General features: G+C 39.4%; 4 protein-coding genes across 4 annotated transcripts; 3 read left to right on the top strand and 1 right to left on the bottom strand.

Annotated features, from left to right (window-relative positions):
* Positions 1 to 15,787: 15,787 nt before the first annotated feature.
* LOC124282147 lies at positions 15,788 to 17,357 on the top strand. Its single transcript, XM_046718116.1, has 3 exons — positions 15,788 to 15,943; positions 16,293 to 16,366; positions 16,784 to 17,357. Exons 1-3 carry the CDS (start codon positions 15,910 to 15,912, stop codon positions 17,135 to 17,137), a joined length of 462 nt encoding a protein of 153 aa, XP_046574072.1. The 5' UTR covers positions 15,788 to 15,909; the 3' UTR covers positions 17,138 to 17,357.
* A 4,286-nt stretch (positions 17,358 to 21,643) lies between these two features.
* On the top strand, positions 21,644 to 25,757 carry LOC124282118 (L-threonine ammonia-lyase-like). The gene is made up of 4 exons (XM_046718085.1): positions 21,644 to 21,782; positions 23,404 to 23,564; positions 24,324 to 24,672; positions 24,934 to 25,757. Exons 2-4 carry the CDS (start codon positions 23,445 to 23,447, stop codon positions 25,428 to 25,430), a joined length of 966 nt encoding a protein of 321 aa, XP_046574041.1. The 5' UTR covers positions 21,644 to 21,782; positions 23,404 to 23,444; the 3' UTR covers positions 25,431 to 25,757.
* Positions 25,758 to 32,503: 6,746 nt separating this feature from the next.
* On the bottom strand, positions 32,504 to 38,912 carry LOC124282146. Its single transcript, XM_046718115.1, has 7 exons — positions 38,866 to 38,912; positions 36,761 to 37,433; positions 36,159 to 36,351; positions 35,352 to 35,378; positions 34,902 to 34,993; positions 33,799 to 33,869; positions 32,504 to 32,927 (listed from the first exon to the last, which is right to left on the bottom strand). The coding sequence occupies exons 1-7, from the start codon at positions 38,909 to 38,911 to the stop codon at positions 32,821 to 32,823; spliced, it is 1,209 nt and encodes a 402-aa protein (XP_046574071.1). The 5' UTR covers position 38,912; the 3' UTR covers positions 32,504 to 32,820.
* A 149-nt stretch (positions 38,913 to 39,061) lies between these two features.
* On the top strand, positions 39,062 to 62,208 carry LOC124282117 (nuclear protein localization protein 4 homolog). Its single transcript, XM_046718084.1, has 15 exons — positions 39,062 to 39,179; positions 40,685 to 40,768; positions 48,905 to 49,017; positions 49,619 to 49,792; positions 50,547 to 50,595; positions 51,507 to 51,601; positions 52,486 to 52,609; positions 52,837 to 53,016; positions 53,806 to 53,967; positions 54,576 to 54,702; positions 55,870 to 56,030; positions 56,395 to 56,568; positions 57,017 to 57,133; positions 58,848 to 58,959; positions 59,406 to 62,208. The coding sequence occupies exons 1-15, from the start codon at positions 39,165 to 39,167 to the stop codon at positions 59,564 to 59,566; spliced, it is 1,848 nt and encodes a 615-aa protein (XP_046574040.1). The 5' UTR covers positions 39,062 to 39,164; the 3' UTR covers positions 59,567 to 62,208.
* Positions 62,209 to 67,273: the final 5,065 nt, after the last annotated feature.

Raw genomic sequence — 67,273 nt, 5'->3', positions numbered from 1 at the left:
GTCGGCCATGTTTACTCGGGAGGTGGTGACAACGCTATGGACTTCTCTCTCTCTCTCTCAACACGACTATATAAAGGGGGTAAGAATGTACGAGTAGAGGAGTGAATACACTTATGCCGTATTTGTGTTGCGTGCGTGTATATGCGTTGAAAATGCCGAATACCCCCGAAGACGATTGTCTTTATTTTAAAATGGAAACCACGGCAAGAAAGGGAGAAAGAGACGTGTGTATCAAAGCATACAAGTTTGACAGTGCTCGGGCTATTGGTAACTATAGCGTGCTGCACGCTGACCGTCATAGCTTTACCACTCCTCTCATACGGAACACACCTCGGGCCATTTGTCATGGAAACAGGCGTGAAACGGAGTGTATGCGCAATCAGCTACGCCTTTCGACAACAAAACGTGTTTCCGTTTGTTTGAAAGAAAATTTACCCATTGTAGATATCAGGCAATTTATATCTTGCAAAGAGACAATTTTAGGTATATCTATCTCCACGGCGGAATGGTGTAAATTAAATAATCTTATCAAAGCGTTACCGTGAAACTGATGCAGCGTCTTTGTTAAAACACGTATTACTGTTTGTTTTCTAGTGTCCGTAGATTTTACTACTGAAAATGTTATAACCACACGTATTACTGTTCCAAAATTACGTTTGTCACAGTCGTCCCAATGTAATGTCGACTAACTGTTCCAAAACTGACAGACCCTCCCAAAACCATGTCATTAGTCGTGGACCCATTCCATAGATTTTACTACTAAAACACGTATAAAAGGTATGACACACTGTTCCAAAATTACGACACGCTATTCTAAAAGTATCAATCGTCGTTCCCAATGTACGACTAACTGATCTAAAAGTATGACGGGGTAGTTCTAAACCTGTGACAACCATGCCTCCTTTTCCAATCCAGACCTCGACATACCCTGCTGTGGTGCGAGAATAACGACAGAAATAGCAGAATATACATTTTCAACGGAACACACGATCCGTTCGTTTATTTTTAAAAAAAATATTATCGTTTTTATCATATCGACACACCGAGAGGGGTGTGCGCTTGTTCAGGCGCTAGTGTCGCAGCCTTCTGTATTGCCTATCAGCTCAGCAACGAGCTTCTGCAACTCAATGTCTAGCTCGGCGTTGGTTTCTCCTTCCCTCGGGTGTTGTTCGCCGTCGAAAGGCTCGTCCTCGGTGCCACGCATAGACGACCGTAATGCTGTAGGATTCTTCTTCTTCTTTTGTTTCTTCTTTTGTTTCTTCTTCGTCGTTACGTCGTCGTCGAGTTTTCTCTTGTGGCGTGCTGTTGACGTGGTCGGTTTCTTCGCCGCCTGTGTTTTTTCGTGGTCGGTGGTGAAGCTGCCGTTGTTGGTCGGTGGTGCGGCTGCTGTTGTTGGTCGGTGGTGCGGCTGCCGTTGTTGGTCGTGTTCGGTTGTCCCGGGTGGTCTGCGTCGTCGTCGGTGGTGGTGCGGTCTCTTTTGGTTCCCTTAAGTGACAGACTGGAGGATTGTATGCTGAGACGCAGAGCCACCATGACGTGTGACAGGGCATTCGTCAGAGCGTAGCTGATTTGAAACACGACGTCGTCCGGGTTCTTAGACATATGATAGTTCGACTGTTGAGACATGACTGTACTACGCCGTAACTGATGGTGAATGGAGAGAGGTGAGGAAAGGTTCTTATACAGCTGGGGGAGTCGCTCGTGGCTTTTAAAGTGGAGAGCGACTGTCTAGCGAACTATTACCGTTCGGACACGGCAAGACGGATCACGTGGTACTGGTTTTTGTAACCATAAGGTACGTTGTAGGTCAATCTAGAGGTTACGGGGTCGCGAATAATGCGACGTTGGTCGTGCTACCGCCACTGGAGAAAACAAGTTATATGCTATCGTTGTTTGCAATGTACAAAGCATTCTTTTGGGAGAGATGGGTGGTCCTGAAAAGGACCGTTGGGTGGTGTGAGGTGGACTCGCATGTGTAGTGTGCACTGACACTGGTGAATTGTCATCCTTCGCCTGATATGACACTTACTACCGTGCGTCAAACGTCGCATGTATGTGTCCTTCAGGATGGTACCACAATATACACACTGAAATGTACCATTATAATCTCTAGTCCCGTTTGCATACATGGGGAGACACCCCCGACATTGGTGACATTGCCATGCAGGACACGCTGATGATGCTTGAGATGGTGATGGTGGCGATGGTGCTGATGCTTCCACCGACATCAGCTCTAAATCCCAGTTCTCTTCCGCGTTGGCAGTAGTGACTCCACTCTTGCCCCCTTCTGATGATGATGCCATTGAGAATAATTCTGCCGCCCAGTCTTCCATCCTGTCAGTTGTAACACAGCCCCTGTCCCCTCCCCATCATATAGCAGGGCTCAGCCATTCAAAGGACATAATGTCATCACCTCGTGCGCGAGCATGACGTTGTTGAAGTATGACGAGAGTTAATACAAATTTACCAATGTGTCCTTATTAGTGACGTCATAAAGGGGAGAGAGGTCCTCTCGGAGGAGTCATGGCCGTCAAAGCGTTACCGTGAAACTGCTGCAGCGTCTTTGTTAAAACACTTATTACTGTTTTTGTTTTGTTTTCTAGTGTAAAAAGAATACGTTGTTAGTCACGTATGTATATACATCTACGTTCTCCAACCGATCTCTTACAAAATGTATAACAGACTCCCCCTTAAAACTATGACACGTCGTTCTACAACTGAGACACACTCTCACCAACAAGTATGACGGGCACATCCTAAAAACTATGGTGTGAGTCGTACGCATTTAACTACCAGAAAAAAATAAAACGTGTGGGGAGAGGTACGACCACGTCAAAAAGTATGACACATCTTTTTCCGAACGTATGGCCATCTGTTCTAAAAAAGACTGACAAGTCCCTCTCATAACTCGTCGTGCACATATGTATGACAAGAATAACGACAGAAATAGCGGAATACACATTTCAACGGAATATACGATCCGTTTCGACATGCCGAGAGGGCTTGTGCTTGTTCAGGCGCTAGTGTCGCATGCTGTTCCTATTAGCTCCGCCTCGATCTTCTACAAAGAGACGTCAAGCTCGACGTTGGTTTTTCTTCCGTCTCCCTCTGGTGTTGTTAGGCTCGTCCTCGGTGTCACGAGTAGACAGTAATGCGGTAGGGTTCTTCTTTTGTTTCTTCTTCTTCGTCGTGGTCATAACTGTCGTCGAGTTTTCTCTTGTGGCGAACTTATGACGTGGTCTGTTTCTTCGGTTCCGCGCGTTCGAGGCTGTCTGATCCGTCGTTGCCGCCGTCGTTTTCATGGTGGTTGGTGGTGGTGGTGGTGGTGATGGTGTCGCTGCTGCCGTTATTGGCCGTGCTCGGTTGTCCCGGGTCGTCTGCGTCATCGTTGTTGGTGGTTGTGGTGTGGTCTCTTTTGCTTCGCTGGAGTGACACTCGAGGATTGTATGCTGAGACGTAGAGCCACCATGACGTGTGACAGGGCATTAGTCAGAGCGTAGCTGATTTGGAACACGTCCGCGTTCTTCCACATGTGGTCGTTCGACTGTTGAGACATGACCGTATGCGTACTATGCTGTAAGTAATGGTGGATAGAGAGGGGGAAAGGTGCTTACAACTGGAGGCGAACGAGGAGTTGTTAGTGGCTTTTAAAATAGACTGTCTAGCGAACTATTACTGGTTGGACACGGCAAGATGGATCGACGAATCACGTGGTACTGGTTTCGTAACAGTAAGGTACGGTGTAGGTCAATCTAGAGGTTACAGGGTCGCGAATAATGTGATGTTTTGTGTAACAAAACCCATATTCTTTAGTTTGAACAACGGTGTGCACGTCCAGCCCACGCTTTAGCCCCGCCCTCTTGAGAAAATAAGGGTACGTGACGCTTACCTTCACCCGTTTTTTAGGCTTAAGTGCTGTCCTGACCATGGCCTTGAAATTCAAACTTCCTGTGGACCTTCACTCGGACGATGGTGTAGCCCGTAAGCGTAATTTTTCGGTCCGCAGGTGACAAATTCGTCGACCCAATTCAGCAATTACCATCTATTTCGTCAGTCCACTCACCCAAAGAATTGCCGAGCTTCAAACGGAGGCTCGTCATCTTTTTCCACGTGAATGACCGAATCCGTATCAAAATACAGCACGTTTTCGCCTAGGGCCTTATACATATACAGTTTCAGACGTGCTTGTGCCATTTCCCACGCGGCTATGACAGGATTGCTGGCAGTATTTGGTATGCTTCGGTTGGGGAGTAGGTGACTAGTAGAGTGTCGTGGGACTAATCAAAACGTCTTTCATTTCTATGGTCTTGTGAAAGAGGTTGTAGAAATCTCGCTCGTTTGTGATGTACTGGCACATCTGGTCTTGTCATTAGACTGACCAAATTTGCCCCAGTGACTGTTCATCATAAACTTAGCTATGGTGCGCATACCCTTGGTTTTGTTTAATATTGGGGGTCCAGACGAACACCTTCCTTTTGGAAATTCTCTCGACGAAACGAGCCTTACTATCCTCCGTCTTGCACTCCTCAGGACATCCGCTGGCTTCCTGTTTCAGTTTGTAGAAGTTGTTGACGTATTCGGTGAACAACCCCGCGGCGCCGACTGCTCTGTCCTATGCGGGACAACCTTCCATACACGCTCCCGAGCAGAGACCCGCTCACCTCAACAATTCTTCTGCAGCTATCGTTTGCGATCCTTCTTGGACACGTCCCGTGGTAGCGAAGTATACCTAGAAAGTAGAGGGCTACAGCAATAGCCCGACCTAGACATAAATTGTCGCTGTTCTCTATTTTAGTAATACAACCACCCCGATTGGTTTTACAGTTGGTAAAAGCCTCCAGCGTGATTAGCTCTTTCTTAGTCAAACGTCCATTACCTCTACCTACAGCGGCGGGATTCCTCACTACGTATCACCTTATGGTCATGGTACTTTCGAACGTAAAAGATGTGTTAGACTGGGCAACGTGTTCCATAGCCCGCAACATGTCACCCGTGAGCTCTTCAAACCGGACGAATGGTATGGCGTTGAGGGCGTTGTGATGAACATATAGGGTAACGATATCCTCAGGCCGTATATCTGCGAAAAACTATGACAGTAAGAATGCGCTTATGTTAAAGTTACTATACACACGAATATTAATTCTGTAGACATAGTTATTAGTTACTACACTGAAAATGTATAGAGCTTACGTTGTTTTACGCACTTACTTTTCGAGTTACCCAGATGAGCCACGAGGGTGTCGAACCTGCGCTGCCCTGTACTCTCTCCAGAAATTGTAAAACCTGAAGAGGTACACAATGTTCGACACCCACCCCTACATATCTCTGACTGTCCATCTGACGAAGTTCTCCGAGGAAAAACTTGTTGCGGCGAGTAGTCATACTGTCCATTTTCTTCCTCGATAACGTCCTCGTCGCCGTTGTTGCGGGGAAAATGACGCGGCGTCCCTTCCTCTACGACCTCAATGATGTGGTCGTCGTTATTGCGTCGTGGTGAAGGTTGCCCTGTCCCGGACTGACGGGATGTGTCGCTGATGAGACGGTGGTATTCCTCGTCATCAGACGAAAAATATATAAGTATATCATCCTTTCTTACTAACTCGTATACAGGGTCTTACTCGTCAACCGTGATGAGAATGTCGTTGTGCACTGGAAGACATCGACAGAGAACTGGTGTATAAGATAGATGTAATTTTCGCAACATTACGCGAGTTTATTGGGGAAAACTGGCGATACGACGGCGTCGACACACGGCTGTGTATTGAGGGACGATTAGAGCAATTAAACCATTTAACGATGTACATAGGGGTTATTTTCGAGACAATAGGCAAGTCTATGTAAAGGAAAAGGTGTAGAGACTATGCCACCCGTCCACATGGTTGGTTGTTCACCTTTCCACCTGCGTATAGCAGTAAAACCTTTCCTTGCTTATAGAAACCACCTGCGTATAGCAGTAAAACCTTTCCTTGCTTATAGCAACCACCTGCGTATAGCAGTAAAACCTTTCCTTGCTTATAGCAACCACCTGCGTATTGCAGTAAAACCTTTCCTTGCTTATAGAAACCACCTGCGTATAGCAGTAAAACCTTTCCTTGCTTATAGCAACCACCTGCGTATAGCAGTAAAACCTTTCCTTGCTTATAGAAACCACCTGCGTATTGCAGTAAAACCTTTAAAACCCTTGCTTATAGCAACCACCTGCGTATTGCGGTAAAACCTTTCCTTGCTTATAGAAACCACCTGCGTATAGCAGTAAAACCTTTCCTTGCTTATAGAAACCACCTGCGTAAAGCAGTAAAACCTTTCCTTGCTTATAGAAACCACCTGCGTATTGCAGTAAAACCTTTCCTTGCTTATAGCAACCACCTGCGTATTGCAGTAAAACCTTTCCTTGCTTATAGCAACCACCTTCTGCGTATTGCAGTAAAACCTTTCCTTGCTTATAGCAACCACCTTCTGCGTATAGCAGCAAAACCTTGCTTATAGCAACCACCTGCGTATTGCAGCAAAACCTTTCCTTGCTTATAGAAACCACCAGCGTATTGCAGCAAAACCTTTCCTTGCTTATAGAAACCACCTGCGTATTGCAGTAAAACCTTTCCTTGCTTATAGAAACCACCTGCGTAAAGCAGTAAAACCTTTCCTTGCTTATAGAAACCACCTTATGCGTATTGCAGTAAAACCTTTCCTTGCTTATAGCAACCACCTTTGCCTTGCTTATAGAAACCACCTGCGTATTGCAGCAAAACCTTTCCTTGCTTATAGAAACCACCTGCGTATAGCAGTAAAACCTTTCCTTGCTTATAGAAACCACCTGCGTAAAGCAGTAAAACCTTTCCTTGCTTATAGAAACCACCTGCGTATTGCAGTAAAACCTTTCCTTGCTTATAGAAACCACCTGCGTATAGCAGTAAAACCTTTCCTTGCTTATAGAAACCACCTGCGTATAGCAGTAAAACCTTTCCTTGCTTATAGAAACCACCTGCGTATAGCAGTAAAACCTTTCCTTGCTTATAGAAACCACCTGCGTATAGCAGTAAAACCTTTCCTTGCTTATAGAAACCACCTGCGTATTGCAGCAAAACCTTTCCTTGCTTATAGCAACCACCTGCGTGTAGCAGCCAAACCTTGCTTATACTTATAGCAACCACCTTCTGTGTAGACCGCCTCCGTGGTGTACTGGTTAGAGCGTCCGCCCGGAGAGCGGAAGGTCGCGGGTTCGATCCCCGACCGCGTCATACTGAAACAGTATTGTTTGTTTACCGTTTCTACCTAGAATTATTTCGGGGAATTAGCTCCGGGATCTCCACGCCTTCAAAAACAGAGGGATCTCTGGCAAAGCAGGAATCTTTATTCTTTAGGGAATCATGAATGAATGAATCCATCAATAAAAGAAGTGAATCATGATCAGTTACAGACATGTAACATTCAAGTAATGAATTAAAACAATTAATCATTCGACATGATAGTTGATGACTTACATCATATGTCTTATTAAGCAATATCTATAAGTGACATAATTCAGTGAACAAACATTGTGCATCCCACTTACGACTAGTAATTAACTTTCACCTTAACGATATAATACAAATACATAACATAACATTCTTAATTCACATTATTCATAAACATTCATAATAAAGGTAACTCGAATACTTTCTTGAATAATGAAAACTATTACATTGCTAACATTGTAGAATATTAGGGTAAAGGGAGATCAATGCCAAAACATGTAAACACTTCAACGTGATACTTTATTTGAAACATTCACATTCTTCAAAATTTGATTTTTAAATCAAAACAATAGCTTATGTACGTGGTAATAGCTGACAAGCGATCCAACGTAATTAGAGTTGCCATTGCGACGGTGAGGCTGAGCATCACAATGTACACATTGCCCCGGCGCTCGTGTGTGCGCTTAGTGATTATAAAGAGACATGACTGAGATGGCTTACTTTTAACCTTATCAACATTTAAATTCTCAATCTTTATAAACACAACTTATAATAAAATATATTGTCTTATAAAGAAAGTTGATACTTTCTGATCATTTCAAAGTGAGACTAATATTAAAGAGAATGCCTGTTTATCTTTAACTATTCTACATTGCCTTGCGTAGTGCCCGGAGCCACCACACTTGAATCACATGGCTCCGGGATAGTTGGGGGGGCTAAAACGTCACGTGCACAATGTGAGACCCCTTATCACAGTAGTGACCCCCTTATCACAGTAGTGAACCCCTTATCAGTAGTGACCCCCTTATCACAGTAGTGACCCCCTTATCACAGTAGTGACCCCCTTATCACAGTAGTGACCCCCTTATCACAGTAGTGACCCCCTTATCACAGTAGTGACCAGTCAAATGCCAGCCTAATGCTCTTTTAATGTCTGAAGTCGGTGCTCCAGTTCCCGATAAACTTTCTTCTTTGGCCATGAAATGCCGCTGACACAGTTGAACAATTCGTATTTCAATCAGGGTCTGTTCCCTTTTGAGCAGTCAGAAGTCGATAAATATTTGGATGGGGGTGGCGAACAAGCTTCTTTAATTTACTATGCCACCCGTCCACATGGTTGGTTGTTCTGGGACCATCATTGTTGTACTGATTCCAGCAATGGCGTGGAAAACATTCCACCCACTGCCACATAATCCGCAGATCTGGCCTCAGCTTCAACATAGGTTGGTCCAGAGCCTAATGTCTCAAACCAGACGTCATCCACTGATTCAACTTGGACTAGTGGGAGCTAGGGCTGCTGCTCTTCTCCCAAGTCGATATACACCTGGGTCGGATTGGTATAGGTTTTGTAGGCCACTATAGACTGGACTTTCCGCCACAGACAATGAGTATAGTGAAAGTAACCGCCCCTTCCTACCGTTGTCGGAAAAAGTCTTGATGTAGGTGTTTAAGGTAGATGAGCCGACCATTTTCGCTCGATCATATGCAGATGACTTGGCTCTGTTAGATGCTCTTAATACATGGTGTCATTCAAATAATTAGAGATTAATAAAGAAAAATCTATGATTGTCCATTTCAGAAATCCGTTTGTTCAAACGAAGTATGTTTATAATGCTGGCAATATTGTTTTAGACAATAGTTATTACTAAGTCTACTGCTTACAGACCACTTAGATTTCCATGCACTGGCACATACGGCAGCAACATCTGTTAGCAGAGCCCTGGGACTGCATATTTCCAGATTTAAGGCTCTGGGCGGTACGCATTTCCAGACGTATTCCAAAGTCTGACAACATGGTGTAGTCAGTTTGTGACTACGGGGGTAGCTATGATGCATCAGCTGTTAATGCTGTGCATCATAGGGCCATTAGACTTTATTTAGGACTAATGTTGCAATCATTGGGGATATGGGTTGAATACCGCCTATTGTCAGACAATGGAAAAGTGTGTCAAGGCAATGATTAAAAATATTCCATGTCGTAAATAAGTATGCTTTTGATTGGGCTGAAAGGTTTGCTGTGAACTGATGTAAAAGTTGGAATGGAAGGATACGCAAGAAGTTTAATGATATTGGTTTAGGTTATTAGTTGAATGTTCCAAATAAACTTGTTTCATCTTTTGTGTGCAACTGTGTACAAAGTGTCCCAAAGTGTATGAATGACTTTATAAATTGGAATTTAAGGTAGAGGGTAAAGTAATCTGAACAAACTGAGTTTATATTTGCTTTAAACATTATCGAACAGAAAACCTTAAGGAACCTTCTGAGAGGTTACAGGTCGGCTCTTACCAAGTTTATGTGTGATGTGGCCCCATGCAATTGAATTTTAAAAAGTCGATATGAAGGCCTCCCAGTACAATAGAAATTTTCATTGTAAAGATTGTGTAGAAAATGAAGTTCATGTTTTGTTTCACTGCGTATTATGACTATCAGGTAACCTTATGAATGCATTGTTAAATCTAGATGTTTTAGCTAAATATGCCTGATATTGAGAAGTTTTGTTGATGCTAATGGCTGTTGCCAAAATCTGCTATCAAAATCTGCTATTTGATAATGAATCGTAGGAAGCATCTTCTATGTGGATAATATATGTATTTTTCTGTATTTTGTGACAACCTGTCTCTCATAATTCTTAAGACTGGTTCTGTACGAATATTGTATATATATATTTTTTAAACATATGCTGTTCCTTCCATGTCTGTACAGAAATGAAACAATAAACTATTGTCTGTCTGCCTTGTTAGCCGGTTCTGTATTGATACTCAATTATAGCGTTCGGGCCTCGTTTAGGCAAAGACCCCATAACGTAATTGTTTGCTTACGTTTGTATAAGGATTTCTGGTTAAAGGTCGAGCGAGTTTGGTTTTACGCCGGTTTTAGCAATATTCCAGCAATATCACGGCGGGGACACCAGAAATGGGCTTCACACAATGTACCCATGTGGGGAATCGAACTCTGGTCTTCGGCGTGACGAGCGAACGCTTTAACCACCAGGATACCAGTACCGGATTAAGTGCAGGGCGCCATTGTGCTGACCGCTCTCGCACCTACTTATATCTTTGAATTATCGAGTAGAAGTTTTACTGTCACCTATCAGAGACAGTACATAACTATACATACCTAGGTGCTATTATCAGAAACCAAATTCAGGTCAGCAAGCAAATGTTTATCAGAGTGTATCTAAAGCCATGTTCTGTCTTTTAAAGAAATCTAGAAATTATAATGTCCCTTTGGATTGTTTACTTGAGGCTTTTGACTTGATATCACCGATATTGATATGGATGCTTAATCTGGGATCGATTTTTATGCAGCTAAGCGGGAAGTTTCTTGCATAAACTCTATAAACCCGGACCTTCCTCGAAATTACAGCAAATTATCATTGCTCATTCACAATCTCAATTGCGCAGATCGATGCTCATGTTGATCACTGGATTGTCTGGTCCAGACACGATTATTTACAGGCCGCCGCCATATAGCTGGAATATTGCTGAGTGCGGCGTAAAACTAAACTCACCCACTTATTTGCAATCTGTATCTGATAGCGAACACATGTCTGGACGAGTAATGTAAGGTAAATACTTACCCTCTGTGGTCTATCCTATGTATTTTATTACCCACAATGTGTTGCAAGCCATAGACAAACTACTCGAGTAGAACACTCTAAAAGATCACTTCTATCAAAACTGAAGATCTGACGTCGAGAGAAGCCCAAGAGGGCATTATTTAACTACATTGTATATATAAGATAATCCTTTATTTGAAAACTCTCCTTCTGCCTAAACAAATATATCAGCCCATCCTGAAATGATGAACTTGTATTAATATATAGTGATAAGACCCCGTTAGTGACAGTACATACCTTGATGGCAGTTTTAAGCGTTACAAGCCCCCGTGAGCTTCAGAAACAAGTTCTTTTTTTCAGAATCATACCTTCACAAACTAAACTTTAATAACTTGATAACACGACAAACATTTAAACAATCATGTCTAATGATAACTAGATAAGCTCAAAATATCTCTAATAATCAAACTAAACTTCAACATTCTCAATCTAATGCCCTTTTCAGAATGTGACAGCTTGTAGAAAAGAATTTCAGTAGCATATCTCCATAAATTCAATATTGACGGCATATCCTCACTTCCACAAACTAAAATAGAAAATATTAAATGAAAACTGATCTTGCAGATGTATTCTGACTTTAAAATACTTGGACAACAGAGAAATTCTTTCATGTGGTCAGATCAGAGGTAGTCACTGAGCGCTCTATACCGGAAGGTCTGGAAAAAAATTGAACCAGTAAAAGCATCTCTCATTGATATTTCATCACAGTTCTAGAAACAAATCAAAAGTAAATGGCATTCAATTACATTTTCAATTCATTATTGTAAAGCTTTAAAGAGTTCAGAATGCAGTGAGTGAGTGGGTGTAGATTTACGCCGCACCCAGCAATATTCCAGCTATATGTCGGCGGTCTGTAAATAATCGAGTCTGGACCAGACAATCCAGTGATCAACAGCATGAGCATCGATCTGCGCAAATGGGAACCGATGACGTGACAACCAAGTTTCAGAATGCAGCTGCAAGGGTTGTCAGTCGTTCAAACATTACCTCTATACTCAAGGAACTGTGTTGCAGAGTTCAGTTCAAGATTCTGACTTTGATTTTCAAGGCAAACATGGCCTTGTACTACCATCCATCTGCAATCTTGTTAAAGATCATATTCCATCTGGGCGGTGGGGTAGCCCAGTGTTTAAAGCGTTGGCTCGTCACGCCGAAGATCCGGGTTCGAATCCTCACAGGGGTACAATGTGTGAAGCCCATTTCTGGTGTCCCCCGCCGTGATGTTGCTGGAATATTGCTAAAAGCGGCTTTAAACCAAACTCAGTCAGTCATATTCCATCTCGATGTTTACGTTCAGGTTCTCAGAATCCCGTGTGTTCCAAAAACACGCACCAGTTCTTATGGTGACAGAAGCTTTTCCAAGGCTGGTCTCGTACTATGGAATTCAGTCCCAGACAACCTCATTAACATTCAGACCCTCAGCGACTTGAAAACTCACTTCTTCGAAATGACATACAACTGAAAAACTCTGTGTCAGAACTCCTGTAAGGGCCATTGAGAAGATTGTGACGGACTGGAAACAGGCGCTATATAAATGACTGATTTGATTGATTGATAACAATGCTGGCATGCTGGTCATGTAAACAAAATCACATGTGAGGGGGTGCATTGAGACATTTGATTCCAAAACTACGTGTACATAAAAATCCGTACAAGGAGAGATTTATTGCAGGTTCCAGCAAATGTACCACCAAATCTCTGTCTCAGAGATCAACTATAATCCTTAATACTATCAAGGAAGGACTTTCTCGATATTCACAGAACATTTTTTGAGACAAGCGGAATTAATACCATGTGGATTCTCAAAAACTCAACGCATTTGCTAACATTTTTAGAATTTCAGAAACGGACCGAGTGTCTTTGATTTTTCATTGTATACCACTATCCTAAAACCATGTTGATTCGTGTAGGGCTTTTTTTCAACATTCAGAGGTATCACCAAAATTAAAGCTGTCATTGGAAGTTTATCGAAAAAAATATGTGTCTACGTATCTTTTTTGCCAAGCCAACGTAGGCATCTCCATGGGCACCAATTGTTGTCCCCTCCTTGCGGATCTGTTCCCGCATGTGAGTAAGAATTTCTGCTTAGGGTTGCAAAATCAAAATATGGTAATTTGGCCAAGAACTTTAACTTAAGCTTCCGGTACATCGATGATTTAATATCGTTCAATAACCATCAAACAGCCAAATGCCTTCCACTGATTTATCCACCTGAACTTGAAAATCAGGAGACACGTGAGAGCGCCTCAACTGTTTCATACATGTACTTACAGGATCGTCGCCATTGTCGTTTCAGCCACAATGGAATTGGTACATCAATGTTGGAAGCTGTGTCAAATATCCCTCTTCACAATATACATGTCACAGAGTGGCTTTGTAGCAATCTGTTTTGACACCTATGCTTTTAACTTCCATATTGACATTGATGTTCACCTACAAAATTGTCTTTCTGCATGATTGTTTTGAGTCATCAGAGCACACCATACATTGATGTTAGATATGCACGTGCTATACACTCAAAGGCGAGCATCACATATATTCAATACATGTATCCACCATGAAACAAATATCAAGTTTTGTAAACCGTTCTTTCAGATCGATAATCAGATTGATTTCAATGTTGATAATCAAATATTAGGGCATCCTTAAATGACAACTGCTCAAAATGGCAAGTTATCGGTATGCGGAATGTAATTGAGGGCTGTTGCAAGAAATGTTGGTTGTAACCCATCGGCTATCAACGGATTGGCCAAAAACATCAGCAAACTAATGAGGGTTAAGGACCGTCCTAGGGGGCATACGGCCTTCTCAGAATCACAAGACTTCATCCGTTCACGTCAAGTGGCTTCCACGGGACGACAGAACTGTCCAAAATGGAGACAAATCGGCCGACCAGTCGTCCATTCTTATCACCAGAGCACAAAGCAGCTCGACGTCACAGGAAAAGGTCGGGTGACTTTCAGGTCGATTTCTTTTGTTCATAACTGATGGTAAACTCTGGCAATTGTTCTTCAGAAACATGCTCCAGTCGTTACAAAGAAAGTGAGTGATCGGGAAAGATCATACTGTATGATGAACGTGTTCTGAAGGCTAAACGTAAACGTCGCATAGCTGAACGTCAGTGGCGAAAGTCTGGCCTTGAAGTACATCGACAGATCTACAAGAGTGCTAGGAATGATCTCAACCGGATTATTCGTACAGCAAAGTGACTACAATTAGGATAAAGGGAATGGAATGGAATCCCGGTAAACTTCATAATTTTATTAAGCAACTACTTGGTAGAGAAAAGGATCCTAAGTTAAGGACCGTTTTGTTAAGAGTCAAAATCGGGTTTCAGTCTGCTTGCAGAAATAACAATAAGGAGTTGGTAGGTGTCATGGGCGGTGCTCGATAGGCCAATCATCCATGATTAAACGATTGCATGCGATGGTAGCGTAGCGATCGGCAAAGCAGGCCGGTGGGGTGCACCGAAGTGTCCGGCCTTGTCATAATGTATTGTACTGTGAAGTATTTCGAGTCGGGGGTCATCTGAAATGTTTATATATATATTTTTTTTAATCTGTAGTCCTTGCAAAGACACGAGGGCCTGTGGTTATCAGACCTCTTATAAAGACGAACAACCTGGATCGAAATTCATTAAGTAATTATAGACCTGTATCTAATCTAACTTTTCTTTCAAAGGTTTTGGAGAAGGCAGCACATGTAAGGTTGAGAGAACATCTGGTGAACAACAAACTGCTGGATCATCAACAGATTCTTCAACGGTGACTTTCAGTCATGTTACACAACACCAAATGTTTTATCGCACCAACCACAGTACCGAGACAGCATTATTGCGGGTACTGAATGAACTGAGGACATTGTGACATACATGTTTGAGCTTCAAGGGACAGAGATTTCCAAAATCAGCATCGTGATCACACTCCACAACATAAACATGTCTTAAATCCCATGAGCTAAAACGAAGATATGTGACAAATGTGTTATATGTTATTCCGAATAACCTAAAGCATATATACTACCAGGGATGCTCTACAACTTATATAGTCTCCCCGATATACTACCCATCAAATGTTTAGCCTCAGTAGTGTAAAGTAGCCACTTAAATACTTCAGGCAACTATTCTAAACTAGATTTTGCAAAATGTGCCATACTGTTTAAAGGTACTGTTTACACACGAACTGACTTATTGTAAAACAAATTCGTAACGTTGAAATGATTATTGTCACGTGTTCAATAAATGGTGAAACTCGGTAAAATTGGCGAATTCTTAACAAAACTTTACACCAACACGCAGCTGTTCACATGCACGATATTTGCACATGCTTTTCAGCGATTTGATGCATGATCCTCCTGCAATTCATCTGCATAATGCAACCATATAGATATACATAACATATAACCATATAGATATACATAACATATAGTGAGGGCTTTAAGTGAGTCTAAACTTTTGATGGGTAGTATATGATTTCAGAATGTAAATCAAGAAATGAGAATTGGACAAAGTTGATATTTAGGAGATAAACATACTGTTTTGGAAATCAGAGGTATATAACGAAATTATAATAGCTCTAAATTTCAATTTGATTTAAAACCGAACGCGTAGCGTGATGTTCTTTGTAAAGAAAACTGGACAACGTTCAGCGCACATCAATCATGGTACCGGTTAATCACACACAGATTACCAGTTGATTACCAGTTTATCTCGCGAGAACGTCACCATGGTGATTTGTCTGTAAACGACGCCATTGTTGTTTAGCATGTTGGCTTGTTGTGCACACTTCAAATCTAGATTTACACGATTTGTTGTACACTTCTTGCAAGCATAGGACCATGTTCACGAGTGTGGCAAGCGTTTTTCATCAGGGTATCTTATTTTAGTCTTGTTATGTTGTTATTTTTTATCTTCGGGCTAAGGATTTATGCCCGTTGATCAGACATATCTGGCTATTATGATTTTACAGGGACAAATTCTCGTTATCTTCCCTTACATATTATGTCAGAAACTACATTCATACTAGTTTGTAAGTTTGTAGTTTGAAAATAAGTTTCAGTTTTATTTCACGGAATAGTCTACTTGATTTTTATTTATCTGATTTGTATTTCCTTTTATTTGTTTTGTGTTGGCCACGAGAAGAACCTTCTTGAAATAAACTGATTCGATAAGAGTCATAAGGTTTATGTACCACTTCTTCATGTAGTATTTCCCTTGGCAGCTCGGGAAGAGTTGAGAAAGTCTCAACAATCTACCATTGGTGCCTCCCTCTCCGACCATCCTGTCCCTCTCCCAGTAGGTCATGAAGGGAGCTTTCCTTGTTTGTTGGTGTAATCATTCGGGCTATACGTTATGGGTTATACCTTATACACTCTATAACACAGGGAGTCTTTTTGAAACGTTTATATTCTTCATTTCTTTCCAATAAGATTGTTGTGTGGTTTTCTAATGCCTTATAATCAGTTATGATAAATTGGTATTAATCAAACAACAAATTTGGTTGTGGAACCATTTTCATTTGGACATTTCATTCAAAAGATCCTAAAAATCATAATCATCAAATAAGCAAGTAGATGTAGATAACATTTTTCTGGATATTTATATGTTAAAGAAGTCATTTCATATGGTAAGAATCAGTTGATTCCTAAATGTATTTTACCTCTGTCTGCTTTACCTACACTGAAAAAACACCACATCTCTTCCCTCTTTAAGCTTTCAACTGCTGAAGTTGATTCCCTGCCCATCACCCAGACCCCTCTCCCTAACCCTGCCCTCCGGTCATTGTGCGGTTCCTCCATGAACTTAGAGCAGGACATCCCAGAGATAGACTTGGGAGATCCCACAAAACCATGTGCAATGCTTTCCTCCATTGACTTGAGGCAGGACATCCCTGAGATAGACTTGGGAAATCCCACATCACCATTTACAGTACAGCCTGTAAACACAGAATCCTATGTCCTGATTGATGTGAGCCACCTGGAAGAACCAAGTCAGCCACAGTCATTTGAGACAGCATGCTGCTCCAGTGTCTTCAGCTTCATCAAGGGACTATTCACTCTGTACTAGATGGACATGTGATGTGGATTATAAATATAATGTATTCATAAAGAATTCCTGAAACCTATTTGGACTATTTTAATGAAACAAAATGAAATGATCTTATGTCACTGAAAAGTTGTGTTATTTTTTATATAGACATACACAGTAGTTTTTGAAACTGAAAGGCATGAATCAAATTTGCAGGGACTGTTTATATGGTCATACCCAGTACCACTTATAGCTACTGTGCTCCTCAGTCAGCCAGCACATATTAACCCTTCTTCAACCAGATCCCTCTCACAAGCCTTGCTTGGCTTTTTGTGTGGCTTTTGCAGGACATATCTAGTGTAAGGGTGTAAGACATATTTAGTTAACTCCAATGAAGATGTATGATAATAAGTCAGGGTATGCACAAGCGTCTCACCATTTAGTTGAAAACACTTTGAAATGCTGAACGTCAAAGTTCATAGATTGATAAAAAAAAAAATAACATTGCCCAAAAATATATTAGTTGTTACATGTCAAAGCACATACTTATCAAACTTCATGAAAAAAGGTCAGTGTTCACTAAAACCCTGCCTTAAGCAAAATGCCTTCAGTGGCCTTGAGCAGGATTTAGACAGAATGTGAATACAATTCATACAATTGAGGGGCATTTCACAAGAACTGTACATTGCAAAACTGTCCCATGGATCTTGGGAGGAAATGTATCAATACAAATACAGTGGAAACCGCCTAAGTAAAGACTGGATAAGTAAACACTATTCTTTGGTCCCGGCAAACTTCATTAATTATCACTTTTAGTCTGGTTAACTAAACTTGGACAAATTAACAATACCGCATAACTAAACGTCTTCTCACGCTCTGTGGAAGTAAATTACTTAACCGAAGAGACCGGATACCTAAATAAGCGATCACCACATAATCCTACATGAGGGGCACGTGTTATTTTGGGGGATGTGCAAAATAACATGAAATTTATTATTTAATACATCTGTTAGGTCTCGGACACATACTACATTTCTCTGTTTTGTCCCTTATTCATTTCCTTTGAAGAGAGGGGCGGTGGGGTAGCCTAGTGGTTAGAGCGTTCGCTCCTCACGCCTAAGGCCCGGGTTTGATTCCCCACATGGGTACAATTTGTGAAGCCCATTTCTGGTGTCCCTCGCCGTGATATTGCTGGAATATTGCTAAAAACGGCGTAAAACCATGGTCAGTCAGTCAGTCCTTTGAAGAGAGAATAATATTGGGCCCTAATTACTTCTGATATATCTATGCAACAGAGAAAAAGGTGTATGGCTTCAGTCCTCATATAGCAAAATAATATGATCGACAGTGCTTAGACATTAACATTTTTTGTGATTGTTTATTAATAGAAAAGTTCCAGCACACACCTGAGAGGAGTTACATGCATTGTATAACACACACACCTTCATTTTGATAATGTTTCACAGCTAACATGTGAGAAGGGTCTGAATCACCAGTGAACATAATGAAGTTTCTTTCATTAGCAAGAAACATATAATCTTGTATTCTACAATATATTTTGCATAAATTATGTAATTCGAATATTCATACATTTCATATGTGATATCTAATTTAAGTATTTAGCTACTGTAACCTCAACCATTCACAAATATCAGATTACACTGCAGTTAGTAGTATGACCAGGCAATCCGGTGATCGAAAATTGGGGTATGATGAGATACTATCATTATTCAATAGGGACCTTGTTTTGGTCAGAGATCGCTGGTTAACTGAAGATCTTGTCATGGAATCTTATTTTTTTTCTTCTTGGAAGCAGTTTCCATGGCTCTTTCACAGTTATGGATCTTACCCTGAAAACCGAAATAGGAGATTAACAAGAGGTTATCTGGCAGTGTCAGATGAACTTTCCACCATGTCAATTTCATTTGATGACAAAAACAATTCAGGAAACAAAGAAGAGTCCTAGACTAGGCTCTAATATTGCAGTATCTATTTAGCCATTAAACACAGTTTATGTTATGATAGTTTCAACTAACCTGAATCTATGTTGTGATATGTCTCTGAGCAATACAAATCTCAAAATACCATTAAAGAGAAATCAGATCCATCCAAAGTAACAAATACTAGTATTAGTCTTTTCCTTCCTAAATCAGTTCGTATAACAAATATTTTCTTGAGACTTCATTAATTCATGATAAAGTGAAACTGTCAATCTGTAACAGTTTGTAGACCTTCTGTTTGGATGACACCTGTCTATTAACTTAGACATATCGCATAAGGACCAAGTATATAACTGAGCTTGTTATCAAAGTGCTCTGTGCATTGCATCAATTTTTCAGCCTTTCCTGAAGGAAGCTATACAACAATGTTTTGGGCCAAATCACTTTATTTCAAGGATCCTAATATATTTTGTAACTTGCTAATGTCTATTATATGACCATGGCGGAGAAACAAATTTAGTTCGGTATTGGTGGAGTATCTCTTGAGTTTAACATATATATGAGTCGGACTTTCTGACATATCCGCTAAAGGAACGATATCAGCCACATCACACAGAATATCCTTCCGCTTTCCCCAGAAGCTCAGATGAGATATCTTCACCTTCTTATCATCATCACTCACAGCTAGTATCCCAACAACCTTTCGAATACTAAAACTCATGACATACAACATTGTGCATGCTAGACTTGCTAAGGCAGCACTGGCATACAACATGTGTGTTGACAAATCTCCACTGCTGTGAAGATTGAATGCCTGTGGTACTGCCACTAATGTAAACACTGTCTGGTATATCTTCAGCCGAGCTAGAACTTTCAGATGGACAATATAGTTGAACCTGTACACTGTAGTGAAGGAGGTAGCACTTGCATATCCTTCAACAGGTTTTGTTTCAGTTGACGTGGCTCTTGTTGACCTGTTTTCAGCACTGTGTGTAAATGGTATACAAGAATTGTGTGTCCAAGTCTTGTTGAGAAAACTGTTTCTTGTGATGGACATTTTCTGGACAATCCTGATGTAGGGTTTTGAACCTCTACATAAACATCTCACAGGACCAAGATACATGTCACTGGTGGTAAGCTGTTTAGCTGAAATGCAAAAGTTTGACTTTATCAATACAGGCATGCACAAAAATCTTTTTATTTATAACTGTTACCTAGATATACGTTTAATTTTTCCGTAATCTTTTTTATCCATAATCATCAAAAAGGACAACTCTGATGAAAATATTTATCAGATATTTACTTTTTGTTGAAAGTATTGTGTGTTTGTTGTTCAACATCACCCACAGCAATATTTCAGTTTCATGACATCAGCATTGAAATAACAGTGTAAGGACCAGATAATCCATGCACTGATTCGTAAAAAAAGCAAGGATCCTTTTTCTCTTGGTATGTTGACAACACAGTCAACCGACCCAAGTCAAAGCAAAACCAACTGATCCAGTAGGTTAAGTGGTGGTAGGACAAGCACTTTTGTCTAAGGAGTTGCAATTAGCAGTCCCTCCCATCCATTGGGCATCACAGAAGCCTATAATCCTGGGTTTAAATCCAGGTTTGTCCCACTTGTGTTTCGAGGTCTGATAGTGGGTTTCATCGGCATCACTTTGGTTTATTCCCTCACAGTAAGTTGACAATGCAGTTACTTTAATTTAATGAATGGCGGAGTAATTTTGTAAATACCTAAATATGGCAATAAGTGTTTGGCAGTCAGTATATGTCTGAAATGCTGTCCTCAGTGGTGTTAAACCCAACAGTATTTGAAGTGAAGTCAAAAGACAAGCGAATATTACTGGGGACTTAATCTAGGAATTGTAACCCTGAATTGCCATGTCGGTTAAAACTAAGACAGTACTTATTAAGTGTCCTCATGAAACCTAACATAAGGCTTTAAAAACTTGTATATATACTTTAATCAACCAAAGATGCAAAATGGACATTTTAAAGTTTAACTGTGCACTAGAAAACTGACTCCTTACAGGGGCGGATACAGCTTTTTGAGAAAGGAGGGGTGCACATTTCATTTTCACCCGAGTTTCAATTAATGGTCATTTAACAAACTTTCACACCAAAGGGGGGGGTGCGCACCCCTGCACACACCCCCTCTGGATCCGCCTATGCCTTATGTGATAGACTGCATACTCATCTTGATTGTTAAAAACACCAACAATACTGGCTCTTGACATTTACTGTACCACTTCAGTAAAAACCTTGGCATCTGTGATAGGCCGATCCTAAAAGCAGGCATTTCAACAGAAGACTGAATATCCTAGTTTATGGATGCAACACCTTGATTTGATCAGTGTTCACCGTGCTTTCTAAGTGGGATGTCTGAAAATGTCAACATAGGAAATCAAATACCGTGAAGGGGAGCTTGACAGTAAGAACTTGTATGTTCTGTCGTCAACCCTGCGACTCAAGGGGAAAACGCAGGGAAAGCTCTGCTCCAATACGTGCAACGGTTCATTCGAAGTCGTAACCGAGATATCAGTGCAGGGAGCTTTAAACACAATGACTGGTGTATTTCCTGGAATGCGCAAGCGTATAGGCTAACGTGTCGGATGGAAAAACGCAGTTTCGTGGTCTGTTACAAGTAATTTAGTACGTTGAACATTGTATATGGGCTAAGAAGAAGATCTTCCATCTCGAAAACGTCCAATATAACCACAAAATTGACATCCAAACGGGTAACGTGCCCATACAATATTGAACCTGGTCGTTGTTGGGCGATTGTTTTTGTGTTGCGCCGAGAACATTTGTTCTTGTTCGATATCGCGAAAGGCACAGAACGCATTTGCAGAACAGTGACATGAAAAGTCGACAAGTGTTATGTCACATATTTCATGACATAATAATGATTACACCGTGACTATCAAGTAGCATGTAAATGACTGACTTTTTCTAAAAAATTCCAATATTGAGGTCTGTTCCAGAACGTTTCGCCAAACCACGACCCATAAATTCTCTCGCTTTTTGTGGCGTGACACAGTTCTGAAAGTTGTGTTTGAGTAAATTGTGTACGTATGGAAGGTTAAAGGGCCTTAGTTAAGATTTTAATGCAATATAACTCACGGAGTTTCTTCACCAGAGAACACCGTATGTTCAGCGTATGTTCATATGTGAATATAATACAGAACGTGCAAAATTAACTACCGTTAACTCCTGTACGCAGGTAGTAACTTAGAATGCCTTGAAGTATTATACTTGTGTCTCGTACCTTTCGTTATATGACAAAACTATATGCGTGTGAAAACACATCATATTTCGCCATCGAACATTTGTTACAAAGGTAACATAGATTTCGTAAGAGAAATATATGTGTAATGTTGTTCAGGGTTTGTTTTGCCATTTACAAAAAAAACCCAACCCCAATTCAAAAACTGAAATATTTGTTTTCCCCGATCTGTTACAACTTTACTTCATAATTATTTTGTTGAAGATTACATTTGCATTCGCTTTCAAAGATTCATTCAAGTTACATTTGTGTACCTAGGAGACCCGTGAAGGTCCGGGTTAGAATATTGATCTTCAGTAACCCATACTTGTCGTAAGAGGCGACTAATGGGATCGGGTGGTCAGGCTCGCTGACTTGGTTGACACATGTCATCGGTTCCCAGTTGCGCAGATCGATGCTCATGCTGTTGATCACTGGACTGTCTGGTCCAGACTCGATTTTTTACAGACCGCCGCCTTATAGCTGGAATATTGCTGAGTGCGGCGTAAAATTAAACTCACTCATTCACCTAGGAAATACACGCTTACATTTCTATGCAAAATGTGTGGCTGATGTTACCGGAAGAGCAGGGCACACTTACACCCGGTGTTAATTTCAGCGATCATTTTACCAGTATTTAGCCGTTTACGCTCAATGGAATCTGTTTCTGTAGATAATTGAAATTAATTACTCTTTTGTGTGGACGCTTTATATTTTATTGTCTCGAGACACGACTGATTTTGAACATTAATAGAACTGCCAATGGTTATCGCTTGGAATATTTCATTCGAATAACTACATCGCCCTGCGTGAGACTTTGCCAGGGGAGCAACATTACATTGACACGATCTGTATCTGTATCCCTCGGACTACTGATCACCCTCCGAGTTTTCACCAGATATTCGGATTTTAACATATTTTAAATGCAGTGTGTATATCTACGTCAAGTAGGACCAGGGTTCAGCGTGACCTTGAACATGACGTAAAAGTCGTTAATCTTAAAGACGAATGGGATGTGTAATATACAGCTGAAGGCCAAAGTTCAAGAGGTACGACGACTACATATAATCAGGCAGTGAGTTCATTGTCCCCAGGAACGCCGTAACGTTTGACTGTGACAGGCGCACGTGCTAGGATGTCGCTCGACAAGGTGTGTCTGCAAGACGTTGAGGAGGCGAGATCCAGAATACGAAACAGTGTAAAAAAGACTCCTCTCGTTCCGTTGAACATTTACGAAACAGATTCAGAGACAAAGGTGAGTCAAATCATTATCCTTCACACGTACCTTGTGACTGTGGTAGTGATTTACGGACCAACCACGGGCAAGAGGTCATGTTTAGCATATATTTATTAAAACACTCTGGTAATTAATTATACGGTAATGTCGCAAAACGTACACTGGTGCACGTATTTGGGATCCGTGAAGGGTTGGAATTGATATTCAGCAGCCTGTGCTTGTGGTAGAGGCGACTAACGGGATCGGGTAGCCGGCTCGCTGACTTTGTTGACATATGTCACGTAGATCGGTGCTCATGATGTCAATCACTTGACTGGTCAAGACTCAATTATTTACAGCAGCCGTCATATTTCTGGAATGTTGCCGAGTGTTTCGTTACACAACAAACAAACGAACAAACAATGCAAGTCATTTGGGAACTTTAAACGAGTTGGACTTGGGAGCATAGTAATTATATGAAATAAACAAAATGTCATGAAACTTTGCAAGCACATCAGATATGATACATTCCTGTTGGAATTCCGTTGTTAAAGTGCGTTTCCAGCGAAATATGTGTAATTTGAGAGGCGTCTAAATGGGGTGGGTAGTCAGGCATGATGACTTGTTGAGGTGTGTGACATCGTACCTTGATAGAGTTGGGCGATGATAACATCGCAGTGTTTATTAAACATCGTATAATCCATTCGATACTTGTTAAAATGGTTTTGCTAAGGGTTTTTTTTTTATTGAATTAGTTGTGTGGATTGAAGGTAAGAGCTATGGTATTATTATTTACAGATCTATCTGAAGTTAGAGAATCTTCATCCGATAGGATCCTTCAAGCTACGTGGTGCCTGCAATGCTGTCGAACTGTTACCAAAGGCTAAGCTTGAGAGTGGAGTCTACACTGCCAGTGCTGGGAACTTCTCACAAGGACTGGCATGGAATGCGCAAAGGCTCGGAGTTCCATGTCAAATCGTTGTTCCTGAGCACGCCCCTAAAGCCAAACTGGACCCAACGGAAAGGCTTGGAGGCAAAGTGACACGGGTACCGTACGATAGATGGTGGAAGGTGATCATGGAACACAAGTACGACGATGCCTGTGGTACCTTTATACACCCTGTGTGTGACAGCGCAGTCATCGCTGGTGTGTAGAATGTTGATCACTAATATCAGCGAGACTATTTTGACGCAATCGTAAAGGTTTCTTCAAATCATTACCTAATCACAAACGTTATTCTCCAAATCGTTCTGTATTATTAAGAGAGATACACATGATCAAAAATAGTTACATGCTAATCGAGTGTAAACTTAGACAGACTAGTCAACTCTTGATGCGAATGCCACTATGAAACTATTTCCGAAATCTGATTTTGTGTAACAGGTCATGTTATGAATACTATTTCAGGTAATGGCACCATCGGGTTGGAGATTTTGGAAGACCTCCAAGAGGTTGATTCCATTATTGTCCCTTATGGCGGTGGTGGGTTGTCAAGTGGAATAGCCCTGGCTGTGAAAGCACTGCGTCCTGAGACTAAAGTATATGCTGTGGAGGTTGACACAGCAGCGCCACTGTCCGCTGCCCTTGCGGCAGGAAAACCAGTACCATGTTCATACAATGCTAGTTTTGTAGACGGAATGGGATCCAAATCTGTTCTGGATGAGATGTGGCCGTTGGTCAGTAATGTACTTGACGGTTCTATAGTTGTCTCCCTTGAAGACGTCGCAAATGCTGTGAGGCTATTGGCTGAGAGGAATCACGTGATTGCAGAAGGGGCCGGTGCTGCTGCAGTGGCGGCTGCGCTGAAGGGGAAGGTTGGGGAGGGGAATATTGTGTGCATCGTATCTGGGGGAAACATAGATACTGATGTTCTCATAAAGATTCTACAAGGGAAAACTCCATAATCGATAAGTTTGTATGGTGCTATATTTTATTTTATAATTCCAAGATCCAACAAAATACTGTCTGTATAATACATCATGGGCGGATCCAGGAATTTTGAAAGTGGGGATGGGGGGTGGTTGTCAGGGGGTTGGCTCCCCCAACGCCAAAAAAAATCTTCAATGTGGTCTTAAGTCATTTTCACGGTGGGGGGTGGTGGTGTTTTCGAACACCCCCTCTGGATCCGCCAATTATACATCCTACCTTTCATGCTGTTCAAAGTATGAAGATTTTAATGTTGAATAATTCAAAGATACTGTATGGTATTCATTAAAATACTTGTCAGATCACTTTGTGTTTATTATTTGTGTTATTGATATCCCACATTCTCACTAGATGCCATGTGTACCTTTCAATGATCATTCTGTCATACAACTGGTGGACAGAATTGTTCAACTTTACAACCTTGATCCACTCTGAAATAACTAACAGCAGTTATTAAAAGACAAGGGAGTAGTGATGGCAGAGTCACCTGGAGCTTTACAATTAGACTTGAATACCTTTGAAAAGATGGATCTTGACTGCCTACCCATAGTCAAAATCACATGCAGCATTAATCTAAACTCACACACCATGTCCGATTTTCAGCCAGGGCTCCAAATTTGTTTGTATCTGAATTAGTCTGATAAGGCTCTAAAGTAATACATGTATCTAAAAAACACAACAAAGTAATTTTTTACAATGTTTATTTATCAAGGGGATGGATAAAAATGAAACGATAAACTGATTTTCTATTTCCTTTCATTGGTACAACTTAAACACTGATAACAAAACCCAATACAGTATATAATTTAAGAACTTTTTTTCTTGTAAAATGTGTTCATTTCAAAGACTAGTTGCTAGTCTTGTAGGGCTACATGTTTACTGAGTATTTAATCCATACACCCATCTCAATTTAGAGGTATAGGTTTATAGGTACTTTGGGACAATAATGTGAGGACCAAAATCTAATAATTAATTTATATAATGGCCTAATCTATAGGGGCTTGAAGAACATATATCTGGTACACAATATTCAACCTAACAATTCCTTCGTCCTAACTGGTCTAGCGGTTATGCAACTACTAAGTGTCTCATGACTAGACTGGGTTTCTGCATCTATGGCAGTGGCAAGAACTGAACAAGCTGAAGCTGAGTATAAAGAATCCATTCTACTCTCATCTATAGGATCAAAACCATCATTATTCTGTCATACAGACCCTGAAACAAATATATCCCAAAAGCCCATGCAAGTCTAGAATATGTGGCAAGTCTAGATTTCCACAGTTTCTGAAAATGACGAAAGTCTCAGGGCTCCTTTTCATTTAATATATTTTATTTTTTACTGTTTTTTCTGTAAAATATGTTCATTTCAGAGACTAGATGTTAGTCTAAACCATCATCAGCTTCAACATTTCCTGATCCTGTATTACTTGAATTTTCATGACATTTCCAGGAACTAATATCGCTTGATATCTTGTCATAAGATATGGACTATCAGCATGTTTGTTTCACTTGTGATGGCAGTAAACATTGACCGTATTGTGATAATTACTGTGAGATGTGATTTTGCTTTGCAGTTTTATTTTCTATTTCTTATTTTGCATTATAATATTGTCAATAACCTATTAGCATTGGCATAAAAATATATTAAAAAACTTGGAAATATTTTTAAAGTACAAAGAATCAACTAATTAATGATTGCTCATGTCCAGCTTTCATGTCTATGATCTGACCTTGCAATAATTGTTTAAATCATTAAAATCAGATCTATTTGTCACTTGAACAAATTATGAAGCAGTTAATTTGCTGAAGTGTTAACATTTCTACTAACTACATCAATAGTCTAGTAGGTGGAGTACCTACACAATTAAAACTAAAATTTAATTAAGTCATATATGTTTCATACATTTGCACTAGATATGTTGAAATGCAGAATCTTGCAAATACCAGTAAAGAGATTTGGAGGCAACATGATTGTATTTGAAGAAAGACAGTCTGCATAAATAAGGGACATTTGTTGAACCTTGAGACGGAGGTATCCTCACATGAACAATTGAGACATCTCAGTTGCTTATAAAATTAACCTTAAAAATCAAACCAGAACATCTGATCATCAGTATACAACCAAATTGCCTATGAGGCGCTAGAAGGCAATCTGAACACAGCCATTTCTTCTACAGGGTACCCATAAACTGCTGGGTGTACAGAGACCTATTTCAAACGAGGCACTGCATATGTATGTTAGACCATAGCTCTAGAAACTCTCAGGAGTCAAGCTACCAAACTGTCAACATTTCAACCACTCTCCTTTAACTTCCCTTGCCCCGCCACCATCCCACTGTGTATATATAAAATCAAGCGTTGATTAAACTGGGTTTTACACCTCCATCATAACAGCTGAATCATATCTACCAAAAGCCTGGACAAGAAAAAACAGTTATAGTCTACACAATTACTTGTCTAGGTAACACAGCAGGTCATTCTCAACCAGCTGAAGGAACTATTCATATTCAGTTACCATTGTAACCATTTAATCCTCAGTTTGCATAATATTCACATTTACATATTAAAGTATGAAAACAAACACAATGTGTTAAATCCATTTTGAATGGGTGTACATTATGATGACTATAATTCAGTATAAAATATTCATGTCACAATAGGTCACAAATAAAATCATTACAAAATATTTCTATTTGCACTGAGTATTCATCTACTAAAAATCATGTAGAAAAGATTGTATAAAATATCACATATAACATGAGTTACAAGCAATTAGCACTGCTTACTATTCAAGCACCATTAAATCAATAAGTTAACATTGTTATACAACTATCAGAGACTTGGTCTCTGAAACTAGACTATATGGGACTAAACAAGTACAAAAGCTATCTCGTCCTAGCATTACAGTCACTGTAAGTTAAGCCTCTTTTGCCTTTCAAAAATTACTTGGTTTTGGATTTTTTCATATAGCATATGACTACTGGCAGGATCAACCAGATAAGCGTTGAAAACACTGACATTGCTGCCTCATTAACAGTGAGTTGGGTTTTATGACACCTTAAGCAATATTCAAGCAATATCACCAGAAATGGGCTTCTTACAATATGCCCATGTGGGGAATCGAACCCAGGTCTTCAGTGTGACGAGTGAACGCCTTAACCAATAGGCTACCCCAACGCCCCACCTGATATGAGCAAGTCCCCTGGTCAAGTGCAATCCCAAACATAACATACTGGGTATGTGACGACTGTCCTACTGCCTCCTGTGTTGTTTGACGAGACCAAGCACTAATATTCTAATTATCAGAGGCATTCCTCCTGAACTGACTGTCATAACTAACAATCTTGCCTCCATCGCCAGAGGCCAAATTCTACAATACTGGGGACTGGTGTTTCAAATGTGTGAGATCATGTAATCAGCACCTGTATAGTGGCATATCACTCCTCTCTGTGACATACCACTCCACTCTGTGGCATACCACTCCACTCTGTGGCATACCACTCATCTTTGTGGCATACCACTCCACTCTGTGGCATACCACTCCACTCTGTGGCATACCACTCCACTCTGTGACATACCACTCCACTCTGTGGCATATCACTCCACTCTGTGGCATACCACTCATCTCTGTGACATACCACTCCACTCTGTGGCATACCACTCCTCTCTGTGACATACCACTCCACTCTGTGGCATATGATCCACTCTGTGGCATTGTGCACTCCACTCTGTGGCATAAACCACTCCACTCTGTGGCATACCACTCATCTTTGTAAAATGGTGAGATCAGAATTTTGTGTTGTGATATGAAATATCTCTCTACTTTACAACACAGTGATCAAGGTGAAGATCAACGTGTTCTTCAAGATCAGGAGGGAATTTGGACATGGAGACCATAGTTTGGTTTGAGAAATACTCCAGCATGGCCACTCCTGAGTCTCATCTAGATCCATGCTGTACACTCTCATGCTCCAGCATGGCTAACTCCCTGGATACTACACAGTCTGTGCTGGTCTTGGATCTACAACAGCAGGCTGTACGACAATGTCAGTCTTTTTGTCATGTACCCTCCTCCACAGAACTTCCGCAACCCAAACTGGAACACACCAAGATGCTCACATTGAAAAACAACCACAGACCTAACAAGAGAAACATTAACTTCATCAAGTGCATTCTGTTCATCACTTTCCTGATGTTCAAGAATGTTCCATTTACTGTTACTGGGACTGTGCTTTTTAGCAATATTCTAGCAATATCACTGTGGGGCATATGGGCTTCCACATGTCTAACTGCTTTTGCTACCCGCCCTAAAATGTGCTGTTTACTCCATTCAAATCAGTAACATATCAAACAATGCTATCAACCAAGCCCACATACACTTGTAATACCACAAAAAGATGTGGCCTATTCAACTGTGTGCTAAGTACACTGTATGCATTCCACAATGTCTGGCTCATGTAGTCTTCGTTGTGTCTTCAATGTCAACCACTTACTCCTGGCAAGCAAGTATGCTGAATCCTGTGTACCAATGATATGCTCCTCTTCATGACCTGGACATGAGACTCATTGGTACTGGCACCTATTTCTAATGTTGGACAACATTCAGCTTTGTATTAACATCAAGGACAAATCTGTATGGTTCTAGAGAATACTTGAATGACCATGTTGTACATGCTGGTCTAACGTGTCCAGTGGTGTGATACATGAGCGATGTTCTTGATCCCATGATTGAGACAGTGAGGAAGAGAAGGCAAACTGAATGTGGCCATTTTATAAATCGAACATCAACATATCTCCTCTGATCAGTACCATCTTGTGTAGGACTATTTCCTTATCATCCATGTCTATTTACATCTATCGTACACGTCAATGTTCCAACCATCCGTAATCATCAACATGGACAATGGCCGTCGAAGCCATCCATGTTCCATCAGCCATGCATTAATCAAATCTATCATCAAAGTTCCATCCATGCGGTAATCTATGAGTCAACCATCCATGCTCCATCAAGCAATATCACATGTTCCATCATGTCCATCCATGCATGTATCATCTATCATCCATGTTCCATCAACCATCCATGTTCCATCCATACATCCATCAGGTCCATCATTTGTCCATGTTCCATCAACCATCCATGTTCCATCAACCATCCATGTTCCATCAACCATCCATCCATGTCATCCATCAAACCATCAACCATCCATGTTCCATCAACCATCCATGTTCCATCAACCATCCATGTCCATCAACCCTATCCATGTTCCATCAACCATACATGTTCCATCAATCATCCATGTATCCATCAACCATCCATGTTCCATCAACCATCCATGTACTCCATCAACCATCCATGTTCCATCAACCATCCATGTTCCATCAACCATCCATGTCAGGTTTCCCATCCATCAATCCATCCGTGTCATCCGTGTCATCATCATCCATGCTCCATCTATGGAACCATCCATGTTCCATCAACCATCCATGTCCATCAACCATCCATGTTCCATCTATCATCCATGCTCCATCAACCATCCATGTTCCATCAACCATATGCTCCATGTTCCATCAGCCATCCATGTTCCATCAACCATCCATGTTCCATCCATCAACCATCCATGTTCCATCAACCATCCATGTTCCATCAACCATCAATGTTCCATCAACCATCCATGTATCATCAACCATCCATGTTCCATCAATAACCATCCATGTTCCATCAACCATCCATCATGTTCCATCAACCATCCATGCTCCATCAACCATCCATGCTCCATCAACCATCCATGTTCCATCAACCATCCATGTTCCATCAACCATCCATGTTCCATCAACCATCCATGTTCCATCAACCATGCTCCATCTATTCATCCATCATCCATGTTCCATCAACCATCCATGTTCCATCAATCCATACATGTTCCATCAACCATCCATGTTCCATCAACCATCCATGCATTCCATCAACCATCAACCATGTTCCATCATCAACCATCCATGTTCCATCAACCCATCCATGTTCCATCAACCATCCATGTTCCATCAACCATCCATCCATCCAATCAATCAACCATCATGTTCCATCAACCATCAACCATACATGTTCCATCAACCATCCATGCTCCATCAACCATCTATGTACCATCAACCATACATGCTCCATCAACCATCCATGTTCCATTCCATCAATCAACCATCCATGTTCCATCAACCATCCATGCTCCATCAACCATCCATGCTCCATCAACCATCCATGCTTCATCAACCATCCATCATCAACCATCCATGTTCCATCAACCATCCATGTTCCATCAACCATCCATGTTCCATCCATCACATACCATCCATCCATGTTCCATCAACCATCCATGTTCCATCAACCATCCATGCATCCATCCATGTTCCATCAATCCATGTTCCATCAACCATCCATCAACTATACCATCAATCATCCATGCTCCATCAATCATCCATGTTCCATCAACTATCCACATACCATCAATCATCCATGCTCCATCTATCATCCATGTTCCATCAACTATCCACATACCATCAACCATCCATGCTCCATCTACACTGCCATTCTGGCACACAAAGCCCACCTTCACAAATCAATCTTGGCACTAAGTCTAAGTTGAAATGCATTTATGGCTGTTTGGTTCTTGGCAGTGTGACAGGGCACACTTGATGTTATTTGATTTTTCAAATATGTTCACTTTCTGTAAGGGGTTTTAAGCCAATGTGACAGTTGATTGCTCTAATCTTAAAGCAATAATGTTCAGGGGTGTAATACTTGCCGCAGGAGAGACCACATTCTATCACTGGAACAAATATCGCTGCTTGAATTACATTTTTAAACAATTTCTATTGACTTCACCATGAGTAGATATTGGTGTTAATATTAAGGTCCCCAACAAGCATATCATATGGCCGAAATATGATGTCATTATCATAAACATATGTTGGCCAAAGACAAAGTAATAACTATCACTGTTCCCTAATAGATTATTCTAAATTAGAGTGGTAATGATGACAGTGATTGGTGATTTCTCTTCACTGTTTATATCCATTCAGCTTATACTAGTTGTGTCACTACAAACTGGAATGAAATGCATTAAAATATTCTAGAATAAAGAACACTTGACATGAAAATAGTATTTTGGGAAAAAGAGAAAAGAGAAAAAATACAATTTATGAATTAAAAAAGAGTGAATCTGCCGTTACCGGATCATTTCACAATGAAGGGATACAACTTTGTGCATCTAACAAATTCAACAGAGTATATCGATATGATCCGAGTTGTACACTGAGAACACGTCACCAAACAGTCATGTAATGAGGTAATTGTGACTGTGCACAGATCATGTCTTACCTGTCTGGGACCTTGGCAAGAGTGGTGTCCACCATTTCTCGCAGTCGGGTGATGTCCGCCTGATACTGTACCATCATGCACTCACTGTCATAGCTGCCGATACCTGAACACACAGACACCTTGTTAGAAACACACTCACACCGTTACACGTATAGACACATTGTTACACACACAGACTGTACACACACCGACAGATTGCACACAATTGCCTCTTACGACAAGCATGGGTTACTGAAGACCAATTCTAACCCGGATCGTCAAAGGTTGGCACACTATAGTATGACATAGTGCGTACTATTAGTTACACAGTCTATTATCATTACTATTATATCGCAACAATGTGTTAATGAATATTACATACACGGCATAACACTGGCACATAATATTGTATGCAGTCAATCTTTGTTCATGCTTTGTTATCTCATTTGCCCTATCATCTCTATAATAGATTACAGGTCACTTAGTCTTCCACTAAAGTAACAATCTGACATTTCATCTAAATTACAGAGACTTTATGACTGTGTCTAGAAATACAAATAGGTACTGGTGGGTACCCACCCCAACATGTATCAATTCATTTAGCTCCATCACGACCCGAACAATACAAAAATGTGAGCAGAGCTAATTGAGCAAAGTCCCATAAATCACATTGTTTCAACTTGATGTTATTCCAATAATAGTTACCAAACAAATCCCCAAATATAGCCAAATAACAAAACATCAACAATGTCTGTAAGTTTCCTTACTTTACCTTCCTTCCATCCCTTTCATGTCTTAGGGGCGGTGGGGTAGTCTAGTGGTTAAAGTGTTCGCTCATCACACCTAGCCTACTAGGTTCATGTTCATTTCTGGTGTCCCCACATACTGCTGGAATATTGCTAAATGTGGCGTAAAACCAAAACTCACACTCACTATCATGCCATAATTTTTACAAGTGTTACAGGACAGTGAAAGCGAGATAAAGGACAGTGTACCTAGCAGGAGATTTTCCAGTTCTTGAATTTCCTTTCTGACAACATCAGTTGTTCTCTTGCCTTCATACCTCCTGTAGAAAACAATGGTAACAAGCCATCACACACACGTCATGTATATATGATGAAAAATAACAACTAGTAATGGTATTACATACTTATTTCTTGGATTGTGAACCAGCCAGCCCACCTTCAAATAAAACTATAACTGACATCAGCAGAAAAACTACTAAGGGACCGTTCATAATTTATGGCTAGGGGTGATGATTTTAGAGGGGTGGGGGTTTCACCCATTTTGTTCTGAGAGGTAGGGGGTTCACCAATTTTGTACACATGTACTAGGGGTCACCAATTTTGTACACAAAAATAAAAAAAAAATATTATTATAATTTACGGGGAGGGGGGGTGTCATTGATTTTGTACATGACATGCAAGGGGGTCACATATTTTGTACATAAGTTTTAGGGGGGTCATTCACATTGTACATGCCTTTCCATGAAAATCATCATCACCCCCCTTGCCATAAATTATGAACGGTCCCTAAACCCAATTTTTGTGTCAACACAACTCATTTACATTACTAATATTATCATGACATTACAGTTTGCCAAATCTACCAACAGTTCTGTCCCTTGTTTCTTTGTGACCTTTGTCTGACAGATCATAAGTACATAAGGGTAAATTGTATCATTGCTTTTGCTTTCTCCAGCTTCTGAATTTGACAAAAGAAATGTGCAGTCTGACAAAATACACAAAAAATAAGCAAAAGTGCTGCCTCTCAGCATTCTCTCCATAAACTGTTTGCATCAGCAGCCTATTATTTTAGTGTGAAAATGTTCAAACCTTTGGGTGTAAGAATTATTCAATGTTGTATAAAGACAGAGCAAGCTTGAGTCACTAGGATGTTCTATAAACATGGCTTCATGCCAATGTAAACCTACTTTGTCTGCTTACACAATGTTATCAAGGTAGTTCCCTGCATACCCTTGCTTTACGTAACAACACAGACACTATCACTCAATGCCATACACTGCCCAAATAACAAGTTGTAGACCAACACTGGGAATTGACTGAGACTCTCTTTAAAAAGGAAAAGCAAATCTTACACATGTAGAACAGTGCCATCTTCACCACAGATCTTGTTGAGCAGACGAGATCTGTGGTTACACTCCCACTCTGAGGACAGCTTCCTGTTGTACTGTAACAAAACACTGACCTCGTGAGACAAATCTAGCTTCAACTTTGGTCATGAACATAACATCACAATAGCTACACTGTGTCTATGAAACTCAAAATTCTCATCCAAGTTGCTTGTCTGAACCTACCCACACTAATTGACAGCACTGAACAGCCTAAGTCTTTAAAGCTAGCGCATAATGTTCAACAAACAAGTGAAGAAAAAAAAATTCAAATAAGAATTAAATTTGAGATAGTTCATGTTTTTGTGTGATTTGCTGTATTGGCATCGATGACTTATTTGAGATTTGAGATAGTTCGGAAACTTCAGCATATAAATCGGGTACATGACAAGTCATTGATAAGGATGATATACTCACAAAAGGATGGCTGTATTTCTTATGGGGCTGAAATAAATAAAGACAAAAACTGGATTGTTTAATCTGGTTACACCAAGCCCACCCTAAATATTGCAATTAAAGTAACAGTAATCGTACTAAAATGCTTTTTCACTGAAATTATATTCTGATAAGACACCATTGCTTCTGAAAACGTCATTTATTAAAGATACCTCAAAACCAAAGTATTTTTGGTTTTGTTTCTCATTCCACCTTCTTTGCAATATTTGCATGAAAACACAATAAATTATTGAACTTACGTGATTTAGAAAAACGACGAAAAGAGGGACAGAATGTTTTGATACATTTTGATCCAGTTATGTCACTGAAACTGATTGTTTCTGATCAACATTTTCCGCGATAAGTTTTTACAGGCAAGATGGTGAATTATGAAATGAATCTGGTGTAAAACATTCTTTATCTATGTTCAGCTAGCAAAGATAATATTGGTAATATAGCAGCAGCAGACTACGTCAGTGGCAAACTGTGTTGACACTGTCTTTTTAAAACTATTTTATAGTGAATACATCACATGGTGAAAATATGAATATTGATAGTTTCATAAATAATAACTAAAAATGGTTATTCATGCTATTAATCTCAGATAATGAATACTGGTTTGCACATTGAACTGGCTAGGAATTCCAGTCAAACTGTATCTTGTTATTTAAGCAAATGTGATAACCTTTCTAAAACAAAGACCTCCTCCCTCCCATCAGTTGAAAATCTCACAATCCCTTGCAGTACTTAGAGTACCAGTGAGGAATTAAGTAATATGAAGGAACTCACAGCTTTTTCTGGTGGAAGTTGACCATGGCAAGCCAGCACATCCTCGGCACCTTGGGGTGGTGGTACTTCTGGGAGGTCGTCATAACAACCAGCAAGAAATACTAGACAATTTGCTGGGTCAACACCAATCACATCCTTTGATATATCTGTATTCAGCCAAGGTCTCAGTGGCTCTAAACAGGCAGGCATCGACCTGGTACAGGAATTTACATTTTTCACGTTCTACCAAAAGAACTGCAAAGACATAGTCAAAGCTCTATTCATAAATTGACTGGTTCAATTTTCACTGAAATTCTAATCCCTTATAAACTTGGAAATTTATATCTTTATACCTCCAAAATAAGAAAGAAGAAAAATAATTGGTTCTCAAAATCCTTTTTCCAACTGTTTCACATTTGAGAAAAAACAACCCAAACTCCTACATGTATGACCCCTAAACCTGAGTCCCAAAACAATTTGCAACATCTTACTTTTCCCAAGAAACATTCTTACCTTAATCCTCTGCACCTTTATTCCCAGTGAATGATTAAATACTTCCAGTTTACAATAATAATCTGAACAATTTCTTCCAAACAATAATTCATTTAAATCTCGAAACATACCTGATACTTTCACTGGGATCCTTGTTTGCCTTGCCACTGTCACTGGACAGCACATAAGGAAACCCTTTGCTTGTCAAGTCTTCAGTACTGGAGAAAATACCAGGCTCACTTCCAAACACCTGTCTCTTCAGCTTTAACCCAAATACTGAGGGCTTGACTCCATCATTGTCAGTTGTCTCTCCTGATATGGGTTGGGCAAGGGCTGATTTAGCCGATGATGGCCTACTTGTACCTGTTGAAGATCTCCCAGATCTGTCACTTTTGGGGGGACTCACAACTGAAGCGCTTTGTGGCCGTTTTGGTTTAGGTTTTTTTGGAATATGTACATTCAGATTCATGTCAACTACCGATACTTGACTTCCAGTCTTTTCTAAACATTGTGAATCTGTCTCATCACAGTCTTGACGCTTCTCTAGTCGGCCCTTGGCACTCTGTATTCTACGTGGCCTGTTGGGTTTGTGGGAAGTTTGTGGTTCATAAACCAATCTACTGGACAGTTCTTCTGATAATATGTCTTCATCTCTCACAAATGATTCTGTGAAAGCATCCCTTCTTGGTTGCTGACACAGATTTCTGAGTCGATTGGCTGTTGAACAGAATAGCTTCCCTCGGTAATGAAATGCCTTTTGATATTCATTGTTATACTTTGGGCCTGATGGTGGCAAATGATCAACTGGAAAAAACAATTGTGTTTTGAGATAACGATATACTAATAAAAATGTTGAGGATACTAAAATCTTACCAGTGACTACGTATTCATATTAATCTAGCTCCTGTAAACTGAACCTGAATCAAGCAGTTGAAGTGGCCATGTTTACAAGCAAACAAAGCATATCTTTGTCTTAGGAGCTTTTTTGAGGCTTAAGAAACATTCATATTCTTCTCACAAATCACAAGGACCACTGTACATCATCTCATCCATTTATAAACTCAACTTTAGCTTTAAAAACTTCCAACAACCAAGTATTTTCAATGTCTGTGTGACACCAAATCATGATAGATATGTTTCTCTCTGAAAACACATGATGTCCGAAAACAGAATCAAGACTTGGTCACAACAGAAATACCAAGCATTGTGTACATCGAAATGAAAACAATTATATGGAGACACAATATTCCTGTATCAGAACATGTAAAATACATATGCCCTAATAACATATACATATGCATGCAAGTTCTGATTGGGTTATATGAAAATGCCTTGGCTGAAGCTTAGGTTTAACAAATGTGAAGCAATGGGTAATTAAAATCATTGATTTTGTAAAATAAGTTTTGCATGCTTCATTTGTTCATGAATATGTGTGAAGAAATATAACAGAATTATACAAATAATGTTTGTATATCATAATGATTTGTGATCATTGGTATGCATGTGCTAGAATGTCAGCTGAAAACAAGACATGCACTCACAGGCATGTCTAACAGTATATGTGGCTGAATGGATTTTGAACATAAAAATACAAATGTATTATCTATCTTGTGTCAGTTAAATGACTGACTATCGTTTCTATCACTGTATGCCAATAATTAAATGTTTTATTTGCATCAATATAATATTCCTGTCTTATATTACTTATGTTTCCATTCACATCTTTTCCATATTCATTTCAAAATGATAGTTGTAAATGTTGCCATTAAGACTGCAAACACTGTTTAATGAATCTATTTTACACTTGTACTTGAAACGGGCATAAAAAAGTACTCAGATGTAAGCTCACTTTTCCGTATTGTTTCTATGTGTACGTAACAAAATCAATTTATCAGAGAATACGTTTGGACACCCTGTATGTCATGATGGTGTACAAAATGCCCTTTTTTCTGAAATCTCAAATTTCACCGTTAGATAAATGCATATCTAAGCTTGGTCTGACAGCTTTATTTTGGGATGCCACTGTCACACCTTTGAGGCCCAGTGTTAAAAAGAAAAAGAAAACAATATTCTTGACTTTAGGCCTATCGGCCACTTCACAACACAATACATGTTTACAAATGTATTATTTCCACGTGAGTTTAAAATTATCAGACAACTCATATTGCAAGGCCTTTTTGAAGCATGTATTCGACAAAAGTAGCTGTCATAAAGAAGAATTGTCACTGTTCTCCACCTTTAGCTTCCGGCACATCGTGTCCAAGATCTATTTTGGTCGCCATGTTGTTTACACATGTTGCTGCCTGTCAACAGACTTTAGATTTTTGCTAAATTGTTGTAAATTTTAAGTTACCAGTTATTACAACAGGGTGTTTTGTAAAACAATTGATATCTTATTTGAAATACTTATTTTTACTGGTAAAGTGTAAATCTCGTGGTGAACTAAAGACACGAGAGCACCTGTCATGGCTGCTTTGTGATTGCTGCAGTATCATACTTAGAACGCTTCACAGCTGGCAAAATACACGCATCGTCATGTCGAAATCAATTGTAAGTACAGACGAAATTGGTCAGTGTGTTACAACCGATCTGTGAGTTGATTGTTCGTAACAGAAACAGTGTCGATATTGAATACACAAAACTTGACTAAATGTTTGGATATGACTAGTCATTTTCAGGTTTCCTTTTCAAGCCGTCAGTTGCTAATTTTACACATATTGATGAAAACGTGATTTGACATTCAAACATCATTTTGATGACACGAAAATCTCTTGATGTTCCAAGTTTTCATTACTCTCAAACCTTCAAGCAAATATTTTTACTGACAAAGTTACGAGTCCACTTGTCACGGTCAGCTGTCGACTCGAGTATCACGAATATACGATACATTTACTCCGCACTAGCTGGTTGGTTGATTCGTTTCATTGAAAACACATTAGAATGTAACACCACACTTGGAGTACCCCAAACGTAAATTCATTTCATCCATAGTTATCAGTTCCAAGTATTTGAAAAATAAACAGATTAAAAAAAGTTGATACATTCACCAGTTATTGCTATTTTTTCCCTGCTTCTCAGTGGATGAGAAGTAAGAATGCCTGTTAAATGTTACAGATTAATATTTACTCCCACACTGAAATACAGTCATGCCCCGTTTATCCGAACCTCAGATATCCGGAAAACTCGCCTTCTGAATGAAAATTCCTTAGAACGAATTCACAACGTTGTAAAATTACTCCCTTATCCGGAAATCCAGTTTCCATAACTGGATGGTCATTTTCACATACAAAACGCTAAATTATATGCATTTTTTCTCTCGTATTTCTGGATGGCTGAGCACCTGTCAGTATGTTTACCATGTTTACATACACATTTTACCGAGTGGCCCTGTGTGCCCTAACATAAAAGAAGTCGGCAGTCTTTGAAGCGTGAGAGGATTAACTACCTGTAATCAGCAAGGTGACACTGTATGCATTGTTATTTGTTGATGACTTATCAATAAAGATTACGTCTGAAGCCTATTATGTTTGTTTCTTTGTATGTCTTTTACATAATGTCCTTGGTTCATATATCCGGAAATTTGTTTATCCGGACAATTTCAAGAAAAACATAAGTGTCTGGATAAACAAGGCACGACTGTACACTGTGACATGGTTAAACGATCAATTCAATACCCGTCATAGTCACAATAATTTTTTTTACAGGACCAAGTGTGGTCACTTTTTCATGAGTCTGTTTTGGTAAACCTATATAAAAAACTTAGCATAATGTTCATGGATTGTTGAGGCGGTTGGGTAGCCTAGTGGTTAAAGCGTTGGCTCGTCACGCCGAAGTCCCGGGTTCGAATCCCCACATGGGTACAATGTGTGATGCCAATTTCTGGTGTTCCCTGCCGTGATGTTGCTGGAATATTGCTAAAAGCGGCGTAAAACCAAACTCAGCCAGTCAGTCATGGATTGTTAATCCATGTCATTTTGAGGAGGAATTGTTACTTTAAGTGACAACATCTCATTCTTTATGTATGTCAAGTATTTCTTCTGTTTATCTGTTTTCAGATTGTGCGTGTGCAATCTGCCGTCCATGGCACCAAACGAGTAGATACAAAGGCATCAGAATCGGTTGCAGTCCTGCTTGACAAGGTATTGATGTTGTTTGAAATGTTGTATAAAGCCTTCATGATTTGATTTGTTGTTTAATGCTGCATTCAGCAATATTCCAGCTGTGTGGTGTCGGTCTGTAAATAATCGAGTCTGGACCAGACAATCCAGTGATTAACAGCATGAGCATCAAACTACGCAATTGGGATACAATGACGTTTCAGCCAAGTCAGCGAGCCAGACCACCCGATATTGTTAGTTGCTTCATACGACCAGCATGGGTTGCTGAAGACCAATTCTAACCCAGTCTAAGTAAACTTAGGCTCAGTATTATTCGTTACACTGCTATACTGAGTCTAACAAAACCGTATGAAGTTGCTTCATAAACAACAACTTCGAGAAAAGAAGAAGTCAGACAAACAATTGGAAATCTACGTTCTGATAAGATAATATATTGATGAGAATTTATAGAAATATATGGAAAGCAAACATCAACTGGAAGGATCAAAGGACATCCCATTTTATCAATTTATTTAGTCTCTGATACAATTGTAGGAAGGTTGAGAGCTTGTATTCATTATCAGACATGTTTTTCATCATGGACATACAACTAGCTTGGATTCATTAGGAGAGGGACTTTAACCCATTCAACACTGTAGGCCGGTTAAGACGTCACCAGTCCCCTGACACCGTAGGCCGGAAAACCGGCCAGGCAGTAGTCACATCAAAATGATATATAATTTTAGGAACCTAACTAACATATGATTCATTATCAAATCTATCACTTTTCATAATGCCTGAAAACACTTATTACATTTCAAATGGCCATATATAATCGACAGAATTAGAATTATAAACTATTTTTCGCAATGTTATTGAAAAAAAACGATTCTTGGACACATGCTTCGGCAACGGGTCCACATCAGAGTTGTCAAAGAGCAAAGTAACGATGTTTAGAGATAATAATTACACAAATTGAATAAACGGAAGAATAACATCAACAACAATACTCATACAAGTTGTCAAATGTACGTTACAACTTACTATTTCCATCTTTATTGTGCGAGCGTGTAATGTAATTCAAGTGACATCTCGGCTTTTGTCGCTTCGAACTTTACGCTCGAACACAATGTTTAATGCTAAAATATATGCATTAAACTTTCTTGTCACAGGTCATAACCTAGCACGATACGTCCACTAAGTTCCATAATATACGCATAGGTGGTGATTCTTTGCGTAACACGTTCACAATGGCATGATTTTACCCAAAACTTTCGTCTGAACCTGCAGGTTTTCGTTTACGATGACAGTATCCATTGCTGTTTTTTGATTGGCTGTCTTAGGTCACGTGTCTGATTTTGACCAATCACGATCCTTATAGCAGACTGAGGCAAATGAGCGTCATTAGAAACCTATCTTTATCCAATAAAATCGCTTCTTACAACTGTGAAAATACTCTTGGCAAGGGTACAGTGATATTGTTGATGTTCAGAGCTTTCGAACGATACCCGCCATCAAACGAATCGCCTCACATGTTATTCATACGAAGCTTCAAAGCGGAGGTATTTCACGCTGTTGTATCAACGTTATCGGCGAGGAAAGCCACATATATCGGGAAATAGACGACCATAAATATTAATTCAGAAATCTTTTTATAATAATTTTCCAATTACGTAAAAATGAAAATATAAAAGAAAAAGGTAAGGGGATATTATGACATGTTACAAATGGAAAAAAATTGCCACATTTTTTGCTTCCTTCGTGGTTTATCTGGACATATAAATGTGTAAGCTTGCATTTTCATTAAAAATTAACTTATTTACGTTGTAGTCGTATTACTTGAATAATATGATAAAAAATAACTTTCATATTTATATACAGTAGGATTAGACGTTTCAAATGGTGTATGATATGTAGTAGTAATAATGATATTCGAGCTGATATTTTCATTGATAAACATAGGCTTCATCTATGACCTCAGAGTGTCTGGGAACTCGGTGTCATGGCAGTAAATGCCTCTGGTTGACTGGTGTTGAAAGAGTTAAAGAACAAATAAACTTTGTTTTTTTGTACTCTTTTAACTATTACATATGAAAGATTTGTGGTTAGTCTTATGCGGAACACCAAATTCATTCTTAAAAAACTTGTGGTTAATTAATACCGAGTGATTAAAAGTTGCCAAAAAGTCACCTGCTTCGCTCTCGCCCGCCAAAGAAACCACAGACAGGTTATGTAACTCTGTCGCCAGAGCACTGCAGTGACATCATATGAGGAAAGTTTTCAGTTAGTTGTATATGAAGTGTGTAGCAAGCTTGTAATGACTTCCTCACCAGATCCATGGCACGTCTATAGATTTAAGACAAATATTGATTAAGTACAGCGCAAGCTGGAAGAAATTGGTTTGATGCACGAAGGGCATTGGGGGTGAAGATCAGCCACAGATAACCTGTGCCTGCAACACTGCAAGATTTCATGAAATGTAAACAAGTTACATTACGATGAAATTATGACACAAATATACAAATAATTTTAATTTTTTTTTACATATAATAAAGAGTAATTATAGCCAAATCCATAAAAAGCATAATTTTTAAGAATAGGATCTAAAATAAAAGGATATAATGCCGTATACGGGACTCCAGTGCTTGCCCAACCATCCGCTGGGGCGAAAAAGAAGAGAGTGACAAGTAATGCTGGTCACATGACTGTTTGTGCGGGAAAGGGCAAAAGGGAGGTAACTCGTGGGTGAGTGTATTTTTACGTCCGCGTCGGGAACTTCAAGGGATTCAAGTGTTCCACTACCATTCGCAAGGGAAAGGGAGATAAGCAAAAGATCATGAGTCAGGATAAGTATAAAAATATCATTTTACTTGAAAAATTACATGTTTGTGAGTGCGAAGCGAGCCTTGTGGAAGCCTGAAGCGATATCTTACTTGTGTTCAGATCGCTTCACGGAAGGTAAAGAATCAAAACTACTTACTAGTTGTAGTAAAATATGTATATGATTGATGACCATAAAGATTTTCCATGACACAACTTGTAACATAACGATTTCTTCTTCGGAAGTGAGGTTCTGGTCAAAGTAACAATAATACTGTAAGTAGTATTATATTGACACCCAGTAGTATATATATTGTCCTCAGACTGGCCACCGTGAAAGTCACGGGCTAAAGTCTGTTAGAATTAATATTATGGTTTGTTTTCATCAAGTTAGAAAATCAAAACTACTTTACAGTTATGTATTTGAATCATGACCAAAAGGATTTTGCATGACACAACTTATAACATAACGATTTCTTCCACCGAAGTGAGGTGGGGGTCGATGTGACAATACTGCGCGATAAATTTCTTGCTACATTCATGTGGTTAATATCCACTCACCAGTATGTAGATACTAGTCAATGTACTTCTTTATATTTGGTCTTATAATCCTAATTAGTTAATAATCATACTTGTATGCATTTTGAAACTAAATAAAAAGCAGACGTTCTGCTGATACTTATAGTGAATTTATAACAGGACTTTAATATCTAGACATTTTATAGTTTGCCAATGTGAATCATAATTCGCACACACACCCTAGTGTATGTTGTCTGTCTTATTACACTTCACGGCGAAAACAATGATTCTGTTGAATGCTATGACAAATGAATAAAAACAAAATGCAAATATTAAAATTTAAACAGATTAAAGTTACAGGAACAATGTCAGGCTATTACCTTGTTCGAGGAATGTATCCATCAATATCCACAAAAACGAGTGATATGCCATTCATCTGCAGCTGTTCCAAGTGATGTGTCTTTTAACAGTCTAATATACGAAAAAGTGATATATCGTTTCAGGTATTTCACATTGGTGTATAGTCTCATTGGTCACCCAAGATAACACACCCGGCAACTACATGTAATTGCATAATGTCCGCTATTCTTTAAAAAAGTAATTTAGTTAGCCAATAATGAGCAATCAATCAATGTATTGGCGGTTAATCCTTTGAAATAAGGACGTTGTTTTTACACAGACACAGACACGACAGAGTGTATTCAGTATCGATTAGTAAATCTACATACATAAACACTACCTTTTGACAAATCTGCTGTGTAAGATAAAAGTAATTTATCAATCAGCGTGTTATCGGTTAGTCCTTTGATCGATGTTTATAATGTTGAGTATTTACTCCAGACACAAGAAATGCCAAATGGGAACCTTTGTCGGGTAATCTAAGTGGTGTTACCACTAATTATACCTGTTATAAATTCATTAACTGACCATCAAGTGAATGATGACAAATAACATGTGTAGGTTTATACCACCTAACACGGGTTACAATAAGGGAGTATTAATTACTGTATTGCATGCAATTTTAAATGCATGTGAAAACTTATGGGCTGACACTGTTTTGAGAATACAAACAGAACTTCAATGGTTTTTTTGTGTGGTTTTTTTGGTTGTTTTTATTACTAATAACGGTACATTATATTCTACATTTCATCAAGGTAATACAGATGACATAACACATGTTACAGTTGATGAATTATTGAAGCTGTTATTAATAACAAAAAACAAAAAATAAAGAGGATGGGGAAAGTGAGAGGTAAGGGTGCAGAAAAGAGAAACTCACCATGCTAATCTAAAATTTAGTCGTCTTGAAAGAGACATAACCATTTTGCTTTGAAGACAGAGTGGTGTTCCCAAAAATATATTTTCCCAAATGGTAGTGTTTTTTTATGAGGTAGAAGAGTTGATCAAAATTTAAATCTGCGGAGGTATATCTTACTTTATTAATATATTCCTTGGTGATAATGAAAATATGATTAACTAATACACCTGCTTCAGGGTCCCCCAGTAGAAACTTAGTAATATCGATATTGAGGCAAGCGCCGGTCTTGGAATTATACCAGCTTGTAAACTGAGAGATTAGATGTTTAGTATTCTCACATAAAAAGAATATGTGCTGAATAGTTTCTATTTAACGGCCACACAAAGAACAAAGATTATCGTGATTAATACCTATTTTACATAGAAATAACTTTGTAGAAACTATTCTGTGCATCAGTTTAAACTGGAAGTTCCTAGCCTTATTTTCTATAGTAGTAGTATTTATCATTGCAAAACAGTCAGTCAGATAATTCTCTGATAGAGTAGTATTAAGCTTGGATTCCCATTTATGTTGAAGATTATCTAATGATATTCCATGATTGTCACACAGCTGTGAGTAAACAAATTTACAATCAGCCTTCATTGTTGCATAAGAAATACATATAAGCATTTGCTGTGTGCTAAAACTGTATGTACCTATTTACCAAAGTAAATTTTCAGATTCTTCTAGCAATGGCAAAGTAGGGTTTTTAATATCATACGTAATAGACGTCATATTTTTACATGACATGATTAAATATCGAGGTAAAAAAACACAGAAATGGGATCAATTTGGATCAGTCATTATACCATCCAGGCATTAGAAAACCTGAAAAAGCCCACATTGCTTTGATACTTTATTACAATCAGACAAGAACTACCGGGGATATTTTCAAATAACTGCATCTGATGGGCATCCACCCTGCCTAATGTCGCACTGTTTAGGTTGAAGAAATTAACCATAACCGTGATGAGTGAGGCTGATCATCGTTTTCGCTATCACTAGCGTCTGGCTTGAACAAATAGGGCCTAGCGAAACCAAGTGATTTTGACAGAATCGTCTATGAAAGTTGAAAACAACTTGTAACTTGGAAACTAGGCAAAGCAAGAGACAAAATTAAATGACAGTAGATTGTGAGAACATATAGCTTTCATTTTCCACAACAGTTGTCATGATTTCAGGTTTATACAAACCTGTAAACAAGATAAATTACCCCCAGAAATGTACCTGAATTCTGCATCGGCCCTCATTTCTATTCCTCATATGACGTCACAGAGACGCGTTGCTCTGATTGGTTGAAATTTCGTTCGCGGGTGAGAATTGTGCACTGTTGTCAAAAAGGTCGATTTAAGTTAATTAAAGATCGAAATGAGTAGTTTTAATGACAGGGTTTCCTTTATAACGATGCCAATTAGTGATTTACGTATTTTACCCCCCTAGAGTATATGTGATCTTTAAGAAACCCTGTAGGTATGAGATAGAAGTAGCCTTATGTTCTTGAGGCAGTCTCTAATAGTTAATAATGGTGCTAGAAGTGGTATCTGGTTATTCAGACGTTGGGAGGTGATGTTGGATTTCATTCTGTCTAGTTTTGAGATGGCCTCCACCAACAAGATCACAGTTTTACCACTGTTCTCCCTCCATGTATTTAAGAAATACAGTTCACGCTACCCCATGTATAGTATAATAAAGCATGTTTTGCCCTGAACTATTGTAGTTAAAGTACAAGGACACTTAACTGTATTTCTTTTCTGAGATGCCAAGTTTGATACACACAGTAATTAATCCAGGCAGAAAACCAACAGAAAATCGAAAACGCTGTCTTTAGTTTAAGTAATAAATAGTTTGAAAATGGTTTACATTCGAGTTAAATATCTTCTCTATATTATTGTCCCCCGCTGAACGGTTAATTCGCTGAACGTCGGAGACTATGTATTCAGCATGAACATCGTACCCAATGTCTTCAAATTTGGTGACATACATACGACACCCGATTCTTGTTAACCACGAGTTTTCTAACTCTTGTAACGCGATATCTCATGAACTGTTGTACCCAATGTCTTCAAATTTGGTGTCAGCCTACATTGGGGGATCATGCAGACACCAGTTTATTTGGATGACCTTGACCTTATCAAGGTCACCACAAAATGTGCACACTTTTAACTCTTGTTAACACGATATCTCATGGACTGTTATACCCAATGTCTTCAAATTTGGTGAAAGCCTACATTGGGGAATTACGCAGACCCCAGTTATTTGGGTGACCTTGACCTTATCTTCAAGGTCACCACAACACTTTGACCGCTTTTCTAACTGATTTTAAACGCAATATCTCATAAAACATTGCACCCAATGTTTTCAATTATGTTGACAGCCTACATTGGGTGATTATGCAAACACCAGTCATTTCAGGCATCTTGTATGTGACCCAAAAGTAAAAAGTAGTAAGGCCAGACCAAATTTATTTCTTGGTTTACGTATCCTCCGGTCGTATTTTTTCAAGAATAAGAAAAAAATAAAAGTTAATTTTCCCTGCTCAAAAAATACATCCTGATGTTTTATTGGTCAAAACTGTAAATTTACAAGAAAAGTTTTTTTAGATTGTGTTTTGCCCCATATACACTTTATAAACTGCCAAAAGTAAAATACTTTTAGTGTTTATTTATTTTATATTTTTTTTCCTCCTGCCTTTAGGTTTCTGAGTACAAAAATCCGTAAAACAAGAAATAAAATTGGTCAAGCCTAAATATAGATATTCCATTCTTTAGCGGTGGGGGACATTGCCATATCAGGGGCAAACACTTATTTAGGTTACGTCTGTGATTATAAATCACATTGGGATATGAAAACGTCAAACTTCAACTACCAACGTAAGGTTTGAACAGTAAATCCAGATAAAATTGACTAGTCACGCGACTGTGGACATAGACTCAGTCAGCGAACATTCGCTGTTTAATTGTGATTTGAGCTGAGACATTTATCGATCGAAAAAAGTTAAACATAATGTTACCACAAGTGATGTTAGCTGAGTGAAGCAACTGCAAAGTAGGAAACAGGCTACTATGGAGTAGTTTACTGTAGGAAACTTTATGAGGCGATGACAACTGACGTGCAGTCGATTACCAAGCGTACGTTTAATTATGAGAGGGCAGACGAGAATGGCGTAGTGACGTCAATACAGTGTGACGTAATGCAAAAAAAGAGTATTTTATCGCCTGATAAGTACTGTCGACACCTTTGATCTTTATATGATGTACAGTGACAATTTCCTTATTATGAACCATAGTTTGTTAAACAACTTTCTTGTGATTTGTTGATTAGTAATGCAAACCAAACATAGACTCTGACTGGGTACAGGTTTTTTATTGGCTTTTGCATTTTCCTAGATATGTTGTAATTCATTGGTGTCATTTTAAACAATTTTTGGCAAACCTATTATTGCTATTGTTATGTTCACATTTGTGGTTTTGACTGTTTGTAATGTGATGGAATATATAATTGACCATGCTTTTATCATTCAAGCTTTTATTGTCATCTTTCAGATCCAAAAGGAATTTAATCTTGGGGATACAGGATGGAATGTTTTTCAGAATCGAAACAAAACTGGCATTCTTCGCAATTCACGAGCAAAGACAATTGATTCATACAAGATAAAGTGAGTGAATCTGAACCACTGAGTTTGTTTCTCTGTCAGTGCATACTACATATTATAGTTGAGTTATATATATGAGCTCATTTGTCCAGAAAGTGTAGGACCAGCTGATCTAGTGATTGACATCATGAGCATCGATCTCTTCATTTGGGACATGACATTCATTCATTCATTCATTGGATATTTATATAGTGCACATATCCACGCACAAGTGCATGCTCAAGGTGCTGGTATTTTTTAACCTCGATCATTGGATGTCAATCTCAAAGGCACATCTTATTATCAATCTCAACTTCAAAGGGAGCATACAACTCTTGCTGCCACAGGGCATGATGACATGTGTCAACCAAGTCAGCAAGCATAGGTTGCTGAAGATCAATTCTTAAAGTGATTTTCAGGGGTCACTATATATGTGGGAGAGATGTCCTTTTTTTAACACCTCTGTTTTGACAATTGTGTTAAGAACCATACCAAAATATTAGCAAAGAAACATGTTGTATTTTTCCTTATTAATGAAATGTGTATGACTTGAACAAAGACTATCACCATTTGTTTACTTTACTGCCTGTTTGAACTGTTGATGTAAGAGTTATGTATCTTTCAGACATGGTGACATGCTGTACTTGTTATCTGATGAGAAGTTATTATCAGCTGGAGACCAGGCCGAGCCGATGGACACTGGGAGACCATCATCCTCCAACTCTGTCCGCGAAGATGAGGTTGATGTCATCCTAAGCAAAGAAGATGGCAAAATATACAGGAGTAGAAATGAACAACTGTAAGAATCAAATCCAGTGTTCACGAATGGTGTTTCAAAGTCACAGGACATTGGGTCCTGTAAGTTTCAGATGTCTGTCTGACCCATTGAAAATGCACAGGACCCATGGAATAAAATTAAACACACATTTCAGATTTAATATTTCTTATAATTGACATTGAAATTATTAACAAACATAAGATTTATAAACAGCAACCAAGTGTCACATGTCACATTAAACAACTTCAGTCAAAGTCATTGTGAAATATACAGTCAGACACTGGGGCCGGCGGGTTGTAGACTTCTGTCTGACCGTTGGCAAATCTGCCGGAATTGTCAGAGGGTCAGACGCTTTTTTGTGATCACTGCAAATCCTGCCTATTTCAGTCTATTAGTCTTTGCTCTGAATCTGTCCTGAGTGCCAGGGTCAGGGTTGCTTTCTATCAGAATATCTATGTGTTGTCATGGTTACGTTCAGTGCCAAATGGATTGATGTTTCTTTTTGGTAGCTGATTCCTTGTAAAATCTTGTCGTTAGGAAGTTTGCAAATTTTTTATTACAGAAATGAACAACATTGATTAAGTTGCACATTTCAGAACAGATGGTGAATGGTTGTCAATAGTGTAAATCACTGGACTTTTCTTCAGGATTTCACACTGTTCTTGTCAGCTAGCCACAAACTTATAGAAATTGTTTTATCATGGTACATTAGTGTCAAAATGTAGCATGGTGTAGTGATGGTATATCGTACGTCAAATGGTATTTTTTCTTGTAGGTGTCATCATGGTCCTAAAGGGAAGTGTCTTCACTGTGTTCCTCTTGAAGTAAGTGGATCTTGGTGACTGTTTTTCAATATTAATTCAATTGTATTGAAGCCAAGTTAACCCTAACATGCAGTTTTTAATAAGGTACAGAGTTATCTCCCTTTGTTGTGTGTCAACATTTTCTTACCCACGTTTGTTCGTTGTTTGTTTAACCTTCTAGCAATAACATTCTAGCTATATGACTGGAGCCCGTGAATACATGAGTCTGGACCAAACAATCCTATAATGTTATCAGAGCATGATGACAGGCAATCAAATCATTGATCGTAATTACCCAGTCCATCTGGTTGCCTCATGCAGGCAGCATTTGTTGCTAGCTACCTGTTCTAACCCAGAATCCACTCAGTGTCAAACTGGCCCTTGTGTATAGCTGGAATGTTGCTGTGTGTGACAATAATCAATATACAAAAAAATCAAAACTCACAATTGATTGAGATTAAAACAATGTGTAGAGCAGGCTGCCTTTTGCACATGTTGCCAAGCAAGAAAAAATTGCTGTTTTTGGAACATAAGCTGATCGCTCACAGACTTCCCTCATGCTGGAGCAGGCTGCCTTTTACGCATGTTGCCAAGCAAGAAAAAATTGCTGTTTTTGGAACATAAGCTGATCGCTCACAGACTTCCCTCATGCTGGAGCCAGGCCTTTGCTATGTTGTTTACAAAAAGTGATCACACAGTTTCTGTATGTATTGATAAGTGATGGCATTATGAACACCAGAAAGATTGACTGTTACTGTTACACATGGTGTAACATGGTGTTACACAGGTTGCACATGGTGTAGTATAACTGGTTAGCCTCACAGTATTTGTAATATTAGCGTTTCAGGCATTGGTCAAGTGCACACTATTGAATGTTTGAAAATGGTTTCATTTGTCATCATGTTTTGATCTGCCCTTCTCTTTGCTTGCAGCCTTATGATGAAGAATTTCTAAAAAGCTGTGAACCACCTATCAAGTTTTTGTCTTTCCACTCTTACATCAGGAAGCTAACAGGAGGTGTTGACCGGTAAGTCTTATAGTAGAGTGATCATGTTTGGTTTGGTAGTCCATTTGTTTGCCAGAATGGCTGTTGCCTGCAAGCTAAAATGTATGTAGCCAAGAATTAGACTAAACAAGCCAAAAGGTGATTTAATTCACATTTCGCATAAAACAAAGTGAATGTGATTTGCTGCATTCCTTTGACTGATGTCATGACATAGCAAGAACAGAGACTGACTGTATTCACCTCAGTCAGGGGATACTTAGGACCAACCTTTACCTAGAGAGTAGCTCCAGAGAAGAGGCTCTGAAAGATTCATGAGATTTTGTCCATGTATTGGCATCAAACAACACTTAGGCTATACAGTCATTGGGATTTGCTGTATCAACAGAAGCATGACGACATACATTTTCGAAAAAGAAACCTGTGAAGATCTGGGTTAGAATTGATCTTCAGTAACCCATGCTTGTTGTAAGAGGCGACTAACGGGATCGGATGATCAGGTTCGCTTGACTTGGTTGACACATGTCATCGTATCCCAATTACATAGATCGATGATCATGCTGTTGATCACCGGATTGTCTGGTCAAGCCTTGATTATTTACAGACCGCCACCATATAGCTGGAATATTGCTGAGTGCGGCGTAAAACCAAACTCACTCACTCACTCAGTTTGAAAAAGAGATGCATTAACAAGATTGCCAGTTAGTGTAATCACTGATTTATACTTACATTGTTTCATGGTTTGTGTACCTTCAGTTGTGTAGTTTCACTCTGAAATTCAGTGATTCAATTTCTGGAAAGGTTGTCTTTGAGTGCACTGAAGATGTAGTGAGTTCCTGAGACAACATTGTCCTGACAATAAACCTGGCAGTATCTGAAATAATGTTATTCTTTATCTTTTGTTTCAGGGGGAAATTTGTTAATTTGGAAAACATAAGTTGTAAGATAAAATCAGGTTGCAAGGAACATCCCCCGTGGCCTGGAGGTATATGTACAAAATGCCAGCCAAATGCTGTTACACTCAACAGACAGGTGAATATTTTCATGTATTTTCTTGCCTCTGTATTGTGTATCGAAATGTGGAAGGCAGTGGTTTTGACAGTACATTGCATAGTATTATCTTGGTTGGTAAAGGCTCAATATTAGTAAATAGTTACATTCATTGCATCAGTACGAGTTGTTTCCACCAGTCTATTGTGCATGTTATACCACAAACAGTATGCCTGAATAATCTCATATTCTTTTGTCATGCCTTTCAGAAATATCGCCATGTTGACAATATCATGTTTGAGAACCCTGTTGTTGCTGACCGCTTCCTCAACTACTGGAGAAGCACAGGTAACCAGAGACTTGGTATCCTGTATGGCAGATACGAACCTCACAAAGACGTCCCACTGGGCATAAAAGCAACAGTTGCGGCTATATATGAACCTCCTCAGGTAAATTTATCTGTATCCCACTTGAAGTTTGTCTGCATTCTGATGCAGAACATGTTCACAATGTCCCATCCATGCTGATAGGACTGTTTTTTAACTACTTCATTAGAATGATTGGCTATAATGATGTATTGGGCCATCACAACCAGCTTGGTCCTTGAACAGAATCAGCTCAGTTCTTGTGGACCTATGTTGTCAGTGTATCATCTTGTCAGTGTATTGGTCCACAGAATCAGCTCAGTTCTTGTGGAGCTCCAACGGTCCTCAAGGTGATTGTTAGTGTGTTTGTCCACACAACCAGCTTGGTCCTCCAAGAATTCCCATGTTGTCAGTGTATTGGTCCACACAACCAGCTTGGTCCTCCAAGAATTCCCATGTCAGTGTATTGCTCCACACAATCAGCTCGGTCCTCAAGGAGATTTCCATGGTGTCAGTGTATTGGTCCACACAACCAGCTTGGTCCTCACTGAAGTTCCATGTTTGTATGCCAGACAATCAGATAGATCACATATTCTGAACACTTAGTCCCTGTTTTAGTCTGCAGTATTTTCTGTTGGTTTTGGAGTTTCATGTGTTCCAGTTATTCACCTATTTATCTGTGATTAGTCAAAACATGGTTGCCTAAGGAAAATACGGAATACTAAACTCTGAATCTCCAGGATATATCAGGACTGTAATATTAACTGCATTCTAAATGTTAAATGTGAAAATGTTTGAACATTTTTGCTTACTTTTATGGATGTAGACTTTGAGATAAATATTTATAATTTGTTCTGTTACCAACCATTTCAGCAAAGTTCCAAGAACAAGATTGAGCTACTGCCAGATGAAAATGAAGCGGTTATAAACGAGGTAGCAGAAAAACTGGGAGTGATGCCAGTTGGATGGATATTCTCTGATCTTGTAGCTGAAGATCTCACCAAGGGCACTGTTAAGAACTTCAGAGGAAACATGGTGAGGTGTATTTGTATAAAAGTATGAAAAGTAATAGCTCTTACAATACTGTGTGGACCGCCTCCGTGGTGTACTGGTTAGAGCATCCGCCCGGAGAGCGGAAGGTCGCGGGTTCGATCCCCGGCCGCGCCATACCAAAAGACGTTAAAATATGGTACTTGTTGGTCCCTGCCTGGGGCTTGGCATTAATGGGTACAACAAGGACTGGTCGGCTCGGAGTCAGTATAATGTGTCTGAGTGGGGTATTCATGCTTCACTGCGGCATGGTATCTCAGTGGGCTAGCACTATAAAAACAGCTTAAGTCTGGGCTAGTACAAGCAGCGCACACACACACACACACACGTATGCACGTCGTCATATGAGCGAAATATTCTCAAGCACGACGTTAAACGACGTCAATCTCACCTCACCTCACCTTACAATACTGTGTTGTGTCAATATTTTCATTATATATAGTTCTCTTATGTCAGAACATGGACATTTTATTCCACTGTATTATTATTTCTTGATCATGCTTGTTTACTGCCAATGTTACTGATATGACCTTTGATTTTCTAGTCAACGAGATCATACCAATAATGATCAACTTTCTGTTGTTCTTTCCAAGGATGCCCACTTTCTGAGTTCAGAGGAATGCATTATGGCAGCAGACTTCCAAAATAAGTATCCGAACCCATGTAAACTGTCCTCTAATGGACACTTTGGGTCGAAGTTTGTCACCATAGTAGTCACAGGTAAGCCCAAGTTATCATCGCTCTGAACCAATACCAGCAGGCCTAGTTGTCACTTACTTCATTATTAGCTCACAATATTCATTAGTCCTATACAATTTAGGGGCGATGGGGTAGCCTAACTGTTAAAGCCCGGGTTTGATTCCCCATATGGGTCCAATTTGTGAAGCCCATTTCTGGTGTCCCCTTTGTGATATTGCTGAAAGCAGCTTAAAACCATGCTCACTCACTCACCCAACTATACAATTTACAAGTTCTAGATGATCGTATGAATATTTAATGTATACTTATTAGTTAGTTACAGCCCTGTAACAACAGTGTCCTGTATCAAGCTACTTTGTAGATAGTGCAGGCAGCTATTAGAGTGACCAGAAATTCTCCCTTGGCATCATCTACTGTAACTTGTTTTTAGTCTACTGTAACAAAATGTTACCTTCATCAGGTTCCAGACTATTATTCTAGTGGTTAAAGCGTTGGCAGATCGCGCCCGAAGACCCGGTTCGATTCCCCACATTGGCACATACAAGACATTGATAAACAAAATATTGCTAAAAGCGGCGTAAAACTAAACTCAGTCAGTCAGTCCAGACTAGGGGCTGAATTTGCAGAATTGATCACTGTTGATAGTTTTCCCAAGGTCATGATCTTACACTATAGATTGTCATGGTAAATGGGTGATTTCATATCACAATCCAAATTGTTATGATGATGTCATGACATTTTGTGGATAGCCATGGAGATGTCATGACACTTTGTGGATAGCCATGGAGATGTCATGACACTTTTTGGATAGCCATGGAGATGTCATGACACTTTGTGGATAGCCATGGAGATGTCATGACACTTTGTGGATAGCCATGGAGATGTCATGACACTTTGTGGATAGCCATGGAGATGTCATGACACTTTGTGGATAGCCATGGAGATGTCATGACACTTTGTGGATTGCCATGGTGATGTCATGACACTTTGTGGATAGCCATGGAGATGTCATGACACTTTGTGGATAGCCATGGAGATGTCATGACACTTTGTGGATTGCCATGGTGATGTCATGACACTTTGTGGATTGCCATGGTGATGTCATGACACTTTGTAGAATGTTATAATGACTTCTCATATTGTCAAGATTAAGTGTGCTATGTATGTATCATGGTTTGTTGTTTTCAGGTGACAACAACAACCAGATCCACTTCGACGGCTACCAGGTTTCCAATCAATGCATGGCATTAGTGAGAGATGACTGCCTTATTCCCACTAAAGATGTTCCCGAGCTGGGCTATGTCAAAGAGTCAACGAATGAACAATATGTCCCTGATGTCTTTTATAAAGTATGATTGGAACATTTTACTTGTATCAACTTGAACTAAATTTCTGTCTCACTTCCTCTGCATCATTGAGAATAATTTATTTCATATGATCATGGCTAGAACCAGTGATTAGCAGAAATCTCACAAGGACAGCTTATTTTTCCCTTGGATGTTGGATGCAGTTTGTGTTCAAAACAAGCTCACCTAATGTTCAACATGACCCCCTGCACTGTACAAGTGGGAGAAGGTTTTTGTGATGAAGTTCTGTGTTTTCACAGAGTTAAAGGGCTTTCAATATACAGCGTTTTCTGTCTGAGGAATATTAATAATTTCTATCTGAGTTATTATGTATTGACTGTTATGGTTTTTGGTGATTGCTTTACAGAACAAAGACAACTATGGGAATGAGGTAACTCAGCTTGCTCGCCCCCTCCCAGTGGAGTACCTCCTGGTAGACCTCCCAGCAGCCTTCCCGGTCCAGCCACAATACACGTTCCAGACAAACAATGGCCTGAAACCCTTCCCTGTAGAAAACCGTGCTAACATTGGGGAATGTCAGGTATAGGCTTTGGAAATTCCTATATATTCTGATTGCAACAGTCATGATGTGTACAATGTACTGATATTTTTGGTTGCAGATTATTTTTGTATTATATTATATTCACAAGATCTACTGTCATACCAGCAATTTAACTTTATAAAGTAATGTCATTGTGTTTAGTTTGTGTAAAATTGGTTGAGTTTTAGATAATAATGACTTTAATAACGCGTAAGTTAATTATTACAGGTTCGATTTTGATTTTCATTACTAGTTTCATTAAAAATACTTTTTGGAATTTGCCAGGTAATGGTTATGAACTAGATGACCCTACCAAGATGACAAATGGTCACCATGCAAAGTTAGTCAATAGATTATCTGACAGCTGAAGCCATTGATTACCCACATTAGTTTCTTGAATCATCACTTTCTGGGTACACATGCACTGACTTTCTACTTTTGCCTTCAGGACTTCACCAGCTTAGTGCAGTACATGGAACAGTTTCCACCTAACCGTTTCCTGGATGCAATGTCAGACTTTCACCTTCTGCTGTTCTTGGCAACATCAGATCTGCTGCCTCTCAAAGTAAGGCGGAACTACTCTTCCTAGTGATGTGTTGTACTGTGGTCTCCAGACCAAGGAAGAGATCACCTCATATTTAGCTTACTGTAAACGTATTATATTTCTCGCAGGTTTTATTTTCGCGCTTTTTGCGCAAAACATTATAGCGCGAAAATTTATACACCGCGGATAAACCTGTCATTCATTCAGTCTAGCCACGCTTGCCCCTGAGTTGTTACCATAACATATCAAGTTTGAAGACAGAAATCTACGGGAATCTTAAAATGACGACTGAAAGTAGCATAAAGAATCATACTTAACTGTCGCTGTAATGGATTTCCCAAAACATAATTAAATAAAGAGCCAAATCCCATCGCTGAATTAGCAAAAACAGCAATGTGTGTTGTGGCCGCCATGGAAATTGGTCACATGACAGATGGTTTGATACAAATCAGATTACCATGAAACGACTCGGAAAGAAATAATACAGCAGCATTTTATTTATTCATTAAGATTTTATTTACCAGTACATCATGAAGCGAATAGTCACTTAACACTCAATCATCTCATTCACAACAACCCGGCTTGTTTGAAATCACAAAGAGCTTCATATATAGTAGAAGTTAATTCGTCAGAATTCGGGAACATAAGACTGATGTGTTTTTCATCTCTTCCATGAGTAAACGGATTACTGTGTACTAGTATATCGCACAGATAGGGATTTCCTGTGAGTAAGCAATAAACGCCGCCTGACAGGTTAAGCCACTCTGTTTGTTTTCATTGCTATTAGTGGCGGCCAAAGAGACAGCTGGCAGTTCCGGCAATTACTGATTGCGCGATGTAGTCTAAACTGTCATTTCCACGAAAATTGCACCACGCGAAATTAAGTACGTTTACAGTATTATCTTTGTAATGTAATGATTTAAATTACAAATTGTCTGATGGATCAATAAAACAGTGATCCTTTGCAATAGATTCTTTCATGATAGTATTGGGTACTCAATGGCTCCCATAAAAGAGTTCCCCAACAACCATATATCTTCATGTCATGGTAAATAGTATGTCACATATCCACTGTGTGCTCAAGTTAATCTTGTAAGAATCAACTAGGAGAATTCAGGATGGATGGTAATATAAAGGGTCCATTGTGTATCCTCATGTTATAGGTTTTCAGAAGCTTGAGAAACATTCATAGTTTTCTTGATTACTGTGAACTGTGACACATCGCACAAACTTATATAAGACAACATTGTCAGAAGGACATGCCATCATCTGAGTACTGAGTAGTCACAATATTCGTTTGCTTCAACACACCTCACTATTCCTCAAGTAAACACTGTCGTCTGACATTGAATCCTTGGTTTTTTCGAGTATGTTTCCTAAGTTTGTCAACAACACCACTTTGATTGTGGGTTTTACCAAATTTGTGAATGTTTAAGACTTGTGTCACTTCTGCTTTTCTTCCCCTATTAAGCCGAAATGTCATGAAATAGTTGGAATACTGTTTGAAGTCAACTTAAAACCTAAGTCACTCACTCACTCAGATTATGTGACATTGTACCCTAACTCTGTATGGTTGGTCTGATAACCAATTTCCAAAAAGCCATATGTATCTTACTATGGCTTTAAGAATGATTTGGTGTAGTATTTAACATGTTTAAAGAATGAAAAAAATGATTCTGTCCAGATATGCCTCATCAATAACAACATACTTACGTTGTGTCTCTGTATGTCTCAGGACAGGATGAGTGTGGCGCTAGAAGCAGTTAGGACAAGGAGTGAAGATAAGGCATTAGAGTTCAAGAGAAGTGAGGAATGGGCAACTGTTGAAGAAATGATGTCCGCACATGGTATGTATATTATTAGTCATAACTCAGAGATCAAAATGATTATCTGATTAATTTATCATTAATGGTGCTCATCAAAGATCGAACACTTTGTGTAAATTCCTGGGTCAAGGTCCCCAACATGATTTTTGTAAGTGTAGACTAATGACAAAGTGTTGGGTGATTACCATGAATGGCCGCATAAATATGTCTCATTGTGCTGCTATGGTTTGGATTGTTGACCAAACAGTGGTTTCCTTTTTCTATACTTGATAATTGGAATATTTTAAACTGTGGCAAAATACAACATTCAGTGTGGGCTAATCACTCTATCTTTCTCCATCCATCCATCCATCCGTTCATTTCTGATAATAGCTGACTATGAAAACAAGAACCTTCAATTGTATAAGACTTAGTCATAAGATTTAACTCTGTTGACTTTGTATGCAGTGACTGACTATCTGTTTCAGCGCCGTCCCCACCGATGTCCCGCCAGGCGTCCTATGTTGGCCCTGGTGCAGCCCCTCTGCCACCTATTGGCAGCACTGCCAGTTCATGGACTTGTGATCACTGTACATACATCAACAAGCCTGAACATACAGCCTGTGATATCTGCTCTCTACCACGATGAACGCCTGGCTAGCTCCGTCTAGGTCTATATGCAGGAAGAACGATTGTTGAGATCATGAACCCAAGTCAACACACACCTTGCTCATGTCTTACGGTTGTGGGAATAACATGGGAATACAGTCCTCCTTGTTAATGCATGTTTAATGTTCATATATAATCAAACGCAATTATGTATATGAACAAGTAAAGCAAGTTCAGCAAGAACCGAGTGGCTCAGTGGTACTGTGTTTCCTCCTCATCAATAAGGCCTGGGTTTGATTCTATAGTTGGAAGATTTGAAGTCCATTCTCTGTGTCCTCTGCTGTGGTAGTGCTTCATGACTGACATGGGACTTCTAAGACCAAAGTGCCCCTGACTGACAAGATATGAAAGGAATGTTTCTGACTTGGGCTGATGAGCCGTTGATGAATACTGTCACAGATGTAAGATGTAACTGAAGAATTTGTGATGACATTGTAAGTGCTATCAATAATGTGAGTTTATGTAAAGAAATAGGTCTGGCTCATTTTGGCTGTTTGGATGTGCTGTTTATATGTATAGAATGTTAAAACAAAAGGATGTTTCCCAAGACAGGAGACTGTTTATACTGTGGCACACTTGGAAGGGGAATGTTGCCCCAGCATTACTCCTTTGATCTTGTTAGAAGATGTTTGGATGTGCCATGGTGTTCCAAGCATATCTGTAGATGCCTGTCTTACACTCATTGTCAAAATGGTTTCAAGTAGGAAAGAAGGAGAAAAGCTTTGGAAGGATATCAGTCCTGATTAAGAAAGAAATAAGTAATCTCAAAAAAGAAGATGTTTTTCCTCAGAAAAGTGGACAAGCTTTATTGTCTCCCACTGGAGAAGCTTCTGGAGAAAAAGTTCCATTTACTGCTATTATGACTTAGTTTGATTCCATCATCTGGCTGGCCTCTACTATTTACAATATAAACAGTTGTGTTATTAGCATTGGGTTTCCCCCTGTATTTAGTGTTAGTAAGACTGGCTTCATGTTGTAATGTTTTGCTTGCCACAAACTTCAGTCAGAAAAGGCTATGAGCTTCAAGGCACATGATATGAATAGAGTCTAATACAGTTTTCAGGTCTTATAAATATTTTCATCTGAATTGTATCTATCAAAGTGTGATACCTTTTTGATAAATCATTCATCAAGACTGGCAAATGTACTTACAATTTGATACGGATTCTGAAAATTTAAAATTAGAAAACCAGATACTGATATATATTTTAGCTATTTCATATGGGAGTACAAATCCCAAACTATGATTTATTATCTACAACTTGGCAGATGGCACATAAGGATCTGTTCCTACATGTCATACAGTTACGCTGCAGTCTAAAGAGATTTTGGAAGCAGACTGAACTGGGAGAGCTGTATTCATTATACTCTAAAAAAGAAATTTATGTATAGCAGGGTCTTTGACATGGACACCATTCTACAAAGCAATTAAACTGCTAAGGTAATCATGACTCTGAATACTTCCTATAGACTTACAGTAGTGCTAAAGTGTTGAAGAGAACCATGGTCAGATCCAGAAGTTTGTGAAGAGGATCCACATTTGTGGATTGTAGTGATCTATACATACCTGATCACAGATGGACATATATGTGGCCTCAGCATTAAGATCAAATGATTTGGGCGAATGGTTGGATTGAATTTGTAGTCGATATACCCGATAATGCAAACTAGGCTACAAGTAGCTGTGATCACTATTCCTAAGAATGGCCTAAGTAGCAAACAGTGTTCTGATGGCATGAGCATTTATTTTGTTTATTCAAAGTCATTTCATTTAATTTCTCATATAAATATTCAATTTTAACTAAGATAACCTTTTGGTGGCTATTTTTTTTTGCCATATGGCCAGAACAAACTTTTCAGTTGGACATCTGTCAGCTTGGTTATTTCTGTCAAAATACAAGCTGTAAATGCATTAAGGTGCAATGCCGGATACATTTATGTTCATTTTTATAAGCTAGAGAGGACACTTGTTTCTTCTTCAACCAGCACTGATTTTATACAAGAGGGTTTGAACCCATGCAAAATATTGTCTGAGCGTCAAGTTTGATGTTCTATATCACACTGGACCTGTGCCCTGTGTGGACCTTATGTATCATTTGGTCCTCTGTTTCTTCACTTTCATGTAAGAAATTCTGCAGTGCCTATGTTTGTTGCTGACTGTTTGCAATCAAGGGAAACTGACTGGAAGTGATTGTAGCAAACAGTATCTGGTATCATCAGATATCTCCGTCTTTCTGCAAGCACCATATTTTACAGTCTGGAGTTGCAAAATTTGTTATTGCTTCATCAGTTCACATGGAAGTGAACATATGTTTCATCGTTAGACAAATTGTTCACCAGTTGTCAAGATATAGAAAGGCATCATTGGCAGGTTTAATTTATTGTACATTTAGTTCCTTGTTTGATGATTTCAAATGTATTTTAAGTTTAACCAGGAAGTATTTGGGGCCAGCAGTGGTAAGTTCAGGCTAAAAGTTCTATTAAACAGTAAATTAGGCTTGATACACCAAGTACACAAATGTACATGTATTTGTTAATTGAAAGCATAATTTATTTTCTTGTGTGTATATTATGCCTTTATCAAGAGGCAAAGCCATCCATGTTAATAAACATCATCACTCATTTCCTGGTCTGTAATTATGTTATAAACTGTTGGATGTCAGGTTTGGTTGTCCTTCTGATTCCTATGTATAGCTGTACAACCAAACAGGGGCGACATTAAGGCAACACCTTTAAGCTCACCTTCACATAGAATTCTGAAGTTAATTTTTATATTTTTGAGAGCTGATAAAGTTCACTTTTCAGCTGTAAAGAATTTAAGTCATATTGCATGCTAAATTGTTGTGGATGAAAAGAAAATAAACCTGGAAAATAATGCTTTATGGAAAATTCAGCAGCGTAGATGTCTCCATTGTAATTCACCCATGCTGCTTCCCAATGCCCCAATGGGGGATAACTTCTGTGTTATAATGTATAATTTCTCTTGGGGTGTGAAAGGTTGGTTTGGCCAAGGTTGATAAAGGATAGCACTTGTTCCTGGCCTATACATTGATGGGACAAAACAGGTACTGGTCACCTTGGCGTCTGTATAATGTGTGGGATTGGGATATCTGTGACATGGGGTCACACTGGCTGGAACTACGGGACAGCTACAAGCAGCCACACACTTATACAATTTATGGAAATGACTACCTAACTATTCTTCTATACTAAATACTTGTAAACCCTACAGTGGCCTCCCACCAGCACCATCGCTTATCCAGTGTACTATACTTCAATTTACTCCACCGTAACTACCCTGCGTCCATAGCAGTGTTTGTGAAGTGGCCTCATCTCTCAAAATGACTGCATCACGTCGGGTTTTCCCTCATAACACCGGGATTTAACTGGAATACTGCCCAAAGCGGTGCAAACCCAACTCTCCACATTATTTTCCCTCCGAATGTCTCACAAACAATAATTTGATTGAATGTTATTGTCTTGTTTTGAAAAACGTGACTCCAACCGAACCTATGCTTCTAAACGGGTCTAGAGTTTATCATTATCACTGACGTGCAATACGCTGGACGATCGGGGCATCTCTCGCCTACATCCCCCGTCTCAAATAGCAACTGTTTTTGACCAATTATGCTGTTTGGCCGGTTCGTTGCTGACGTTCGTTACACAATTAGACAGTCTCCACTCCCACACCGGTAGAAGCATTGGGAATAATCCAAACAGATCATACAGCTCCACATTACAATGTCACGCTGATTTCAATGTATTGCATGTAGGCGTGCTGTTAGATACAAAATACCGAATAGATAGTCGAATGTACGCCAGCAATTACTCGAAAATATAAAACTAAACTTGTACTGTGTAGATACATACACGAGACGCATATGGTTATTGTATGCGGTTAGTTTAGGCAAATATTCACGTGACAGCTCGCTCTTTAAACTCCCGAAAGAAGCCACTGTTACTGAGCGTATGGTCTTTGCATGTAAATTGATCATCTGAACACCACTAAATGGCTTTGGCTGATAGTGTAACTCCTTACCTATAATTTTTGCCATTATTTCCATCAAGCAGATTTATACAAGCATTAATCAGACTTAACGTACACATTGTGTAAGACAGCCATAATCTTATATCGATCAAGAGCTAACATTGCGTTTCCCTCTTTGTATGATGCTCCTGGTATTATTGTGGAGATGTCCATTAAGACATCGATGTATTTACATAATACAGCCTCTCTATCACTGGGTCCGACCTGGGCACCAACGATCCCGATGCAACGTCATGATGACGAAGTAACGGTGACGAGTGACGGTCAATGGGGGCTATAAAACTGTCAGCGGTACCTATGTGACCGTCGACGATTTCAATTTAACCAACAAGGAGGCGGACAATGGTGTTCATGAGACCGTCCACGCTGGCGATGCGACTGACAGTGGTGTCGATGTAACCGTAAAAGATGCCAGTATGACAGCCAAAGATGCCGATGTGATAAACAGTGGCCCTGTTTTAACTGCTACCGATGTCCATGAGACCGTCAATGATGCCGAGGGGACCGCGAATCGCAACCTCCTATGGGGAAACTCATCTCTCCGTGTGGTGAGAGGGGAGACAGACGGTATCTGTGTAAAGTGTCCAGGGAAATCACTTCATCCACTTCAAGGGCTACTTACATCAAATGTCACACACAGAGGCAATAAGCTGCGCTCAATGGAACGCAAGTCGATAACTACCAAATTCAAATTCTTGTCATTTCTTAACCCAAGGCGAATATTTGGAGATACTGGCAATTGCTTCTGCTAAATTAACCCCACTCCGATTGATGTGGTGTCGCTAAGAATGACATTTATTCTTTGCCCGTTGAGTTCTTTATGATCCTGTGCGGAAGTGAGTTCTTCAGATCATGTCCAAAACTGAGAGAAGTTTTTTTTAAAAAGGCCCGTAGAACGAAACTTTCAGCTCTTATAGAAAGTCTATCTTCTACATCTGTTTACTTCTATTTCTAATCAATACACTGTTGACTGGCAAATCAAGGCAGTGAGCAAAAAGTAACATCACATGCCTTTAGACCGAGCAAACATGGAAATGACGAGCAGGTTTTCAATATATCTACCACAAAAACTTGGTTCTCAAAATTGTCAATTGTTTTCCTAATAGCCATGTGGTTTAAATGAAATATTGCATTTACAAATGCAGACGCCGCTTATGCACAACCCAGTACACGGAGCAGTGAGATAAATACAGACATTGGTGAGAGTCTCCAGTTGAAATGCTAAATGATAGCTGACTTGCAGTCTCATAGAGGATTTCATTCAAGCCTTTTATACAGCTTTCGTTGGCTGCCAATATGCCATCATTTCAGCTTAAAGTGTGAAGAAACCCGAAGTGATGCTGGCAGATGTTTACCATGCTGGTGAAATCCACGAGCACAGGGGAAGTGCTGACAAACCTCGAAACATAATTGGGCAAACAGGATTGGAATCTAAGATCCTGGTGTGCCCAGGGGAAACAACTCTGCACAGCGGTTAGCCTGGAATTGAAATAACGGCCAAGTAATAGAGCATGGCCATTAACGTTCTTAAAGTATGTCACAAGATGAATTATTTTACCTTTTTGTTAGAATAAAGTGAGACTGCTCCATGCCTGTAGCACGAGACTTTCAGGGCTTATAGTAAGTGAGTATGGTTTTACGCCGCTTTTAGTAATATTCCAGCTATATAACGGCGGAGGACACCAGAAATGGGATTCACCTTGTACCCATGTGGGGAATCGAACCCAGGTCTTCAGCGCGACGTGCGGACACCAATTAGGACCCGTGAAGATCCTGGTTAGAATTGATCTTCACTAACCCATGCTTGTCGTAAGAGGCGACTAACGGGATCGGGTGGTCAGGCTGACTGACTTGGTTGACACATGTCATCGTATCCCAACTGCATAGATCGATGATCGTGGTGTTGATCACTGGATTGTCTGCACCAGATTCGATTATGTACAGACCGCCACCATATAGCTGAACTTACTCACTTAACCATTAGGCTACCCCACCGCCTCTCAAGTCTATCTTCTACATCTGTTAACCTATCTTTCTGACCAATACACTGTCGACTGGCAAATCAAGGCAGTGAGCAACAAGTAGCATCACATCCGACGAATATTTCTATCAACTGTAGATATGATGTACTTAGTTGAGTGCATACTATTCTTCTAATGTCACAAGAAATATTTATTCATTTACTCTAAATTACACAACACAGAGCAAGCCATGAAATAGATATAAAGGAATTGTATGTTTTAAAATCTGGTTTAGTATTTTATTCATTAAAATGTTTAACAAAATGTTTAACAGCTCCTCAGTATCAATGTCTCATTAAACTACCAAGTTGCAGGGGAGTAAAATCGTATTTTACTTACACGATCCTAGTTATCCTTTAATAAACGATGATGAAAATGAACGTAGTCAACATTCCCTAAAACGCTGGATTTTGTTATTATTGATGTGGAGTTTCTGCAGTAAGCACAATTGCGCGATTGTCCGTCTTACGGGATCTCTTAGTCCTGTATCGTCAGGCTTGATATATCTACATTCTATTTCGATAAACACTGGACTAGAGATATACAAAAGTGCATAATACATGGTAGGTTTCTCCATGACCCCTGTATCCCTGATAAAAGAGTGAGTGAGTCTTGGTTTTACACCGACGTATTCCAGCATAGTCGGGACAGCCAGCACTAGAAACTGGCTTCACAGTGTACACATGCGTGGAATAGAGCACGGGCCTTGCGTATGACAAGCGACCCAACAGTCCTGGGTCTCGATCCACCAAGTATTCGTAGCGCTACGACATTCGTAAGCCAATGGTAAACTATAGAGTTACGACAGGTCGTAACGTTACGAACTCTCTGTGGATCGGGACCCTGGTAATAATAGTCAATAAGGTAACATTTAATGTACCTAATATGACATGGCTACCCTTGATGCACCACTGAATCACAAGCTACCTGTTCCAGTATTTTGCCACGGAGCACCGGAAACCATAGGGGAGGACTGGAAGCACCGGATCCCCGCGTCATCATTACTGTTGAATCCGGGTCCTTCCTGACGGCTGTCAAATAGTCCTGCCGTAAAGGTGTTATCAGCTGGCAATGATGGACACATTCAGACTAATCAAAGGGATATCAATGCTGGCAATGGATTTTGTAAGCCTTATTAGTCACACCGAGCGTCAATAAAGGAATAATACCCAAATGGTAATTAGTTGCTAAATAGTGAGTTTGGGGTTTAACGATGATTTGACAGTTTATCCGTTATTTCATGTCGTGTCATCTGGCTGGATCAACTAAAATGGTGCAGAACGCAGACCATCTGAACTATGTTAATTAACACGAGGACAAATATGGAAATGACAGATTCGAACCTGTGAGCAGCGGATCCAGGCTCGCTATAGGGACGTAAGTCGGCAGCGGATTGCTGAGCTTTGGACCACTGGGCCAGTACTGTCTCCTGTTTCAAAACATGCGAAGTTTAAATGATTTAACATGATCATATACAAATTCCAACAATTCTAAAGTTACTTTTAGGATAAGGTATCAAGCCAAAGGTTCAAAATCAAATGTTTAGGTTTCTTAATCTTTCTTTAGCACATTGGAAATAAAATGTTGATATATGACCCAGGTTTATTATTACCCAGGT

Source organism: Haliotis rubra, unplaced genomic scaffold, assembly GCF_003918875.1.
Source record: "Haliotis rubra isolate DU_JTF1 unplaced genomic scaffold, ASM391887v1 Scf293, whole genome shotgun sequence".
NCBI lineage: Eukaryota > Metazoa > Mollusca > Gastropoda > Lepetellida > Haliotidae > Haliotis > Haliotis rubra.
The sequence above is the reverse complement of the archived record's forward strand: the minus strand, read 5'-3'. Positions and strand labels throughout refer to the sequence as shown.

Bases quoted from the DNA above. Each gene is read 5' to 3' on its own strand.
- LOC124282117 (XM_046718084.1), top strand. The intron at 52,610-52,836 runs GTGAATATTTTC...CATGCCTTTCAG, and splicing joins CTGTTACACTCAACAGACAG to AAATATCGCCATGTTGACAA. The intron at 53,968-54,575 runs GTGAGGTGTATT...GTTCTTTCCAAG, and splicing joins AGAACTTCAGAGGAAACATG to GATGCCCACTTTCTGAGTTC.
- LOC124282146 (XM_046718115.1), bottom strand. From the start codon at position 38,911: ATGGCGACCAAAATAGATCTTGGACACGATGTGCCGGAAGCTAAAG. The intron at 37,434-38,865 runs GTGGAGAACAGT...TGTTTTTTCCAG, and splicing joins CGATGTGCCGGAAGCTAAAG to TTGATCATTTGCCACCATCA. The intron at 35,379-36,158 runs GTGAGTTCCTTC...TATTTATTTCAG, and splicing joins AACTTCCACCAGAAAAAGCT to CCCCATAAGAAATACAGCCA.
- LOC124282147 (XM_046718116.1), top strand. From the start codon at position 15,910: ATGTTCACGAGTGTGGCAAGCGTTTTTCATCAGG. The intron at 15,944-16,292 runs GTATCTTATTTT...TTCCCTTGGCAG, and splicing joins GGCAAGCGTTTTTCATCAGG to CTCGGGAAGAGTTGAGAAAG. The intron at 16,367-16,783 runs GTAGGTCATGAA...TCCCTCTTTAAG, and splicing joins ACCATCCTGTCCCTCTCCCA to CTTTCAACTGCTGAAGTTGA.
- LOC124282118 (XM_046718085.1), top strand. From the start codon at position 23,445: ATGTCGCTCGACAAGGTGTGTCTGCAAGACGTTGAGGAGGCGAGATCC. The intron at 23,565-24,323 runs GTGAGTCAAATC...TATTATTTACAG, and splicing joins AAACAGATTCAGAGACAAAG to ATCTATCTGAAGTTAGAGAA. The intron at 24,673-24,933 runs GTGTGTAGAATG...ATACTATTTCAG, and splicing joins TGACAGCGCAGTCATCGCTG to GTAATGGCACCATCGGGTTG.